This window comes from Lissotriton vulgaris, chromosome 9 (assembly GCF_964263255.1).
Source record: "Lissotriton vulgaris chromosome 9, aLisVul1.2, whole genome shotgun sequence".
Classification (NCBI taxonomy): Eukaryota; Metazoa; Chordata; class Amphibia; order Caudata; family Salamandridae; genus Lissotriton; species Lissotriton vulgaris.
In genome coordinates this window covers 1,189,656,951-1,189,729,039 of record NC_141697.1, presented here as the reverse complement: position 1 = coordinate 1,189,729,039, position 72,089 = coordinate 1,189,656,951, and positions in this window count along the sequence as shown.

Below are 72,089 nucleotides of genomic sequence, written 5' to 3'. Positions count from 1 at the left end.
TAAGCTGGTTAAAGGGGAGATGTGGTTAAAGTTAGGCTTGGGTGAAATTTGCTTAATGTCCTTCTCAGAAATGATTCATAATGCCCAAAGAATTGTGCCACAATTTGTTTTATTACAGGAAATATCAGTCCAGCATTTCACACAATTATTCGTAAGAAATGTATCTTTGCATCCATTTTAGATGCTGGATCCTGGAAGTTAACAAAATGTGCAAAATTGTGCATGATGTGAACATCGGCAGCGCGTATTTTGTTTATGCCCCTTGTTGTCAAGATCCTGTGATAGGACTTTTACCTGTACAAAAACTCAATTATATGATCTGCATAGTGGCGTAATCTCAAATCGCATAACAAATTTAGGGGTCTATTTATGAGGGCCTTGCATTATGCTTGCACCACGCAAAGTGGTACATGCAAGCTGCAAAGCCCCAAGTCACATTTACCAAAGCCACGCAAAGCCTCCTTGCATGGCTGTCAATGGCTTCACAAATATGGAGGAAAGCAAGGCAACGCAAATCACAAGGGAGGTATTCCATGGGCATTGCAGTGGGTGATCCCAAACGTCTCCCATGGTTTTTGATGCATTTCCAGATTTACAAGGACTTGTTAACCTGGGGATGTGTCAAAATCTTACACCTGGTGAGGCCTAACGAGGAGAAATATGTCTATTTCTCCTTGTTTTTTCCTCTTTCTATGTGTGCTGTATTCTGCAGCTCACATAGAAAGAGGAAATTGCCTCTATGGATTGTTATTGTGCAGGAAGGAGTACCTTCGCCAACACAGGCACCTGTGCACCGTGGTACAAGGGAGTCTGTGTTGCTGCTAGGCTGCGGAGATGGCGCCAGCCCCCGGGGAAAGGACAGAAATACCCCATATTGGATAAATACGGTGCATTCCTGCCCTGTGCTACCAATCCCATAAATATGCCCCTTAATTCACAAAGTAGGAAATTATGTGAGATTGCAATGGCACAAACAACATTTTCCCTGCACCTCCTTAAAAGGAGCATTCAAACCCAGGGCTACATTCTGCAGGCTTCGTAGAGGTCTTTTTACATATTCCACAAGATTCTGTAAAGGTATCAGCGCCGTCGAGTTCAGAGTGTCTTAGTGTGGTTATAATGTGTTCTGTTGGTACAGGTTTGCTGTAGTAAAAGGGTTATAACTGATGTAGGGCCCGATTACGAGTTTGGCGGTCCGACGGCCTGACCTCCGCAGTTGTGGTATGAAGAAGACCACTGTGCCGGCGGTCTCCTACATGCCGTATTATGCATTTACCGATGGGCCGGCGGCGGCCAATGTTTGTCCATATTAATCGATCGCACACTTGTCGAATGTACACATATGCATGATACATGTGTTAAAATACAACCTACCCATTGCTGGAGTCTGGCCCATATGTGGGGGAACAACCTTTACAACGAAGGTTTTACAACGCGGTACTGTTACCACGCAACTTTTACAACGCAAGTCATTACAACGACTTTCGCTGGGGGGCGCTCCAAGATAGTAAATAGTTTAATTTACTATCCAACTCCTTCCCTACTATCCACGGGGACTGGAGTTGGAATAGTAACTTAAAATATTTACTATCCAGCGCCCCTCAATGGAAGTCGTTGTAACGACTTGCGCTGTAAAAGTTGCGTAGTAACGGCACGCGTTTTAAAAGTACGCGTTGTAACGTCGTACATCCCATATGTGGCCTGTCCATGAAATGGGTACACAGTGCAAAGCAGACTTGCCTGGATTTCGGTGCCTACAGGGTCATTTTCTTTCCTTCTATGCTGCTAAGAAGGGGGGACGTGCAGAAAGGAATCCACATCAGAGTCTGACAGGAAGAACAGGAAGTGGGTGAATATGCACCCCAGATCCTTCAATTACGCCTACTCGAAGCAGGCGTCCCCACACCACGGTTGGCTTTTCAGAAGGCCAACTCGGAATTTGGACAACGGTTAACTTCTCTGACCCACCTTATGACTGCTTTCCTCCGACCGGTGGTCGGACCACCACCTGGGGCACGGCGGTCTTGAGACTGCTGTTCTTGTATCGGGCCCTCTTTATGAGAGAATGCACTTTTTACTAGTGGTGTGAGAATGTCCTGTAATTTGCATTTTGTTAACTATGCAAAATTCGGCAAAATTGCGTGAAATTTTAATCACCATTCATTTCATGCTATACTTGAGCCTCAAATTTTTGGTGCAAGTATGTATTTACATGTAGCACCGCGAACAGCACCCGCTCACGTTCTGTTCTTGGCATGCATTAATGACAAACTTTTACCATACACTGTGCGCAATCACAAAAAGCGTCGGAGTAATTTCGGGAATTTTGCGTAAGAAACATTATGTGAAATGCCCAAAATTAAGGGCCACATGTATCAAGCCTTTTGTGATTCGCAAAGGCCGAAATTCTGCGAATTTGAGAATCGCAAACGGCCTTTTTGCATATTTTGCGATGTATGAAACATTCCCAAAATAAGGAATTGCAAACTTGTGCGATTCCTTATTTTGCCATAGCATTTAGGGAATCGCAATTTTGCGATTCCTTAAATGCTATCGGTGACATGCATCAAGCGTTTGCGAATTCGCAAATGATGCGATTCGCTATTACACAGCAATTGCGAGCGCAATTGGCAATGTAGAAATGCATCAACCAATTTTTTGCGAAAATCGCTAAATATTCGCAAATAAAGAAAAATCGCAAAATAAATCTGAGAATACAATTGCGATTCCTTAGTTGCGATTCGCAATTACAGAATCGCAATTAAGGAATCGCAAATGATATGCATAAAAAATCGCAATTTGCGATTTTCACCAAATTCGCATTTTTGCGCTAGCAAATTAAGAAGGGACACTACCAGGTGGTAAAAATGAAAATGTAAGCTGAAACACCTGCTAACCAACTGAAAATGCATAAAACACACCCACACAAGGCCCCAGAGCACAAAATGGCTGGTCTGTACCTGATGGCGAGGAGGATGCGGCTGCTACGTGCTCGACAGAGAAGGAGGCAAATCAATGAACGCATATTCAGAGTGCGCGTAACTTTGCTTGGCCAGCAGGACGACGAAATATACGATAAGTATAGGCTGAATGGACAAATGATAATTGATCTTATAAATGAATTGGACCCCATTCTCCAACGCCAGACACATAGGACCCAAGCCATCCCAACGCACGTACAAATATTATGTTGCCTACACCTACTGGCATCAGGCAGTTTCCAGGGAGTCATTGCAGTAGCCGGAGGGGTCTCACAAAGTGCATTATCAAGAATCCTGAAAGCGTTCCTTGATGCCATGATCACCCGGATACATGCACATATCAGTTTTCCTACCTCAGCCCATGACCTAGCTAAGACCAAGCAGGAATTCTACCAAATTGCTGGCTTCCCACAAGTAATAGGTTGCATAGATTGCACCCATGTCGCAATATGTCCCCCGGCTACACAGGAATATTTGTATCGAAATAGGAAATGCTACCATTCCCTCAACATTCAGGTGGTGTGTAATGCCAAAACCATCATTACAGACATTGTCGCTCAATTTCCTGGCAGTGCACATGATTCTTTTATCTTCCGGCAAAGTGGCATGCACACCCGACTTGCAAGGGGAGAGTTTGGAGAGGGACATTTGCTAGGTAAATATGTGCTACACAGCATTACAAACTTGTCACAAATGCATATCTGAAACATTTAGTTGACATATCTCCTTTTTTCACATGTAGGCGACAGCGCATACGCCTTGCGCAATTACCTCATGACACCGTATCTCAATCCTGCAACAGCCGCCCAAAGAAGATACAATGCTGCGCACATCTCAACACGGAATGTCATTGAGAGAACATTTGGCCTACTAAAGAGCAGATACAGGTGCCTACACAAGACAGGAGGAGCTATGAAGTACAACCCGGAGCAATGCTGCAAAATTGTGGCAGCATGTGCCATGCTGCACAACATAGCGATGAAGGGAGGCCTTGAAATTGACCTTTCTGACAGTGACTCTGAGGATGAAAACCAGCCACTCCCTCACCAACGTGCCCAACAAGGATCTGATGCAGCAGAAGGACGCAGACGCAGAATTGAGATCACACAAAATTACTTTTAAGGTGAGTAATGATGACACAAACACAGTATGGTTTGCAAAGTAATTTTTATGATAACATTATGTGACCTGGAAACAGAGGCGCACTATAAAAGTGACTTTGGGCACAGTTTTGTTGCCAACAACATTTTCTATCACTAAAAAAATAAAAAAACTTGTCAGTCAGTCATGAGGTCACATTGTGAGAAAGGTTCATTCACCATCTCAACATGATTTGTGCATGTAAGCTCAGCGTTTCTTGCCCCGAACTCCGAGACGCCTCTCGGCAGCAGCATCTTCTTGCCCTAGGCTGTGAGTGGTAGTGATGGCAACGCGTTTTGACCGTCTAGCCTCATTCACAATTGGCATTGGTGTATTCATCATGCCTGAGGCACCCTCAGTGACTTCATTTGGTGCTGGGATGTTTACATCACTTGTGGGTGCAGTCACCATCTCAACAGCGTTAGTTACTTGCTGTGAACCTGTAGCAACTTCACTGTTATCATTGGCGATTGTGGTCTGCATCATTGACATTCTGCGTGACAACATTGCTGTTGCTGTGGCCAGTGTGTTGTTGGACTCCACTTGCATTTGTAGTTGCTCCATGAGTTGTTGATGCTGTGCATTGTGTGCTTTTTGTCCCTCCAACATGACTCTTGTCATTTCCTGGAGACTAGTGGCAAGCAGAGCTAGGTTTTCAGACATTGTGGCTATTTCGCCCTTGATTAGTCTTGTGTTTTTTGCCTGCAGGCGATGTGACCGGAGCATCTGTGCCTCCAAGCCACCCCAAACATCATTCGAGTGTTCCACCTGCTGTGGCCTTCGTGCTCTGCGTTGTCTCCGTGTCAACCTTGCATTGGCTCTACGGTGGAAGGATGAACTACTTGTTGCAGAAGTACTTGGGTTGCTGGCATGAGGTGGTGCTTCAGCCTCATCATCCGTCTGATAGGGGACCAAAGGTGGGACGGGTGTCCTACGTGATTGTGGCACTCGTGATTGGATGCTATTTGAAGGTGTTGTGTTTTCTGCTTCAGAGGCGCTGCTCAGCTGGATGTCCTGGTTATCTTTGTCCCCGGCCTCACCATGTTCTGCATCTGTGAGTTTAAACAGTGCACAACTGAATTAATGTATGCTTATTAGGTTATGTGACTGTTGTGACAAGAATAAACATTTATACTTTGCCACACTTACTACACTTTTGGATTTGGTGTTAATTATATGTGTGTCTGTGACTGTAACTGCTTGACCAAACTACATCTCCCATGATGCACTTGCTATAACATTGACAGTGATGTTGAGGTTTCACTGCTTGCGTGCGCGCTATGCAGAGCTAACATTCACACTGCTGTGATAGGGGCAAGGTACACATGCATTCCTCTTACCTTGGGACGTGTGTGCAGCTCCGGAGGTATCCAGATTCGTCACACCAACGACTGCTTCTTTCTGGATTGTGCTCTCAATTAAATCATCCATGGGTGTGTTGCTGGTGTGTGGTGGTGTCCCTCCTCCAGTTCCTAGTGCAGCCTTCATGCGGTCTGCGATGGTCGCCTTGGCCCTACTGCGCAGATCATACCACCTTTTTTTCAGTTCGTCGGTGGTACGATGAGTGACCCCGATTGCGTTGACTCTGCTTTGGATCATGAGCCATATTCGCCTTTTCTCCTGCTCAGGCACCTTGAGAGAAGCCTTCCCAAACAGCTTCTCATTGTTATGTACAACTCCCTCAATCAGGGCTTCAATTTCAGTTTCAGAAAACTTCAGTTTTCTTTTTCTGCCACTTTGTGAGTCCTCAACTGTTTCAGCAGGCTCCATTTTGTTTTGATAATCTGACACACTCCTCTCCTGCTCCCAGTACCAGCTCCTTCCTCTCTCTGTGATCCTGGATTGAAAATGAGGCTCTCAGAGCACACTTCCTGTATCAGAATGAGGCTTGGAGGGCACATTTCCTGGTTGTGACATCATCAGTATGCATCAACGCGCGATATCGCAATTTGCGAATTCGCAAATAGCGAGTTCGCAATTTGCGATATCGCAAATTGCGAAATCGCAATTTTTTTAGCGATTTTTTGCGATTCCTTATAAAATCGCTATTTTTTTGTTGCATTCCGTTTTGCGATTCCTTAATTGCGATTCCTTAATAATCGCTAATAAGGAATCGCAAAACGTTTTGTTGATGCATGTCGGTGTATGTATGTAGCATTTTTGGCTAGCGAGTTTTGGTTAAGGAATCGCAAATTACCACCAACTTGTAGTTGGTGGTAATTTGCGATTTCTTGTAAATATATGCTCAATTGTGCATTTGTGAGGGTGGCATATGACGCACATACATGCCCATTGGGCATGTATGCGCGCCATATGCACAGACATGTAATTTACAGGGGTGCACCAGGGTGTCCTTGAGACACCCCTGCACCCTTGCAAAAATTCTGAGAATTATTTGGAAATCATTCCTATGGGCCTCCTGGCACCTAGGAATGCATTGGAAAATATTCCTTAATTGCAAATTCGCAAAATGCGAATTCGCAATTAAGGAAGCTTAAGGAATCGCAAATTAAATGCGATTTTTTTCATACATACCATTTTGCATTTCCTAAATAGCGATTCCTTAAAATTCGCTATTTAGGAAATGCAAAATAGTTTGATGATACATATGGCCCTAAGTGAATTTAAATTTAGCCCAGGGTTATTTTTCACATTTGACATCTGAGCGGATAACAGCAGCTCAACAATCACTGCCAGATTTTGGGCTTCCCTTGAAAGTGTTGCACAGACAATCTGTGCTGCAGCTTCTCTAGATTTCAAGTGGTGATTAACAAAATAGCCACAAAAGAGACTGCCAGACACAAAGAGGAACTGCTCCTAATTTCCTGGATAGCGGGGCGAAAATGCATTTTTTCCCAGGGAGACAAAAAATCTTTGTACTGGGAACATTCTATAAAATATTGCACCAAGGGGTCGCCATCTTTTCCCAGTCTCCAATTACACCAGTGGAAAGGAAGAAAACCTATTTAGAAATGCAAAGAAAATGGTGCAACATCAATTTCTTAAAATGTTGTGCCCCGGTGCAAAGATACTTTTCCTCCAGTAAATATGATCCGGTCAGGCACCGGCGCTAAGACTTGTACAACAACCAAGAACATATGTCTTTTTAACTCTAAATGCGTTTAGAACCTCCCAAGCACGTGCCAGGCACAGATGAAGAAAGTAAGATACAAACAGCTCCTTTTTTAATATTACCAAGTCGGACGCCGCATGAATACAAAGCAAATGGGAACATTGTTTTCACGGCTTCCGAGAAGCCGTATCTCTTGCTATTTATCTTTTTTTAACTCGAAAATGGTTTTAAATAACACTGCCTTTATCAGCCAGGAGCCTGTTCAAAATTCATGAATCCCAGCCCCAAATAATCAGATAGATATTGATTTCGAGTAGCAGTCTATCGGCGGGAAATTGGGCCTTCTGTTGCCATGGGAGCGCTGGGTGAAGGATTCCCCGTACAACCAGAAATACATTAGGGTGTTTTCTCTGCTTACTTCCTTTAAAAGAAAAAAAGAACTCTGCGCATATGATAGAAATGTTTGGGTGAATGCATATGAACATATTGAACTGGGATAGAATGTTGCTTGCATTCTAAAATGCAGACTTGCAACATCAGTTAGCCGGGCATAGGTGACAAGGATGGGTAGCACCACAAAAACAAGCATTTGCAATGCAATAGGTCTCGCATTATTTAAGTTTGAGCTATTAGCATTGTAAATGGCAATTGTTTTTTGCTTTGTGCTATAGTTATTTTTTTACATAAAAAGCTATATATAAAATATGTTTTATTAAAGTTATTTATGCAGTATCTAAATTTTGTTTGCATAAAAGAGTACAATAATATCTTAGTAAAAAAGTCAAATATTTTAATGGTAATTCACCAAATGTTCATTTATGTGTTGGTTTTGAAAATAGCTAAATTAATAGCTTTGTCATTTACAATGCCAATAGTTATAACTTTCGCAAATGTGACACCTATAGCATTTGTAATGCAACATTTGTATTTACGTGACTTAGATGTATTGATATTACAAATAACAATGGCTTTTAATTTTTTTTAATACTTAATAAAAGTGATTGTAATTTATAATGGCAATAGCTTAAACTTTTGTAAATAACTTTTGTGAAGATTATGTTCAGTGTATTTTATTGTAACGAAATCCAAGAACAGAAGTGAAATATTAACATCTTTTTGTGACATTTGTAATAAAGCTTGAAACATTGAGAGAACATATTTGTGCTGTGGTGGTGCTGAGTGATGCTGTGGTGCTGCTGAATGGGGCTGTGGTGGTGCTGAATGGGGCTGTGGTGATGCTGAGTGATGCTGTGGTGGTGCTGAGTGGTGCTATGGTGGTGCTGTGGTGGTGCTGTGGTGGTGCTGAGTGATGCTGTGGTGGTGCTGAGTGGTGCTGTGGTGGTTCTGAGTGGTGCTGTGGTGGTTCTGAGTGATAATGTGGTGGTGCTGAGTGACTGTACTCACTGTCACTCTGCACTCACTGTCACTCTGCACTCACTGTCACTCTGCACGCACTCTGCACTCACTGTCACTCTGCACGCACTCTGCACTCACTGTCACTGCACGCACTCTGCACTCACTGTCACTCTGCACTCACTGTCACTCTGCACGCACTCTGCACTCTGCACGCACTCTGCACTCACTGTTTATGCACGCACTCTGCACTCACTGTCACTCTGCACTCACTGTCACTCTGCACTCACTGTCACTCTGCACTCACTGTCACTCTGCACTCACTGTCACTCTGCACTCACTGTCACTCCGCACTCACTGTCACTCCGCACTCACTGTCACTCTGCACTCACTCTGCACTCACTCTGCACTCACTGTCACTCTGCACTCACTGTCACTCTGCACTCACTGTCACTCCGCACTCACTGTCACTCCGCACTCACTGTCACTCTGCACTCACTCTGCACTCACTGTCACTCTGCACGCACTCTGCACTCACTGTCACTCTGCACGCACTCTGCACTCACTGTCACTCTGCACACACTCTGCACTCACTGTCACTCTGCACGCACTCTGCACTCACTGTCACTCTGCACTCACTGTCACTCTGCACGCACTGTCACTCTGCACGCACTGTCACTCCGCACTCACTGTCACTCTGCACGCACTCTGCACTAACTGTCACTCTGCACGCACTGTCACTCCGCACTCACTGTCACTCTGCACGCACTCTGCACTCACTGTCACTCTGCACGCACTCTGCACTCACTGTCACTCTGCACTCACTGTCACTCTGCACTCACTGTCACTCTGCACTCACTGTCACTCTGCACGCACTGTCACTCTGCACTCACTGTCACTCTGCACTCACTGTCACTCTGCACGCACTCTGCACTCACTGTCACTCTGCACGCACTCTGCACTCACTGTCACTCTGCACGCACTCTGCACTCACTGTCACTCTGCACGCACTCTGCACTCACTGTTTCTGCACGCACTCTGCACTCACTGTCACTCTGCACTCACTGTCACTCTGCACTCACTGTCACTCTGCACTCACTGTCACTCTGCACTCACCCTGCACTCACTGTCACTCTGCACGCACCCTGCACTCACTGTCACTCTGCACGCACTCTGCACTCACTGTTTCTGCACGCACTCTGCACTCACTGTCACTCTGCACTCACTGTCACTCTGCACTCACTGTCACTCTGCACTCACTGTCACTCTGCACTCACTGTCACTGCACTCACTCTGCACTCACTGTCACTCTGCACTCACTCTGCATTCACTGTCACTCTGCACGCACTCTGCACTCACCCTGCACTCACTGTCACTCTGCACGCACTCTGCACTCACTGTCACTCTGCACGCACTCTGCACTCACTGTTTCTGAACGCACTCTGCACTCACTGTCACTCTGCACTCACTGTCACTCTGCACTCACTGTCACTCTGCACTCACTGTCACTCTGCACTCACTGTCACTCTGCACGCACTCTGCACTCTGCACACACTCTGCACTCACTGTTTCTGCACGCACTCTGCACTCACTGTCACTCTGCACTCACTGTCACTCTGCACTCACTGTCACTCTGCACTCACTGTCACTCCGCACTCACTGTCACTCCGCACTCACTGTCACTCTGCACTCACTCTGCACTCACTCTGCACTCACTGTTACTCTGCACGCACTCTGCACTCACTGTCACTCTGCACGCACTCTGCACTCACACATGCAACAGTAATGTAAAGCTCTCAATGGACCTTAATCGGAGCGCGTTTCTGATTTAAAAGGCTGGCATGAAATAAATTAAGCGCATGTAAATTAGAAAGGAAAAAAAAACGAAAAAGCTATTAATATTGGGATAGAGTTTACGACATGCAGAAACCACACAGATTAAAGATGCAATCTGGCTGGGGACAAATGCCCACAGGCAAGACAGCAAACTAGAGAGCGCTAGAGTAAGAGTCTTCAAGGAACAAGAGCGGACGCACCGTAATCTCTTGGTGCTCACAGCTGCTTGGAAACTGTAATCAACGAACACGGGGAAATTCTCCGCATCACTGCCTGTAATTCTCTCCCAGCCTTCCACCAGCCCATCCTCTATGCACGTATGCTCATGTTACGCTTAATAAAATATTGACCTTCTATTCAATAAAAAGTGGTGCTATGTCCTTTATACAGCCACTCCATGTAGGCTCTGCGTCCCCACGCTCCAAGAGAAGCAAGGCACAAAATGTGCACTGCATTCAGAAATAATTTTTTTTTAAACATGCCCTAGCTGCGTAGTTGAGGTTCATTTCCGTCATAATGAAAACAAAAAACCCAACATGAAGATAAATCCTTCAGAAAGAATAACCTTAGCAATTGTGTGCAAATGGTGTGTGATAATTAATAGGAAATGTAATATAATATTAGGAGTGTGCGATATTTGCGTAAATTCTTTTGCAAAAAATACATGGAATTCTTCAATAAGTACACGAAATAACAAAAAAACATCGGTCCAGCATTTGGCAGCTGTTTTGCCATGTACATCCTCGCATTCATTCTTGGATACAAGGACATATTTTGCACTAAGAAAAAGTCGCAAAATCACGCGTGCACGAACAGCATCTGCACACGTTCTCTTTGCAAACCTTGTTTCCTGTGTTTATGCCATGGGATATTGACCCGAACAGAAGCTTCTTTACTTGATCTGGTCACGGTGTAATCACGTAATTGCCATGATTTCATCACAAATGTAAAGCAAATGCCAGAAATTAACTGAGATTACACTGTGTAACAGAAATTTCACCAGGACATACATAAAACCACAGAATTAGCGATAGCATCATAAGCGTGTCCTTTCACTGCAATTGCTTAATCCTCTGCATGTACACGGAAATCATTTGTCAAATATCAGGAAATGTAATCAAATAATGGAACAAAACAATTAAATGGAAAGGATAGCAAGGGTTATGAAAACATGTTCTTTGCTCACATAGATTGATTATGCACTCAGCTGTCTGTTGTACGTGCACCACAATATGCTTACAACGTGTGCAGTCTCCGAAGCTGTACGTCGTTACCGAAAGCACAGTGACAGTCCAGTATGCAAATAAACACAGTGCTAGGTGCTTGTGTGCTGACAAAATGGCCGTCTCTTCATCGCGGGCGCACTCTGGAAGTCAGGCAGCCTTTGTTTGGACGTGGGCGGGGCTCGTCAAAGAAACAGGAAGTAACTGCCGAGGAGGACGTCCGAAACATGCAGGCTTCACGCTGAAGTCCCGGGGCGCTTCAGAGAGACCGGGCGAAAGAGCGAGGGCAGACTGCATGGTAACAGAGGCAACACGGGGCTCCCGAGTGGTGAGGAGACCCCTGCGGCGTGCCAAAAGACGGCCCAGGAACCTGCACACCGAGCCGGTAAGTGAGAGCTTGCAGGCGGGGCGGGGCGGGGGGATTGTCTGTGCGTGTACTCTCGTGTGTGGGCGGCGGCGGCTGGGGGGGCGGGGGCGGCGGCGGCTGGGGGGCGGCGGCGGCGGCGGGCGGGGGGGGGGGCCGCCTGGGGAGGTGTAGTGTGTGTCTGTATGTGTGCGCTAGTGTCTGCCTGCGTGTGCATGTGTTGTGAACAGCCTGCTCTGTGTGTGTGTGTGTAGGTGCGGCGGCGGCGGCGAAGGGGGGGGGAGGGAGGAGGTGTGGCTGTGACTGTGATGTGCGCGGCTGTGATGTGCGCATGCGTGAATGTTGACGCGCGTGCACGCAGCTCAATCCACGCTCGTCACAGTTTTGTGTCCCTCATTCCCCGGTGTCAGGCAGCTATAAGTCTCCGACCCTGGACGCATCCTTCGGATGCGAATTCCAGGGCGAGACCTAAAAAGCACAAGGTGATGGGTGGAATGCTTGCAAAAGTCTCATTCGGTGACAATCACTTATATCACATTCAAGTCCCTTGTTTTTTTGCTCGCTCCGCTGCTCCATACCACAAGCAACCATGGGCAAATTAGTCAGGTCACTTTCCATTAGGAATGGTCAAGCCGAACTGGCAGGACTGTGGTTTCTGAACTCGCTTTGTTATAAGGCTCAAGATGTACCTCACTGATGAGGGCCAGCGAGGCTGAAAAAGGACTGGGTTACTTGTGCTCCCATTCAGAGTGGGTATGAACTGGGAGATTGGACTGGGCTGTTCTTATTGGAGTAGGACCAAGACTAATTTGCATAAAGTTGCTCTGCTTCTGGAATGGTGGAGTCTGTAAAAAGACAATGGACTGGAATGTAGTCCAGGTTAGAGCCTGAAACGTTTGCAAGCATTGATCCTCAATCAACTTTCGTTGTTTTAATGGGAAACCAGGTATACCCAGATGTAAACACCATGCACTCAAGGTGCCATTGGATACAGCAACTGATGATGCCAAACAAGGCTGAAACTGGTCTGTGGTTGCATGTATACGAGATGTGGCCAAGCAGTCCAGGCTCGACTGTTCCGATCAGAGCAGGACCAAGATTGATATCCATGTGATTGTTCCCTGTCTGGAGTGACGTGGCACAGTGGGCCAAAAACACTAGACTGCAATGGAGCCCCGAGTGACTGCCAGGAGTGGAGACTTTTGCAATTATTCCACACATCACCTTTTTATACTTTAACAATTATGTGTGGGATCCGCTACCCATTGCTTGCGATGTCTTTGCTTCATCTGATCTCAGGGGGTATGAAGGAAGCAGCAGAAATACAAAGTAAACAAGGCTCTATGGGTCCAGTAAATTTACAGTAGCTTCCACTTTGTGGCCTTCCCCAAACCCTCAATGGTAAATAGGAGGTTGCTGAGTGGCTAAGACTGAGGCAAGAATTCAACAACGACATGTCATTAGTGGAGATGTGTGGCTCAAGTGGAGAAGTGTGGCTCAACGGTTAGAGGCGGCAGACCCAGAAGCAGAGGTCGGCCCAGGACCAGGGTTCAACTCCTGACGTGGCTGGGTGCAGGACCAATGTCAGCGGGCCCGATAAATCTCGCCTCTGTGCCACTCTAACCAAGGGGTCCCACGCTGCAACTCTGGCCAATAGCTTGCTTAGTCTCCACTCCGGCCCCATCACCGCCGGGGATGCCTGGCTGCACCTTGGGGATGCCCAGTAAAGGGACCATCTCACAGGGAAAGCCAGGACGGGTTCCCCAGTGGTACAGCGCTGGGACGCTCCAGGGTAACCACGCGCTATATAAATCCAACATTCATTCATTCATTAGATGTCAAAGTGTAAGTAATGTCACATCCGGGATCCTTGACGTTTTGGCCAATCAATGTGGTGCGTCTCGGAGATTGACACAGAACATTATGAAAGTCGGGATAGTGTCCCTGCAGATTACTACTAGAGATTTCCTATCTTGATCCTTAAGGGAGAAACTCAGGACATTTCAAAATGGTAAAAATGATGCTCTATTGTTTACTCGGTCAGCCCACGTACAAGTTCACTCATCTTCTTCAGTAAAGGAGGTGATGAAAGCAAGGGGGGGTGGTTGGAAGGGAGGATTTAGGAAGGTTTTTGCTATTTGAGTTGAGTTCAACAATATAAATTTCTGATTGCAATCTACACAGAATCAGTGGAATTGTTGACAGCAGAAGAAATATATGTTTCTGGATTTGACACTGCTGCTAGTTTACAATTACGGTTGGGTTAGAGGACATTACCAGGGTGGCCTTCGAAAATACCATGGAAATGCACTGTTTGAAACGCCTCTGAGTCTTCAATCGCAGTTTTCATGGACTCCGTCAAAGAGAAATATGATATTTTCATCTAAGCAAATATCTATGACAAAGGCCGGAGTGAGTGATTTGCTAAGATTGGAAAAAAAATGAACGCTTCATTTTTCATAAGGATGAAAAGGGAAAATATGTTCCAGTCAGAGGAAATGTGAAAAGTATTAAGTAACAGTAATAAAGTGAAAACATAACACAAGAAAATGCCCAATCCAATTTAGAAAAATAGAGAATAATTTAATAAATAAAATGACACCAAGAAGTTCAAAATCCAATAGGAAAAACCTGAGATAGGAAAGTTTAAATTACAAATAGCACTAAAAAGCGCAAAGCACCACAGTAGTTATCTGGTCGCACTAGACTGGGTCATGGTAAGACCGGCCATGATGGAGCATGGGTCAAATACAGGCACCAGGTTTGTAAATGTCGAAAGTTTACCTTGTGAAACTTTTACGGAGAAACAGTGGTTATTAGCGGGGTAAGCTGGATCCTAAACGGTGCTTGATGATGGCTGGTTGCTGAAGTGAGGGGTGCCGGAGAGGTCGATGATGAAGGCGGGCAAGCTCTGAGTGGGTGCGGTCTGAAGTCTGTGCCCAGGAAGGGGTCTATTGGCCTAGGCTCAGTGTCGATCTCGGTAAAGCATTCTACATTCAGACTTAGAAACTTTCTGGAAGTCAGATCTCCATCAAGCGGGGCAAACCAGCAAGTTAGGACGTCCGGAAATTCGACATTCTCAGCTTCATTTTCGAGGGTAACCCTAGTCTCTGTTGGTTTTCCAGGCACAAAGTTGGCAGAAAGTCCCAGCTTTTGCCGCTTGGGGACAGGAGGAGTGCACACAGGCACCAGGTAAGGGTACAACCCTGAGCGGCACCGCTCGGGGTTAAGATTCACTATTAGGGGCTGATTAATGGATTTTAACTTCCAGCCTGGCTCCTGCTTGTCTCCCTTAGCTGTAATTCAGGAACTTTGTGGCATATGTGTAACTATTCTGAGGTTCAGAGCAGGGTCACATAATAGTTTCAACTGGCAACTGAACTCTGGAGGGGCCCCTCAGGAAGCACTACAGGAAATGGCTACTAATGATGAGCCTGAACTTTTGAACCTGGTAAGTAGTTACTTTCAGTTTTGCTAAGATCGTATTTCTGCAATTTTGCACTTATTCGCGGGGCGCGAACTCACGCGAACTCACGCGAACAGTGCGAGCAGTGCGAGCAAAATCCGCTGCTCGCGGATTTGCGGATTTTGCGGGAGATTCGCGAATCTCGCGGATTGCGGATTTCCCGAAAATCCGCAAAATCCGCGAGCGGAACGGATTTTCCGCCCATGCCTAGTTCTGAGGAGAGGGCTGTGGGGTCCAATGCTATGCAAACACAAGGAGATGATGGATGGAGTGCTGTAACTTTTCAGACACTCACCCCCAGTCACAGATCTGGTTAACTCCATCATCGTTCTTTAGCTCATCCCAGTTCAGACCCAGCTATATGCAAATCAGTCTTGACCCTGTGCCTCATGGGAACAGTCCAGCCCGAACCACCAAGCCAGGTCTTCCCTGGACCGGAACCAAGCATCCTGGGACCGGTTTCGGACTAACAGCCCTCATCAGCCAGGCTAGCTTGAATCCAGTGGCAAAGTGTGCAAGGGACCCTTGTTTGGGCACACCCTGCCAACTTAGGGTGAAGAAAGCAAACACAAGGAGATGATGGACAGAGTGCTGAAACTTTTCAGACACTCACCCCCAGTCACATATCTGGGTTGAATCCAACATCGTTCTTTAGCTCACTTCGCCCCCCAGTTTAGACACAGCTATATGCAAATCAGTCTTGACCCTGTGCCTCATGGGAACAGTCCAGCCCAAACAGCCAAGCCATGTCTTCCCTGGACCGGAAACAAGCATCCTGGGACCGGTTTTGAAATAACAGCCCTCATCAGCCAGGCTAGCTTGAATCCAGTGGTAAAGTGAGCAATGGAGATGATGGACAGAGTGCTGTAATGCAGTGTGCCTGGAGAACGGAGAAAGTGAGCATGACTGTTTTGGGCGTCCAGAGAGGGCCACTCAAGCAGTCATTGCACACTTATGAGAGGGAAAACCACTCCTGCACTGCGCGGAGAGCAGAGCAACCCCGCCCACCCACCTGCCGGCAAAGCAGCAAAGCAGCATAAAATGATAATAACTCAAAGTAATTATCCTTTTATGTTTCTGCTTCGCACTGCTTAAAAGTAATGGGGCGATGCTCCTCCGCCATAGCGTAGGAGCCTCCACTGCCTATTTGTAATTTTCTTTGTATGGACATCTGTTATGTTTGCATTTTTACAATGTGATCTAAATCAATGTCTGCATTTTATTCAGTTGTATGCCTTTACATTAATTTTACTTCAAAAATTGTATTTATTTTGTTTCCATTTTATTGTATTTGTATATTTTAACAGTTTATACAAGTAAAAGACATTTCTTTTACAATTGTATAATTAGATTTGTATAGGTGTCTGCAATGTTAACAAACATATGACTGTTTACATTCATTTTATTTCATGTTTTCATTTTACATTTTTATAATTTGAAGTATATGGGTAAATGCGATGTCTAAATTGATATTACATTTTTTTCTTCTGTTTAACAATTTTCAATCTTGTGTTTTGCACTGGTGGTGTTATTTCCTGCCCCCATTGATTTGACAGCGACTTCCTCACTGTACCTCTGGGAGGCCATCTGCGGAGTGTGATTTACTCCAAGCAATGGACGGAATAAACGTGGGAAACGGCATTAACAACGCGGTATAAACCACGAGTACCATTTCAACTCAAATGTTACCACGTTTGCCTTTACCATACATATTCCTTATACAACAATTTCTGTTGCAAAGGCGGTAAAGGCATATGATTGGTAATGGCAGTCAGCGGTCTAGTATTGGAGCGAGTGGCCGGGGGTGGGACGTGTTGGAGACCGCACGGATGACAAAGGAAGGAACAGCTTGGTGAGTAGTTTCTACGTTTTTAGGTTTTGCCTGGCGAAAGCTGCGCTCTGCGCAGCTTTTTCGCGCAGGCGAAAACCTAATGAGTATTGTAGTGGAGTTAGGAACGGCCCCCGTCATTTATTGGCTAGCTCCCTAAATGGAGCCTAGCCATTGGACGATGGGCCTGTCCGTCAATGCCGGACCAGATTCGGGGGCGTTCCCGAGATTTTTTTGGCTTTTGGCGACGTCACGCGACGTCAGCCAAAAGCCGGGAACGCCCCCGAATCTGGTCCGGCATTGCCGGCACCTGATTTTCGAGTATTTCGTTCCCTCTGTGTAGTCATGGGGTTATTTCGGCGGTGGGCGGAGTTTCGTTTTTCGACCACGGCCGCCGGAGGAAGCCCTGGTGAGTGCGTGTTAAATCTTGCCTTCCTGCCCCCTCCTCCCCCTCCCCGTGTGTCCGTTCCGCCCCCCTCCCCGTGTGAAAGTGATTTGTTTCTGGAGCTCGGCTCGGGTCCATTCCCGCCCCCCTCCCGCTTCCTGCCCCCCCCTCCCACTTCCCGCCCCCCCTCCCGCTTCCCGCCCCCTCCCGCTTCCCTCCTCCCCTCCCGCTCGGAAGTGCGTGTGCAGTTGCTCATCTTGCCTTCCCGCCCCCTCCTCCCCCTCCCCGTGTGTCCGTTCCGCCCCCCTCCCCGTGTGAAAGTGTGAAAGTGATTTGTTTCTGGAGCTCGGCTCGGGTCCATTCCCGCCCCCCTCCCGCTTCCCGCCCCCCCCTGTCCTGTGCCCGTTCCCGCCCCCCTCCCTCCCTGTGCTCGTGGTGCTTGTTATATCCATGAAAGACGTGCATGCAGTAGCTTCACTAGCGTCTTACTATCCAATTGTACGAGTTTCTGGGTTGATTGACGGCAACACACTGGGCCTTCGTGCTGTGACTTCCCCTCCTGGGACTTCCGAGGCAGAGAGATGCAGGTGAGTGCGAATCGATTCTTTTTATGTTTGGTGCATGCGTGTATATTTGAATTTTTGGGAAGGAGTGTTGTGAATGATGTGTGTGTGCGCACGTGTGTAAATGTATGGGTGTGAATGAGTGTATGTGTGCGTGTGTGTCCCGTCCACCCTCCTCTCTGCTAAAATTACCGGCCACCACTGGCTTTCCCTAATATGCTGAGAGGCTGAAGTCTGTGGACTTTGTGTTTCAATTTAGCATCGCACCAGTGGCATGACGGGTAAAATTAGAGATATGGTTGCATTTTGCCCCAGTAATGTGCACGTTGTATTGACATTGGTAACCGGATATGTCTTTGAATCGAGATTCTTAACATAGGAAGAGAATCCCAACAGTAGCAAACTAGAGGGAAGAGCAGTGGCTGGAGGGATGGGGCAAGGGGGTAGCATCAACCAGGCAGGCGGGTTGGTCTGAAGGTGGTGTCAGGAACTAGGCATCTATCCTTCCAAGCCCAAACGGCTGGAGGCGAGGGTCAATGGAAAAAGCCAAGTTTGCGCTGGAAAAGGCCAGAAATGCGCTTGGAGCAGCTTATGTAGTTGCAGTAGGGAGAGGGTCCCGTAACCACTGTGTCATCATTTTAATATTTAGCAGAGAGCTCTGTCAAAGAGAGACACAATGAGACCCCACCATGACACAAATCCCCACTCCAGTAAAGTAGATGACACCAACATGTTTATTCACACACTTACATGGAATGGCGATTAACAGGCAGACCTTCAAACCTCTTTCTCCGACACAAGCCCCTCTCTTGCCGGCTTTGGGGCACTCACCCTAAAGCTGCGCTTCGAACCCACTCTTACAAACCACAGGGTGATGCATATTGTTTCCCTCCCACGTATATGCGAGCAAGTGAGCCGACCCATCAAAACACAACTTCAGTAAAGCCTCTGCTGGATACAATGAACGGACCCCTCCCAGCGTCATCGACCCGACAGACCCGGGGGGGGGGGGGGGGGGGAGACCCTCCCTGGTCCCTGATCTAAATACTGGCTAGGGAGTGTAGTAGGGAAGACTGTTGCCCTAGGCTGTTGTAGAATCCTATTTGGACCTGAAAGTAAGCGGTGTGCTTGACACTTCAAGGCACTAGTCCATAGCTGCACGCCTTCGAGCAGAATTCAGGACGGCGCCTGTCTATTGGGATAGGAATTTACATGAATAATTCTCTGTCTCAATGACTCCGCCTCTCATCATTCACTACACACCTGCTTACAAGCTGCAGCGACTCAGCCTCTCATCATTCACTACACACCTGCTTACAAGCTGCAGCGACTCAGCCTCTCATCATTCACTACACACCTGCTTACAAGCTGCAGAGACTCCGCCTCTCATCATTCACTACACACCTGCTTACAATTTGCACATCCGACCCGGCATTCGTTCTGCTGGGTAAAAAAGGAGCCAGGTTCCCGGCCCCTCCCCCCCTAGGTCACAGCTTTATTGAGGCAAGTTGCCAAGCGTGATCTCCTGGACCCAGAACAATATATTACTTTTGTTTAGTAGGAATCAAACAGCGCTGGACATCCAAGCTGTTCCATCCGCAATGTATAGGGCACAGATAAAGTCCAAATAATTTCAAAGAATAATAGAAATAATAAATAAATTTGATTGATTGACGGCAACGCACTGGGCCTTCGTGCTGTGATTCGCGGCTGCTGACGGCCTGTGATTGGTCACAAGCTCATAGTATATAGTTGCTGGAGGCGGCGCGGCCGCTCTCTTTCTTTCACGCAGTCCTTGTCTGAGGTTAGTTGGGGAGGCACTGAACGGGGCTACACATTAAAAATGTTCTAATGACTATTACCCGGTTTCCGTTCAATCGTGCTGGAGCCTCCCCGGCAGCCGTTCGTGCATGTTTAATGGCTCCCTCGTGGCTCACTTTTAAGTTGCTTTTAAGTGAGGCCTGTTCTGCGTTCTCATGTGGGCTCCTGGCGGGGTTTAGTGATACGTTGTTGGTAGATATCGTAGGCAGGTCATTCTTCTTGCTTGAGTTGTGCAGCGGGAGCTGTTATTTTGTGGGTGTCAACTTGCAGTTTATGACTGGCTTCTTTTCCTCAGTGACTGTGTAGGTAACGTTTGGCACGTTGTTTCTGGGCGAGGCTTTCTTTTGACAACCTGGTGAATTCTGGCAATTGTAATGTTACTTTGCTCACATCAAACTAAACCGATCTAACACCATGTAACTTTAATTTGTAACACAAAATTACACGGACGTATACTCTGGCATCTGACGTGGAGAGAAATTAGCAAATTTACACATTTCTAATGCCGGCTTTTGAGGGTATTAGCATCGAGCTGTGTGTAGTTCCATCAACTCACAGCTTTGTCCTCATATCTATAATTTGGGGGAATCACGAGGGCAATATGTATTTTAATAAATGTTCAGCTGGTTTTCTACCCAGGTTACTTTGCCTTTCCACCATGAATGCCGCTCATACATGTTGGGGATTGGTTCAGGACCTCCCCATCTCTATATTCGGAGTGGAAACTTTCAATTCCTCTCCACTGAACGTTCCTACAGAACTCTCCATTCAAACAGTCGTAGGTCAATGTGTCTGTTAAAAGCCTACGGTTATTTGTCCACTTGGTTAGTGCCGTTTCTTTTCGAGACCAATGTATGGTGGAGGGTCACGGAGAGTTGGGGAGGGTTCACTGACCTAGCGTTTAGATCCGAATTAGCCATACAATTAGGAGATCCTTAACTATTCTAACATGTTTGGCTGAACTGCAACTTTGATATGTGTGGCTCTGGGTGTGTGTGTGTGTGTGGCTCTGGTGGGTGTGTGTGTGTGGCTCTGGGTGGGTGTGTGTGTGTGGCTCTGGGTGGGTGTGTGTGGCTCTGGGTGGGTGTGTGTGGCTGTGTGTGTGTGGCTGTGGGTGGGTGTGTGTGTGGCTGTGGGTGTGTGTGTGTGTGGGGCTCTGGGTGGGTGGGTGTGTGTGGGGCTCTGGGTGGGTGGGTGTGTGTGGGGCTCTGGGTAGGTGTGTGTGGGGCTCTGGGTGGGTGTGTGTGTGTGTGTGTTGGGCTCTGGGTGTGTGTGTGTGGGGGGCTCTGGGTGTGTGTGTGTGTGTGTGGGGCTGTGGGTGGGTGTGTGTGTGGGGCTCTGGGTGGGTGTGTGTGTGTGTGTGGGGCTCTGGGTGGGTGTGTGTGTGTGGGGGGGGCTCTGTGTGTGTGTGTGTGTGGGGCTCTGGGTGGGTGTGTGTGTGTGGGGGGCTCTGGGTGGGTGTGTTTGTGGGGCTCTGGGTGTGTGTGTGTGTGTGTGTGTGGCTCTGGGTGAGGTAGTAATTGCTGTCTGTTGAGCTCGTCCGTAGGGTACAATAGGTCTCACATTGCGAGAGATTAAGCTAATGGCAATGTAAATGACAAAACCCAACACATAAATACAAATTTTGTCATTTACAATGCCAATAGCTCAAACTTTTCAAAAGGTGAAACCATTGCATTGTAAATGCTTGTTTAGGTTGGGCTGGGGTTGAGGTTTTTTCAGGCCTGGTGGATGGGTTTTAAGGCTCAGAGCAGGGGGTCGGCCTCGTTTTAAGGGCTGGTGGATGGGGAAGTTTTAGGGCTGGGGGTTGTGTTTTACGGATTCGGGTATTTTTCAGGAATGGCTTTTAGGGCTCAGGGCGGGGGACCGGGGTAGTTTTTAAGGCCTGGGTTAGGGTAGGTTATAGGGCTTGAGCCAGGGTAGTTTTAAGGGCTTGGGGGCAGATTTTAGGTCTTAGGGCAGGGGGTTGTGATGTAACCTTTTCCACTCATTTAACTTTACCAATCATACTTTTACAACAACATTTATTGTAAATGCATGCGTGGTAAAGGCATGCGTGGTAAAGGCATGCGTGGGAAAGACGCAGTCGTTTTAAAGACCGTGTTGTTAAGGCATGGGAAGTGATCGCATGCATCGTTCCTTCATACAACCAATAACTGTGAACCTGTTTGTGCTCTAATACTACAGTAATGGTTGGTGTAACTTTGGAGAATTGCAAGTGACTTTCCTTCCTCTAGGTGTGTTTTTGTATTTGAATGTCCCTCCTTGTGCCTTTCATTAGCACTTTCATTCCTCACCCTCATTTTCAGCCCACTTCCCCTTGCCTTTGTTCACAGTTTCGGCTGAGAGCTCCACGCAGTCAGGACAGGCGCCACCTTTGATCTACCCAAGTACTTTTATGAATTGCATTTAGGAATGCTGGACTAGCACTTCTACACATACTTGTAAATTACTTTTTGAATTGGGTCCAATGTTCGACTTTGCTATATCAGAGCATTCACATATGTAACCTGCAAGCCAGTATGCCAGTATTTGTGCATGATGGCCTGAGCAAATGTGGCATGTACAATCTTCTCTCTACTAAGTCTAGCTGTGCCACATTTTGGGATTTTGAGATACAGGTATTCAAAATGCCTGAGAGATCAAGTAAGAGGACTATAGGGACTGCTTTGTCAGCTTCTTCCACATATAAATCTGCAGTTTGAACTCCACTTAAGAAAAAGCTCTATTGTTTGATCATCTTTTCATCTGATTTTAAATGTGTTGGGCCCTATTCATAAAGGTATTTTGGCCCGTAAACATACATTTATGGCTGACAATATCCATTTACACCTGACATGATTCCTCAATGGGTTTCCTGATGGGTGTAAATGCATTTACTATATCACGTTTCTCTACCATGGGTGTGGATAAGTATGAAGTCATAAATCACACTCAAGTGGTGGTACGTAGGCTTTCCAATGTGTTGGCTGCTTTGTTAGTTGGGAGCCCCCACAACCCACAAACAGATGTGTGAGCATTCCGAATTGTGTACCCTATTCCTTCCTGACCAAGAAATGGTTGGAGATTTACTTCAGCTGAGGGCTGAAGTAACTCTGCTTCTAGGATAGCAAGGGGAACAGAACCCCCCCCCCCCCAGATTTACTGGGGGTGTAGAGAAAGGTGTTTATACACAGAGAATAATGTCATCTCTGTGGAGAAAAAAGAAATGTGCATTTGCACAGGAGGCCCCACTCCCCCGTGTGGAATTCTACCCCAGGCCTCCTAAATGCAGTTTCTGACACTTGAGGATGACTAATAAGTTGGTAAAGCTGGATCAAAGAGACCCGATGGGCAATTATGATGTGAAAAAAGAGGAGATAGTATTTGACAAAGGAGAATGTCAGGCCTTACAACAAAGATAGAGGGTTTTAAAGGTGCAGCATTGGTGGATGAGCAGTTAGTGCATTGGTCCCAAGTGATAGCTTCTGTTTAGACCAAAAATATGGCATGGAATTTCGTTTTGAGTGCACTACAAGTTGGCAAGAGGGTGGGCAGGGAGCAGCATGAAAAGAGCAGTTCAGTAGTGCATGTGGGACAGAATGAGAGCTTGGTCTGTGTGGAAATACTCAGAAAGAATGGGAATCATCTTTTGATTACTTATAGCCAGAAAAAGCAGGGGTCTGTTGCTAGGAGTGAAGAAAGAGAGCTGTTCATGAGCATTGACATCCAGGTTGTGGGTGAAGACGAAGGGCTGGGTGAAGCGACAAGCGCGTCAACCTCCCAGGTGGTGGACCAAGAAGAATCCCCAAAGACAAGCACTTTGGATTTATCTATGCTTTTATATATATATTGTTCACATCTATAGGCTTCTTATCGTCTATAGAGCAGGTACAATGGCAGTTTCTTGCAAAGGTTTTACAGTGTATTTTAGAGACTGTACATCCTGTATGAACAAGGGGGCGGAGGAGAACGCCTATGAGATGTAGCAGGTTGAAGGGGATTCGCGAGAAGTGCTTTGGTGATCCCATTGTGAAAGCACCAGACACTGCGATTGAGATCAGTATCAATTTAGGGGAAGATGGGATGGAGCCGGAGAATGGGCAAGAGGAATCTAGAAAGTCCGATAAGGTACAAGAACTGAATGTGGCACCAGGGTCACTTGCATTAAATAAGTAAGAGGACACCGCAGTAGGTGGGGGACAAACAAACAACCAAATGATTAGTCCATTGTTGAATCAGTATGTCACCACACCTGAGCTGCGCCTGGAGGGAGGAGGGTGGGTTGAATTAAAGGTCCTTAATTCACCAGCAAATTTATTACAAGATATATGATGTAAATGCTCCTTGTTGTTGTATAATCAATAAAACGTTATTAAAAAATGATTAGTCCATGTAAACTCCATAATTTCTGTATGGGCATTGAGAGGTTGAGAGTATGGCGTTCATGGTGTGTTTTGTCCAGAGCACGGTCATCCCCAGAAGAGATGTCGGCAGCTAAGATGCTAAAATTGCCACAGATGAGTTTATCAGATTTGAGTAAACGAGCGGTAATTAATTCCATGAACGGATCCAAAAAGGGTCTGAGTGAGCCTTGGTGATGCGTAGACCAGTAGAATTTTAACATTGCGAGAAGATTCAAGAGTAATATTGAGGCAAGACGGAAATTGAGGTTTTGCTGATTACGTTTTTATCACAAATGATGGGAAATGGTGCAAAGTGCCCTAAGAGCGTGACGCGAAATTCCTCAAAGTGCACCAGTGTGATGAAAATTTTGCAGAGGTCTACTACAAACTCATGAATTTGGGGACATTTAACAAACTCCTCTCTGATGCTTTCCCATCGTGTAAATTGTTGGGGTGCTGCTCCAAAAGAGGGTTGCTGTTAAGCCCATGGTCGAAGTGCATTAAAAAAGCATGGGATCTGTGGTTTTTAGGGCTGGGGTGAGGTGGATTGCAGGGCTGAGGTATCTGGTTTTAGGGCTCAGGGTGCGGAGGGGCTGGGGTGTGATCTTTACCACACATATCCCTTTACCAATCATGCCTTTACAGCAACATTTTTTGTAAAGGCATGCGTGGTAAAGGCATGCGTGGTAAAGATCCAGTTCTGGTTCAGATTGCGTTGTTTAGGCATGCTTGGTTAAGGCATGCGTTGTTGTATCATACAACCATCCGCACCCGTGTACAGGTGTACTTCTAAAGCTCCTGAGGTTTTCGATCCCCTTTCGGAATTGATTCGACTGTCTGTATTTCCACAGATGTGATGCCTCCAACAAAGTGAGAAAAATTACATTGAAATGGGGGCGTAGCTACCATTGGTGCAGTAGGTGCAGTGACACCAAGGCCCAGAGGCCTGCGGGCCTTTTGAACCATGGCAATGCTGTATTTCATTACCTCACGAGCAATGGAAGGGGCCATTTTCCTTGAGTGTGTAAGCAGTTGAGGTGTCCTTGCTACGCTAATGAATTCAAAAAGCTCTTTCCGGCAAATAAAGGGCCTACAAGTAAAATTTCGATTAGCCTAGTCATAACTGTAAAGGTAATTGAGAATACAAGTAACCATAGGCAAATGTGATTTTTTTAAATTTGTTTTTGGAATTATATTTCAGAAAATTTGGAAATACACCTAGTATATTAGGAGAGTGCTTTTCATACATTTGGCTGTGGATAAAGTTTCAGTGTGAGGTGGAAGCAACCCCGGGAAGAAAGAATAATGAATTACAAAGATGTTTAAGTTCATTGTGGGTTAATGCAGCACAAATTCAGACCACTTAAATTAGGGTGACCAGACGTCCCCGTTTTCCCAGGACGGTCCCCGTTTTTAGAGACGTGTCCCCGTGTCCCGACACTTTTCTCCAAGTGACTCAAATGTCCCCGTTTTCAGCCAGTGTCCCAGGTAAACACAGAAATGTCCCTGTTTTTCATTGTTCCAGTTGGGCATGCACGCGCATGCTCTCTTTGCACTGGCCTTTGCTAGCCTGTGATGTTTTATTGATTTTTGGCAAATATATGTTGTAGTCCTTAAAAGTGTAAATGTAATAAGAAGAACTAATGCTGCTGTATAAAGGAGAGGGGTGCCAATAAAAGACCTCAGATTTGTTGTCTGTAATGCTTCATCTCGGTCTGTGGAGGGAGCTGCCATTGATGTCCCTTTTTGTATGTCTATGACAGCTGTCAAATAATCCGACTTTTATGTCGATGGTTACTACAAACCGTAGTCCTACTTCTATGTCTGTGACCTGTCCCCGTTTTTTGTTTTGAGAATCTGGTCACCCTAACTTAAATCCACACAGAGCATAGAGAGAGTCTGCGGCCTTCTAGTGTTTCTTTGCAGCGTAACATAAGCAAATACATACCTGATGAGGTTTAAGGATGACTTGTGAGAAATCAGTTAATGGAGTTTTCTGCACCACATCCTAAGGCAGGTAGTGGGCGATGCAGACCTCATCGAGGGTGTCCATTCCTATGTATTTTTCCTTTTACTAAACTTCAGCTCAGTAAACACAGCCTCAATCCTAATCTGGAGGCCATTTTTGAATGACTACTCATGGGATCCTTAGGGATTCGTCTGATGATCAGCCAAGTAGCTGAGGCATTCCATCGAAAGGGTCATGGACAAGTCTGGTCCAGCTAGTACAGTCACAAGAATAAGGGAAGGGATAGACCTGAGGCATTTCATCAAAAGGGGCGTGGCCAAGACTGGTCAGCTGGTACAGTCACAGGAATAAGGGAAGGGATAGATCTGAACCGTTCCAATGAAAGGGGCGAGGCCAAGTCTGGCCCAGCTGGTACAGTCGCAGGAATAAGGGAAGGGATAGATCTGAGGCGTTCCATCGAAAGGGGCGTGGCCAAGACTGGTCAGCTGGTACAGTCACAGGAGAAAGGGAAGGGATAGCTCTGAGACGTTCCATTGAAAGGGGCGTGGCCAAGTCTGGCCCAGCAGGTACAGTTGCAGGAGTAAGGGAAGGGATAGAGCTGAGGTGTCCCATCGAAAGGGGCGTGGACAAGACGGGTCAGCTGATACAGTCAAAAGACTATGGGGAAGGGATAGAGCTGCGGAGTTCCATTGGAAGGGGCGTGGCCAGAACCGGTCGACCTGGTACAGTTGCAGAAGTAAGGGAAGGGATGGGAACTGAGCACAATCAGGAGAACTTACAGGAGCGAGCAGTGACATAGATTTAGTAACAATACGTGGATGACACACAGATTTAAGGAATTTTACTGCCAATTAAGGAGCATGCCTCCTAGTGTGCCTAGAGTGCATGGTGACTAAAATAAATGAACAAATTAATTAATTGTGGCCCTCGGGGTCATCCTAGGACACCCTTCCCCCGATCAAGGCTAGGGAAGCAGGATACCCTTTTTACAGCTCACATTCTCAGATTGCTTCCTACAGCTTACATCCTTAGATTGCTTGCTATCTCAGATACTCCCAAAACCCTGTAAAAAAGGTACCTGAGTTAATTCCACTTGATTACTTGCCTTTCTTTCTTCAGTGACCCTCGTCTCACCTTACATCCTCTGCATGCTTTTTTATTTCTGAGTAGAGCCTTCTCTCAGTCTCATGCCTGTCTACCTTGTTCTCTATTATTGTAATTCTGCAATTGTCTGACTTCTCATTTTATGGATCACAACCTCTCCTGCTTTAAAACCCTATCCCTGCGACCTAACTTTACCTACTCTCCACCAGCCTATCTATCCCACCAACCATTCACCTGAAACCACAGAACCTCCACTAATGATCGCATATAATCTATCACAAGGTAACTGGAGAAAATGCAAACAAGGTTTTTTTTCTTGAGAGCACATGACTCATCGCAATGACCAACATTTAACCACTGGGTTAACCACTAACCTTGGGTTTTGGAGTAGCGTGCTACTCACCTTAAAGTGCTTCAATGCATCGTATGTGCTAGTAAGCACTATATAAATGCAATTACAATTACAATTCCCAGCAAAGTCACTATACACTTTGCACATAGATGAGCCCCAGGTCACTGTGCTTACCTCCTGGCTTACCCGCGCTCTCTCCCTCTACCGGGGCTCCGGTGCATTCTCTGTTGCCTGACTTGCTTACACAGAAATCTGCTTCCAATTCACAGAGCATGCTGTGGAAACTGCCATGATAAGTCTATGATAGTGGCACCTGCCACATACACAAAGTTGAGGGGCTGGGGGAGGGGGAGAGCGTAGGATGAAGCGCGGGAGGGAGTGCGGGAGAGGGTATGGCCGGGTGGGGGAACATCAGAATAAGAATAATAAAACAAACCAAAAATTAAGCTTACCTCCTGCATCGCGCCTTGGTGCTAGGACTTCCTTGTCCCAGCAGAAACTGCAGGCTGGTCACAGACTCCCTGTCTAATCCCTACACTGCAGAGCACTGCAGGTATTGGCCCGAGCAGGCTGGAAAGACGCCCGGCTCACACCAGGGAGTCTGTGGGGTTTCTCTAACTCTGCTGTTCAATACAGCCGGGTTAAAGAAACTTAAGTGCGCATGTGAGTTTTGGTCGTCCTGAGAAGGCCGGCCAAACACACCTGAGCGATTAGGGAACGCACTAGCTTTACTCCTACCCCCTCCTATGCCTCAGCCCGCCCCTCCCTGCACAGGCTGGCTGCACCAGCGGCTTAAAAATAAAGCAATACTGACATATCGTTTTATTTTACTCGTGCTGACTCTGAGTCGGTGGGGCGACGCTCCTCCGCCATTGCGGAACAGCCGCCCCTGGTGCATGACGCTGATTCAATGATGTCTATTTCCGGTTCACCGGTCTCTGGGCCTTCTATGCCCTGTAGCTCCAAACATCTCAATGTATGGAGCTACAGAAAATAGAAGTCAATGGATCTCATGTACATATATTGATGTAAATGTATCAGTGCATAGAACATGTCAGAACGCCCAGCACCTCAAAGCTGCAATTACTAAGAATTAAAGCGCTTAACTTTAAATATGGCGCAGGTTTCATTTCCAAAGGGTCAGGGATAAATACTAAAGCTTGTAAAGTTCGTCCCCGAGAATAGAGAACACATTCACAACGAGTGCTTAGTAATTAACACAGTAACTCTTCAAGCCGTTACTTAATACATAATTAACAAAGGAGCCTGTGCATGGGGGGCCTGCAAATGGTGATCATTTAAATACATTTATTTAAACATTAATGTTTAAGGCTCATCCAGAAATGATTGAAATTTTGTTAATTAAATTAATTATTTTCAGTGTGACATGTGGGTGTACATTGAGAAGATTATACTTGCATGAATGCAAGAATGTTAAGTGTGAGATTTATTTACACAAGGAAACCACACTTGAGTACTAAAAGCCTAGTTTGCATACATCTGTATGCATGGGGCCTGAATCACAAAGCCATTTTCAGCAGTACTTTTATGGTTAAACAAAATAGGTGGATTTACAACTGCTGGGCATTAATTCCAAAATAATGGAATATTATGCATGATTAAATCCCACCTAAGTGATGGGGTGTAGGTTGATCAAGGCACGCTTTGTCTTCAAAATGGGAATGTCTATAAACATGTCGCTTTGTGAGTATTCACAAACTCCCACTTGACCCTGTCACATCATGGAAATGATCCTAGATTTACACCAGGGAAGGGCTGGATAAAATCCCTTTCCAGGGTCAGACAGTGACCCGAACATCCACAAATGTTGGGCCCGATTCACAAAGGTAAACTGAGGCAAGAATGTAAGGGGCATATTTACAAGGGCCTTATCTCCACTCTTTTGGCTTTTAAAGACAAAAAAGCAGAGATAAAAATATTGCCCTATTTACAAGAGGGTGATAGCATGCACTAGTGCATGTTAGCACCCTTTTACCCGATGCCTCCCTTTGCATCTCAAATGAGATGCAAAGTGGGCGTCACTGGGTAGTGCGACCTTGTAAATATCGCTGATGTGCACATCGCGCTATTTACAATGTTGTCCACGCATTTAGGCAGACGTTAGTTTTTGGAGAAAACCGCTGTTTTTGCCAAAAACTAACGTCTGTTAAAATGCACTTTTCGCTATACTTATCATTGTGTGTGGATTATGCTGATACGACCACAGGGTCCTATCAGCAAGGTCATCGCCGTTTTCCATGGAACATCGCTGGAAAACCAGCGATGTTCCACGGAAAACATCGCTATCGCTGGGAATTTATCACCATTGCGCTGTGCGTTGTTAATACTTATCAAAACAACAAGTGGTCCTGAGCATACAAGAATAAGGGAAAAATGATGTATATAGATCACAATGGAATCATATATAGTCTAAGATTCCTTGACCAGCCGGCCAAGGAATATTTATTGGTTCAATTGTTTATGATGTCAAAGATACAGCAATTAACCCAAGCAGTAAGGGTTAAATTGGGGCACAGTCCTGTGCCATACAGAAAAAAGGAGAGCAAGAGGGTAAAGGTAAGTGAGGAAAGTTATCAGGCAAACAAAGTGAGCTAGCAGGTCACTGACATTAAATATACATTAGCAGTGTATCCTGGAGTCATTCATACACACAATAGTATTACATAAGTACATGTATGAATTACTTTAAGGTCGACGTTTCGATCCCTAGCTCAGATATCACGGGATCCTCATCAGGACAAGAAATTAATATTGCCTGAACATAATTATTTATAACACCAAGGTGGTGGTCCGGGAAGGTATTGGCTTCAGTTAGGGAGGCCCTTCTAGCTGGGGCGCGCGAGCCCACGTGATTCTTAGTGGGATCACTGGGCTTCAAGATGAGGTTGGGTTAAGATTCTGTGGAAGCGCTGGTATAGGTTTGATGGCAAAGCACAATCTTCAGGGTTTGTAAAGTCGAGTTTTAATGAAGTCCCAAGTCTTGGGATTACTCAGTATAGGGACGTCTGTATCTCTGCAATTATTTGCATGCTTTGGAGTAGAATATCATAAATATGGCATAGGTCCAAGGCAGTGAATCAAGGTGCAATCTGCTGGATCTGAATAGAGCCCAACAATATGGCCAACCGGATGCCTTCAAGGCGGGTGCACTATCATCACGCGTCTTGAAATGGAACCGGGGGCGCGAGTGCGGCCAGGCAAATAACTGGTCCGCGGTGGGAGACAGCTGTTCTCCGAAAATGCCGGTCACTGGGGCTGCTCTCGATGGAACCCTCTGTGCGTTGTTAATACAGCGCTAGCAAGTTGATAATTTTCTGCGATAGCCGGCGATAACTATTTTCTCGCTAAGCGCGGGCAGCGATAATTATCGCTGCAGCTTGTTAATATGCCCCTAACTTTACAACTTTCGGCATTCACAAAGGGCATTTACGAGTAGTAAAGTTCGACTTTTGTCTTAGTTTAACTAAAGTTTTGTCTCAGTTCGACTTTAGACCAAAACCTAAGTTAAACTGAGAGAAAAGTCTAACTTTACTATTCGGTAATGCCCTTTATGAATACCGTTGTGGGGCCAAAAAGAAAGGGGTGTCTGCAATGGGGAAATGTTTCCCTGTGATGAAAAAATAAAATAAAATAAAGCAGGCAATTTCGCCGCAGTGGTGAATTTCCCCGGTATGAAATTGCATTGTGCGTACAATATCACGCTGGAGAAATCGTAGTGTGTGAAAAATTCACCTGCCCGTGCCAGCAATTTGTCTGAACAGCTGCTGGTACAGTTTTCCAAGCCTACTACTGCAAGCTTTGTGAGTTGCCAAGAGTCGTAAATCTACGCCAGAGCCAGCGGACCATGTGAAAGGCAAATTCCTTGACATCTGCTTCAAAGCAAAGCTACTTTGTTTTTTAACCCCATGCGCGCTACGCGTTTTCCCGCTGTGCGCTGAGTTTTTAAAAAACTCGCGGTTCATGACGAGCTCAGCTCGTCATGAGCGTACGACAGGCGTAACTCATGACGAGCTGAGCTCGTCATGAGCGTCGAAGGGGTTAACCGCCAATATTCACAGTTTGTGGCGAAGTATTTTTAATTGTTTAACAGAGCTGGCATCTATCTGGCCATTATCATACTCCGTGAGTCACAACGCAAGCTATGATTTACATCAAAATCATTTAAACATATTTGTAGAAGATATTCAGGGCCTCATTTATGAGAGGGCTACTTCACGCTTGCGCCACATAATGTGGTACATGCATGACGCAATCCTGTAAGTCAGATTTTTTAAGCCAGGCAAAGCCGCTTTGTAAATTAGGGATGCACCAAAAATGTGCACCTTCCCAGAGGAGGGGTATCAAGGATAAATATCCCTATTTCTACCTCTTTTTTCCTCTTTATGTGTGTTCTTCATTCTGAAGCTTATGTAGAAAAATGAATATCCCTCCCAGTATTGGTTTTGTACAGGCAGATGCCCTCTCCTGGACAAAATTAATATTCTATGTAACACAGGCACCGCGGTGCAAGGGTGTCTGCGTTGTCGCTAGGCTGCCAAAAGGGCGCCAGCGCAAGGGAAAGGTCAGGAATGCGCAGTATTGACTTAAATATGGTGCATTCCTGCACTTTTCCGGTCACGCAGTGCAGAGCAACAAGGTGACTTGGGGTGTACATGACGCCCTAAGTGTTTATTTACACAGTGGTGTTGTCATGTTCATGCTACATATTTGAAATTTGAAAAAACTTTTAATAAAAAGAGCAAGCGATACAAGAATTAAATGGGTGTTGACCGATGTTACAACTATGTATCGTAACGGATAATACACACCATGTCATATGTTAAAAAGATCCATCAATTATCCTCTGAGTTCCATTACTTTATTGGGAAACCCAACCATAGGCTTCATTCTTTAGTTTGGTCACAGAACCTCTCTATCGCATCAGTAAAGTACTATATTCAAAAGTGGGTAAAACCCTGACTCCCACTTAAATATAAAAGGATCTGATTAACAAAGCCATTTCAACACCTAAGGTCAACTTCCATGTGCACATGGCTTGATTTAAGAATACAAGGAATGCACATGGGTATACTTGAACCCATGAATTAATTTCCCTCTTATAATATCATGCCAGTATAGAATAATATGGGGGGTGGATAAATATTATTTGTGTGAGTGGCCGTTCCAGGGCAGCAATGTCCTAGAACATTTGAGAGCACACAAAAACCTGAGATTTTCTGGCTACTGACAATTTATAAAATTGACTATTTCAACATTAAGGGCCCGATGTAGGTGCCCTAATACCGGTCGGAAACGGACGAATTCCGCCGTTTCCGACCGGTATTACGTTTTTGAGATGTAGGGCATGCATTTACAGAATCGGTATTTTACCGATTCTGTATTTACCGATTCGGTAAAATTACCGAATCGGTAAATACAGACTCGGTAAAATACCGTAGCTGGCACATGTCAGAGTGCCACAGGGCTTTAAACATCGGTATTTTACCACCCAATCCTATTGGGTGGTAAAATACCGAATACAGGTGTGCATGCACATCTGTGCATGCACACCTGTGCAATGTGACACACAGACATGCCCTTAGGGCATGTCTGTGTGCCATTTGGCACACAAGTCCGGAATTGGGGTGCTAGAGGGTGTCAAAGTGACACCCCCTGCACCTTTGCAACAATCGGAATTTACTGAATCTGTAAATACCGATTCGGTATTCAACATTGATTCCTATGGGCTTCAAGGCCCATAGGAATCAATGGGGGATACCGATTCGGTAATAACAGAATCGGTAAATACCGAATCTTACCGATTCGGTATTTACCGATTCTGAATTACCTACATTTCCCCCCCTCTAATTTACCACTTCTTAAATACCGAATCGGTATGATTCGGTATTTAAGAAGTAGTAAATTAGAATTACCTACATCGGGCCCTAAGGGTTTACTCCTGTCAAGGAGTAAATTATGTTTCAAAGGAGCAATAGGATGGTATACCCCCAAAATATGTGGGAGTGCAAGCAATGGATTTTCCCAACTACAGCTCCACACTATATACAATTACTAGCAGCCCGTCCCGACGTTGTCCGGGTATGAAATGCTGCCGGCCAGTAGTATATTGTTTTGTAGGATTTCGTTTTGATAGCATTTCTTATCTGTGACAGGCCTGCGAAAAGCTCCGATTCACAGTGCACTGCTGATGCATTTAAGAGTGCGCGTTCAGTAGTGTGTGAACTCGAGTTTCCCTACTTTATTTTTCCTTGCAATATTATATAGCTCGAATTCGACAACATGGCATGAGCACAATTTACATTACAGAAGAACACATTCATTTGTGGTAGGCACAGGGAGACAAAGCGATTTGCCTAGAATCACAGGATGTTGAGCTGATGCCGAGATTTGAACGTAGCTCCCCAGCTCTAAAGTTCGCAATTCTAGAACTTGTGGCGGGAGGTGTGTCTAAAAGTGTATGTCGGTGCTGGCCATCAATGAGAAAGACCTGTGCATTTTTCAAATGGGTGGTGAAAAAATATGAGTATGTTGCTGGAGATGTGGGCCGCCGTGCCACCAATGTACTTACCGGGGGAGGGTAAACACCCATTATTCCGCAACTTTCTTTCCGCATACCATCACTCCGCATACTTTCATTACGAAAGTACCATGACTCCGCAATGCCATTATAATGCATGGCATTACATTTTATTTGCTTTTACCACGCATACATTTACAACGAAATTCGTTGTAAATGCATGAATGGTAAAAGCATTTTTTTTTTAAATGTTTGGATGAGGTAAGTATGGGTATAGGGGTATATGTTTTGGGGTACTGAGGTATATGTTTTGGAGTGTTTGGGTATTTTAAGGGTTCAGATATAGTTTTGGGTTATGGGGTACAGGGGTAGTTTTAGGGTTTAGGGAGAGGTATGGGTTTTGGGGTATAGGGGTATTTTTAGGGTTCAGGGCTAGGTTTGGGTTTTGGGGTACAGGGGTATTTTAAGGGTTCAGGGCTGGGTTTGAGTTTTGGGGTATAGGGGTATTTTTAGGGTTCAGGGCTAGGTTTGGGTTTTGGGGTACAGGGGTATTTTAGGGTTCAGGGGTAGGTTTGGGTTTTGGGGTACAGGGTTATTTTTAGGGTTCAGGGCTATGTTTGGGTTTTGGGGTACAGGGGTATTTTTAGGGTTCAGGGGTAGGTTTGGGTTTTGGGGTACAGGGGTATTTTAAGGGTGTAGGAATAGGTTTGGGTTTTGGGGTATGGGGTATTTTAGGGTTCAGGGGTAGGTTTGGGTTTTGGGGTACAGGGGTATTTTTAGGGTTCAGGGGTAGGTTTGGGTTTTGAGGTACAGGGGTATTTATAGGGTTCATGGCTAGGTTTGGGTTTTAGGGTACAGGGGTATTTTTAGGGTTTATGGATAGGTTTGGGTTTTGGGGTACAGGGTATATTTATAGGGTTAAGATGGGTTAGTGTTTAAGGGTGTTGGGGTATTTTAAGGAGTAAGGGTGAGTTATGATTATGGGGTGCAGGGGTATTTAAAGGGAGCAGGGTGGGATTAGCACACAATATGAGACATGGCATGAAGGGCGGAACGTAACACACGTCCCCAGCATTTGTCACGCCCCCAGCACACGCCCACAGCCCAACGTAGACACGCCCACAAGGGACTACTTTGCTGGCACGGTTCTTTTACCTTTTAAATGTATATGGTGGGCATCTGCATAGCCTATGTCCTTCTGCTGCAACTGCCCTTTCCAATGCTGTATTGGGTGTTGTGATTGGTGCTGTGGTTCCTGAGATTACCCGCCTCAAAGGTTTGGGCTCTCTCTTTAATATATTAGGATGGATAAATGGGATAGCACTTATTTATTTTATTTGAAATGTATTAAAGTACAACTAATTACTCTACTCTGCAGTGGCCTCAAAACTCTTTGGAGTATGGGTATATATAAGAGGGGTAAGTTGAAATGTGATATTTTTCAAAGACCCTGCAAAGAAGAATCAGTTGGTTATCTGGGTGGGATGGACAAAGACTGGAGATACCCACCATCAAATATGTTCTCGGCATAAAGACGAAGCCTTGACAAAGAGAAAAAGTCCTGAGTGAGACTCTGAGTGAGTTGAAGTCAGTCTTAGGCGTCTGACTGGGCAGGACAAAGGGATTCAAATGAAGTCTGCTGTCATTAACAACAATTATGGCAGAGTGGTGAGGTGGGTCTTTAAAGATTCTCCGAATTTGATTGTCACAGATTTCCAAGGGTAATCTTAAAAGCCTTTGTGAATTCCTAAAATTTAGAAACCTGCAAACCAAATTTCCACATATTTTTGCAAATTAAGCACAGAGCCTGTAGAGTTTTTAGGGGTGTGTGAAACTTGCGTATTTTGCTTTCACCCAATTAGGTACAATATGCCCAAACTTTAGGCAAGGATGCATTTCACGCCAAACATATTGCAAAATTATTTGATTTCAATTTGTTTAATTACATGTAATTTCCCATAATTTTGGTGAAATTTCACAAATTGCAGTCACATACTACACCCACATGTGGCCAGAAACCAGCCTTTCACAAAAATTAGATGGGGTCTGCTGACACTCAAAGATGGACTTGATACAGCACCGCCTTTCACTGATGTGCTCGCTCCAGAGCATACACAAATTTAGAGAGTTTGGGGCATATTAACAAGGGCTTTGTCTCTCAAAAATATTGCCCTATCACCAACAGGGTGCTAACATGCAAAATCGTATGTTAGCACCCTTTTACACTACGCTTCCCTTTGCATCTCTAATGAGATGCAAAGTGGGCGTTCCAGAGCAAAATAATAGGAGAAATGTCGCTAAGCAACATTTCTCCTATTATCAAGCTTCAGGCTAACCCTGTTAGACACAAACAAAGCTGCGCTAACCATGGTTAATGCTGCTTTTTACGTCTGCTAATTTTCAGACTTAGCCATGTAATCCAATGGGAGGTGGATTACATGGCTAAATCCACCATGGGCTATCAACAAGGATATCCCTGTCCTTGTCGTTTTATCGCTGCATTACCAGCGATAACCTCCCAAAATGCCGCTATCGCTGGATTTTTCATCGCCTAGGCGGTTAGCCTTGTTAATAACGTGATATCCAGGCGATATTATCCAGAGATAGCAGGCGTTAAAAAAATTAACGCTAAGCGCCCTTAGTGTTCATTTTCCCTGTTCCTTGTTAATATGCCCCGTAGTATCTGTGCTGCGAGCTAACTTTTTGCCCATGTTTGCTACCGCATTTCACCTTAGACACAGAATGGAAAAACCTCCTTGATACATTGGGCCCTTTGCTCAGTAATGGGATGGCACCAACATATTGACTTTCTCCTGGACCTCTCTGCCGCTTTCAACACTGTCTCCCACCACACCCTCTGCACTAGCCTCCACAATGCCAGCTTTCCCAACAAAGAGCTACAGTGGATCCGCTCCTTCCTTATTGGCTGAAAACAGAGAGTCAGGCTCCCATCATTGTCTTCAGAACCTACAGAGAACAGCTTCAGAGTTCCCCAAGGCTCCTCCCTGTGCCCCACCCTCTTCAACATCTACATGGCCCCCCTCGCTGCCAATGTCAGAAACCACAAACTGAACATTGTCTCCCACGCCGACGAAACACAGCTGATTGTTCTCCACACCAATGAACCTACAGCTGCTAAGAGCAACTTCCGCGATGGGATGAAAACAGCAGCCACCTGGATGAAGGAGAGCTGTCTCAAACTCAGATCCGACAAAATCGAAGTCCTCATCCTGGGTTCCACCCCCACCACTTGGGACAACTCCTGGTGGCCAGCAGTACTCAGAACACCCCCACACCCACCCACCACGCACGCAACCTTGGCATCATCCTTGACTCCTCACTCTCTATGAATCGCCAAATCAACGCCACATTGTCCTCCTGCTTCCACTTCGTCTACTCTAAAAGATCTTCAAATTGATCCCCACCAAGTTCAGCAGAAAGGTCACTGAGGCGCTCGTCAGAAGCAAACTTGACTACAGCAACGCACTCTACTCCAGCACGACCTAAAACCTCAAAAGGAAATTGCAATACATTCAGAATGCCTCCGCCAGACTTATCCTGGACATCCCCCACCATTGCCACACCGCCGGTCTCCTGAGAGACCTCCACTGGCTTCCAATCAACAAACGAATCACCTTCAAGCTCCTCACGCAGGCCTACAAATCCCTCCATAACACTGGACCTGAATACCTAAACCAGTGCCTCTCCTTTTACACAACGACCAGACATCTCCGCTCCACCCATCCAGACCTGACCATGATCCCACGGATCCACAAGACCTCAGCTGGAGAAAGATCCTTCTCCCAACTCACTGAGAAGACCGGAAAACTCTGCATCTCAGGCAGTCACCATCACTGCCTCAATTCAGGAAGGACCTCAAGACATGGCTCTTCGACTGAACTGCAGAATCCCACCACTCCGCAACAGCGCCTTTTACGGGTGATTAGTCTCCCTCTACAAGAACCCTGTTTGTTTGATTGATTGATTGACTTTTAAATAGTGTGCTTCAAAAATATAATAGAATAGAGTCCGCAACTAACATATCAACAAGGTATATCAAGAATCCGACATGTGCAGAACTTCAATGTACATAGATGTAGAGTTGCGAATAGTAAATCTAAACCTTCCAATATACATTTATATCATTTGTAATTTGGTTGTCATTATTTTTGGGACAATATTCTTATAGCACAAGGTTTGTGTGGTCAGTGTTCTGACATGCAACTTCTGTAATTGAGTGAAACCTGCACAGATCCTGGACAGTGGTGACAACAGGGAATACAGCCCCGGGTACGTATAAAAGGTTTTATTGGTGTAAGAGGCTTGTGTTTGTTCTGTGAGGCTGAAAATAGACATAGGATGTTGACCTTGAGTAACGAAGATCCTGATTTGGAGATGCACCATAGAATAGCCACAGCTGATGAGGTTCACAGTGATTGCATGCCCTAAAAACATACTCAGACCTTCTCTAAGATTTATAAAATGCTGGGACTTGAGGTCATATATTTTCAAAGCATTAAATAGCATTAATGACTCTAGGTCTAGGATCACCCAAGAATGTTCTCGTAAATTGAGGGCTGGGATAGACTCTCTGAAATAGTCATTACTATTTAATTAAGCAGAATAAACGATGATTCTGCTTCATGAAATTCATAAATACAGATAAAACATGTTGGGAATAATCCACCAAGTTCCACGCATTTTCACATCCATGGAAAGATGAAAGGCTGAGTCAGCCCGACCGGAATTCCTGCAGTTGGTACATCGTTCTCTCCGGCTGGTTCGATTCTGATAGCTATCTCACCGCCCTCCCAAGAAACACAGAACGTGGCCCCGCCCACCATCACCCACCTCCCACCTGGACCAGATGCCCTGGGGAGATCCCTATCAGTTTCTATGACATGAGATTGTGAAGCTGCATGAGTTTGTGGGGGCGGTTTGATGATATCTGCCCCGCGGAGATTGGAGAAGGTGATACCCTTTGCCAGTGGATGCAGACGCAGCGCTCTCGCCAGTAAAAAGGGACAACATTGTCCGTATTGATCGACCAGTAATGTGTGTGTTTTTTTCTTGCCTGTTCAACACAATTCTCTGGTAGGGGATTACGGGCTTCGAAAATAGAGCGACAGTTTAATCAGCAGGTGGCCCTCTCCCCCTTTGCTGCTTCCACAGAGAGAAACAATAACAAAGCATTTAAGTGGAATTCATTTGGGAAAAGGTAAGCAGGGTCGCCAGATGGAGGGCCACCGCACATTTAATTTTCCACGTGTTTTTTCCTCACCCCTGCGCATTTGGCCATTGACCCAGGGTAAGTACCAAGCACAGATCTCTTTCATAGCGCTTTGCTGTGTAGACAGCGATACTTGTTTTTAGGGCGCTAGCATCTTGGTTGCACACCCAGCTGATTGCAGATGGGGCTATATTCTATTTCTGTTGCCATTTTCCTAATGCTTGAGGTCAGATCTGGAGCAGCGCTTTAGAAGTTACTGTTTCTGGCAGGAGAGCTGCGATCCTCGCCATTTTGATTCTATCACACTGCTCACAATTAGTGATCAAACGCACTCTGCTATGTGTAATGTGGATGCCCAGTGTTGAGCATGTGGTACAACTGTACTACTTTACTTTATTCATTTCAGTGATTTACACTTGGTTACTATTTTACATTACTAAAGTATAGTTATTCTTACACAAAATATCAACTCTGGCTTCATATTCCATTTTGGTCCAATTGTATTAAGTGTGATAGATGCATTTTTTTAACAACCTCAGATACAGGTCTGGACTGCTCGACCAGATTCCTCATAGTGGCAAGGAGGCTTTGGGGAGAAAGGTTCAGATTTACTAACACGTTGCACCAGGTTAGCATTACTTATCAATCAATCAATCAAAGACATTTTATAGAGCGCACTACTTACCCGTAGGGTCTCAAGGCGCTAAGGGGGGGCGGGGGGTGCCGTTACTGCTCGAACAGCCAGGTCTTGAGCTTCTTCCTGAAGGAGAGGTGGTCTTGGGTCAGGCGCAGGTCGGTCGGGAGGGAGTTCCAGGTCTTGGCGGCCAGGTAGGAGAAGGACCTTCCTCCTGTTGTCGCTCTACGGATGCGTGGGACGGCGGCGAGGGCGTGACTGGCTGAACGGAGGTGGCGTTTGGGAGCGTAGAAGTTGATTCGGTTGTTGAGGTAGCTCGGGCCTTGATCGTGTAGGGCTTTGTGTGCGTGGGTGAGGAGACGGAAGGTGATTCTTTTGTTGACGGGGAGCCAGTGCAGGTCTCTCAGGTGTCCGGAGATGTGGCTGTTACGTGGGATGTCGAGGATGAGTCTGGCTGAGGCGTTCTGGATCCGCTGAAGTCTATTCTGGAGCTTGGCGGTGGTTCCGGCGTAGAGGGCGTTGCCGTAGTCTAGTCGGCTGGTGACGAGGGCCTGGGTGACGGTCTTCCTGGTCTCCGTGGGGATCCACCAGAAGATCTTCCGTAGCATGCGAAGGGTGTTGAAGCACGCCGAGGAGACGGCGTTGACTTGCTTGGTCATGGAGAGGGAGGAGTCCAGGATGAAGCCCAGGTTGCGTGCGTGGTTAGTCGGTTTGGGTGCGGTGCCCAGGGCGGGGGGCCACCAGGAGTCGTCCCAGGCGGTGGGCGTGGAGCCCAGGATGAGGACCTCCGTCTTGTCTGAGTTCAGTTTCAGGCGGCTGGTCGTCATCCACTCGGCTACCTCCTTCATCCCTTCGTGCAGGTTGGTTCTGGCGGCGGCGGGGTCGTTGGTCAGGGAGAGGATCAGCTGGGTGTCGTCGGCGTAGGAGATTATGTTGAGGTTGTGTTGGCGTGCGATGGCCGCGAGGGGGCTCATGTAGACGTTGAAGAGGGTAGGGCTCAGCGAGGATCCTTGAGGGACGCCGCAGATGACTTTGGTGGCTTCTGACTTGTACGGTGGTAGGCGGACTCTCTGTGTTCTTCCGTCGAGGAAGGAGATGATCCATTCCAGAGCCTTCTCCTGGATTCCGACGTTGCTGAGGCGTTGCACTAGGGTGCGGTGGCAGACAGTGTCGAAGGCCGCGGAGAGGTCTAGGAGGATGAGGGCCGCTGTTTCTCCGTTGTCCATCAGGGCTCGGATGTCGTCTGTGGCGGCGATGAGGGCGGTCTCGGTGCTGTGGTTGGCTCGGAAGCCGGACTGCGAGGGGTCGAGGGATCCGTTCGTCTCGAGGAAGGCGGCCAGCTGATTGTTGACGGTCTTCTCGATGACTTTGGCTGGAAACGGGAGGAGCGAGATTGGGCGGTAATTCTTGAGTTCGGTGGGGTCTGCTGTAGGTTTCTTGAGGAGAGCGCTGAGTTCTGCGTGCTTCCAGCTCTCGGGGAAGGTTGCGGTGTCGAAGGAGGTGTTGATGATGTCCCGCAGGTGGGGTGCGATGACAGCGTCGGCCTTGTTGAAGACGTGGTGAGGGCAGGGGTCGGTCGGAGATCCGGAGTGGACGGTGTTCATCATGCGGACGGTGTCTTCGGTGCTGATCGGAGTCCAGGCTCGGAGGGCGGCGGTGGGCGGCGTTGCTGTGGTCGTGGCGTGCGTCGGTTGGGTGCTGAAGCTGTTGTGTATGTCCGCGATCTTGTTGTGGAAGTAGGAGGCGAGGGAGTTGCAGAGATCTTGCGAAGGGGTGATGTCGTTGTTTCCGGCGTTGGGGTTGGAGAGCTCTTTCACGATGTTGAAGAGTTCCTTGCAGTTGTGTGCGTTGTTATCCAGCCGGTCCTTGAAAGCGGTTTTCTTGGCGGCGCGGATCAGTTGGTGGTGCTTCCGGGTGGCGAGCTTGAGAGTGGTCATGTTGTCCGGTGTTGGTTCCCTTCTCCAGACTTTCTCGAGGGCTCGGCAGTTCTTCTTGGAGCTCTTGAGTTCGTCGGTGAACCATGGGGCTTTCTTGCTGCCGGGTCTGCTGGGCGGGGTCCTCATCGGGGCGAGTTCATCCGCGCAGTTGCTGATCCACTTCGTGAAGTTGTCGGCTGCCTGGCTGGGGTTCGCTGAGCTGGCAGGAGGGTGCTGGCTCAGGGAAGCGGTGAGCTGGTCGGCAGTGATCTTGTTCCAGCTTCTACGGGCAACCTGTTGCTGGTGGTGGTGGATCGTTGTTCTCTTGAAGGTGAAGTGTACGCAGCTGTGGTCCGTCCAGTAGAGTTCTGTGGCGTGGCTGAAGGCGATGTCTTTGCTGGAAGAGAAGACGGCGTCGAGAGTGTGTCCGGCGAGGTGGGTGGGGGTGCTCAGCAGTTGCTTCAGTCCAAGGTTGGCGAGGTTGTCGAGCAGGGTGCTGGTGTTGCGGTCGTTGTTGTTCTCCAGGTGGAAGTTGAGGTCTCCCAGGAGGATGTAGTCAGCGGAGGGGAGGGCATGCGGGCTGATGAAGTCGGCGATGTCCTCGCTGAATTGAGTGCGTGGTCCCGGGGGTCGGTAGATCAGGGTGCCTCTGAGGGTGGTCTTCGGATCGGTGTTCGGCGGTGGTTAGGGTGTTGTCGGTGCTAGTCGTGATTCGGATGGTGTTCCTGTGGATGATGGCGATGCCTCCTCCCATCTGGTTGGCGGTGCGGTCCCTTCGGGTGATCTTGTAGCCCTCTGGGATCGCGATGGCGATGTCGGGCGCAGAAGAGGCGTTCATCCAGGTCTCCGTGATGAAGGCAACGTCAGGGGCTGTGGCGTCTAGGAGGTTCCAGAGTTCGATGGCGTGTCTGTGGACGGAGCGGGTGTTGAGCAGGATGCACTTGAGGTGGTTGCTGCTGGTGTTCGGTTTGGCAGGTGCTGGTGCTGGGCAGGTCCGGATGCAGGTGAACTTGCAGGCGTGGCAGCTGAAGGGTCCGTGGGAGCGTCGTGGGGTGGCTTGGTAGCATCCTGGGATTCGGCCGGAGTTGAGTGCGATGAGGGCGGCGGCGGTGTACGTCGGGCGGGTCGGCCGGGGTCTTCGAGGGCCAGGGGTCCTGGCACTGGGCACGGTCCAGGCGCGGACGGGCGTAGACGGGCTTACCTTTGGCGCTCCTTCAGCGCACAATCGGCGCGCCCGCATACACTTATGTATTTTTGTATTTACTTCCCAACGTATATCAATCAGTATGTGTGTTGGAAAGTTGGCCAAAGTAAAGCCAAGTAGCGCAATGCTTTGTGTCTCGGGGACATTCAATGAGTGGTACCTGGGCTTCCTCGTGCCCCCACCCATGGGTTTGACTCAAATCCATATGTACTACATCAGTAGGCAGGGATGTGCCCCAAACCCTTACGCCTCCTCAAGGCCAGCATAATTGTGGAGCAAGTTTTAAAACTCTCAACATTTTGCCAACTTCACACTTGTGCTGCACTGTACTGCACATATGAAAAGTAGTGTGCGCTGGACTGAGAGCAGAGCAGAAATGTTGATAGACCCCAAACTTTTAACTTGTTCCACAATAAAGGACTGTCCACACTATTTAAAGTCATTTTGTAATCAATTAAACAAACATAAAGTGTACCTTGTTGGTGTCTGCTGTATCACAGTTGAATCAAAACCCTGTTTGATAAAGTGGCAGAAAATGTGCACCCAATGTCCAATCAGCTTTGCCTTAATGTCCAAAAGGGCAATGAGCAGTGCTTAATTTGAGGCAGTGGTTTCCGGTGCTCAGCACCAGCACTTAATCATCAACACCAGCGCTTTTCATGAGCACCTGTTAAGGACACATTCATTCATGGTAGGCACGGGAGATTAAGTGATTTGTCCAGAATCATAGGATGTTGAGCTGACTCCTAGACTCAAATCTGGTTCCCCAGCTCTGAAGTCTGAAGTTCTGGCCATTACACCACATCCTCTCCCCACTTTCTGGGTTCTTTTTTAAGGAGTGCTAACAGGAGAAATGGGCTGGGGCAAGCTGCCTCCCGACGAGAGCCCCTGCACTTATCTTTTTTTAATTAATTAACCACTGGCAATGAGGCGACAATTAATTGGATGGCTGGACTATTCTTTTTTAAAAAGTTATGTAAGATGGAGTTCCTCCATGATTCTGAGATGGCATTGTTTGCAAACAAAAAGAAAATAAAGCACAAGCCCATCGTTCCACATTAAGAGTTTTAAAAAAAAAGATAACTGTCTAGTAGACACACTTGTAGATCCACATTTCCGTCCAAGAAGTATAACACATTTCAAACTCTAAGGGGCATATCTTGAATATTTGATTGTGCAGAGAACGCTTATTAACATTATCATTAACTTATGGAGACTTTGTATACCTGGTCCATGCAACTGGAGGAACACTGTTATCATAAAACTTAGCATTTATATAGTGCCAGAAAGTTTTTTTGTTGTTTTTAATCACCTTCACTCCAATCCAATTCTAATAAATGATATCTATTTTTTATTAATGTGCTCTGCTTTTGCTGCCCATATATACTTCAGGCAGAAGCTTTATGTACTGTGAAATTCTCCTATAGTATTCAAGATAACAGTCAAGAAACGATCAGTAATTAACTCTCAACTTGTGTATGTGTATAATGTGATATTTATGATCGCTGTGGAGTGTTAGGTGAGACTGTGACTCAAGAAAGGGGAAGCCTTAACAGTAGGCCTGGGCGGCACTCCCCTTCGTTTGCGGAGCTTTCTGCACTCTGCGCAGCATGCATGTTTTTTCCTCGTTCATCTGCGTTACGCATGGAAAATCAGACGCTAGACCACCTCCCAGCGAGATTTCTCAACATGGGCAGTCGCAGATGGTCGCAACCGCTTGCATTGAAAAAACATCAGTTCGCGTTGAGGAGGCTGTCGCTCGAGTAGAAAATCTACTAGGGCATCAGAAAGAAGCAGCGCCCTCTTACGCTGTGCATGGTGCCATTCGGACTGATTTTCCAGTGTGGGGCAAACACCCGGCTTTATAAATCAGCACGAACAGCATGACCTAACGCACTCCACCACTTGCGGAACTCCACGTAGCGCGGCAGACTTTTTTTGGTCACTTCGCTGAGTTCTACGTAGCAGAACTCCGCTCAGGCTTACTTAACTGAGGCAAGATGCCCCGCCCTTCCTCAATAATCGTGATAATGACCATATTATACAGTTGAGAGAAAAAAATTTTGGGAAACATGAATAAAACTAGGGACCTAAGCAGACATGATATGGTGATCAACACTATTTGAAAACATATAACCAATTATATATAATAAACAACAGTGAGATATTCAAAATGTATTTATTTTTCTATTTCATATAGATAGACATTTAACCTGGATTCCTCTTTAATGTCCATTAATTGTAATACTTCTGTGCTAATATATTTTTAAACGTCACAGTGATCAAACGTAAGTGATTATTGAACCTTACTAACTGTGACGTTTAAATATATATTAGCACAGAAGTATTATATCTTTTCACATAGTGTTGATCACCATATCATGTCTGCTTAGGTCCATAGTTTTATTCATGTTTCCTAAACATTTTTTCTCTCAACTGTTTGATTTATCCCGGTTTAGGAATTCTAGTCGGGGATACCTCTTATTTTCACAATGATAATTACCATATTATACTCTGCACATCAGCATATACATTTTATGCATGACTTTTTTTCAAGTGCATTTTTTTTAACAAATGTGTTAGGCCAAAGCCAGTATGTAAGAGGTTGGTTTTGTGCAGCAGGTAGAATCACATTAAATACATGTGAGTATGAGGAGAGCTGTTTCCGTATGTAAAGTATTCTTTACATGCAATCTGTGTATGTCACTTTTTCTATGCTGTGGAAATAAACTCGAATTTGACCTTTGCACAATAGTAATACAGGTGTGAAAATGTGTTTACGGATATTATTGTTCTAAATATCGTGTCATTGAGTTAATGTTAATGCCTCTGGAATACTCACAGTGAAATATAATAGCTTTACATTTCTGTAGGTGGACATGTCTCACAGAAGTGCATTTCACTTACTAATGTTTATATTTTTTATTTTCTCTAAATATTCTTTCTTGATGAGAAACGTCTTCACCAATTAACTTTAGGAGTCACACACTGCCCATGAACCTACACCTGTTCTGGGAGAAGTAACATTTTAGGGTTGGAATGTGCTTGTCTAGAGGGTGTACATCTCTACTGACCTGAACGTTTCTGGATTTTCCCTTACTGGGGCATGAATCTCCACCCTGGTACACCGACAACCCACGACTCTGAGCAGATTCACTCTCACAGATAGTTTTTCCCTACTGGTGAAATTCTCTGTGTAAGTAATTGAGGACTATAGATGGACAGCTGTCAATAACTGGGTTGTTTTCCATGGAGGGGTTCAAAGTGACTCCAGATTGATAGGAGGAGTGACGCTTCAGTTGTTGATGTTGTCACTTGGAACCTTGCCCAGGAACACCCCATGTTCAATTGTATGTGGTGTATGCAGTCCTTAATTTGTGCCAGTGTTTGTTAGTGTTTAGCACTGCCAATTATTTGTAAATACCAGAACTTAATTATGACAGTGTAACACATGGTAGCTCTGTCTGTATATTCTTTAGCAGAGCGAATGAATAACGTATTCACCATATTTAAAAAAACATAAATACAATGTGTCCAGGCCTATTTACATGGTTTAGTTGCCTGAGATAGTCAAAACCTCAAACTTGTATTGTGTGATGGTTAGTATTTGGCAGTGCTGGCAGGAACAGTGGGCAATGCCAACCACGGCGGCCTCCTGAGAAATAGCTTTGGCCCTGCCACTCGCATTTTTACAAATTAAGCACTGCATGTATGGTCTGCCAAATTCTCCTCCTCCATTCAGCTGATCACATGGACCAGCTGCATATGGGAGGAGGAGTCATGGGGTGCCAATGCCCAACGTGGCAATATCACACAATAAGATGATGGGCAGAGTGTTGAAACTTTTCAAATCCTCACCCCCAGTCACAGATCTGGGTTTAATCCATTGTTATTTTGCTGTTCACCTCACCCCAGTTTGGACCCTGCCATATGCAAATCAGTCTTGATTCTGCTCCCCATGGGAACAGTCCAGGTCGAACTGCCCCAACGTGGCCTCCTCTACATCATGCCTGTTTTCCCTAGTAGTGCCACAAGCACAGTTCACCGGGTGCCATGCCATTGAAACCAGCTCTTTATGGACCTTTTCATTGCTATCCTGCCAAAATATTGTTTAAAAAACTTTCCATTCTGCCACCTTTCTCCACCACTGTTAGCTGTGCCTTCTCCTCTTCTCACCCAAAAGCACAAAGAAATATCTGCCACCGTGGCACCTCCCACCACCACCCTCCATACCATACCACCCTCTGACCACAATATCACAGACTTCTGCTGCCCTCTGACACCACCATTGATAATTCTTGTATATTGCAAAGAAGAAATTATGCAGTGGGGTCAGCGGCTGGGAAGCAGGGAGCCTGTTTTTTAGGGTGTGCATTAGTCAAGACCCTTTGGGCATTATTTACAAGGAATTAACGCAGTGCGGTGCTGCAAGCCATTTGGCTGCACTGCATTAATTCTGAAGCAAAGGGATGCTTCATATCTACAACTATATGACAGATCCATTTGCTCTCCCCTGCACTGGCACTCAATTAGCTGCCGTGCGCCAACACAGGCACCCTTGCACCATGGTGCCTGCGTCATGGGGATGATTGTTGTTGTGCAGGAAGGGACACCTTCCTGCACAAAAACAATCGCAAGAGGCAATTTCCTCTTCCAATGTGTACTGCAGAATGCAGTACGCATAGAAAGAGAAAAAAAAACGAGGGGAAATGGAAACATTTCTCCTCATCGAGCCTCCACATGCCTCCCCTGAGGAGGCATAGCATTCTGACCCATTTCTAGGTCTACGATTTCTCGTAAATCTGGAAATGCGGCAGAAGCCATGGGTGTTGCATGGGAGCACCCACACAGCAACACCCTTGGCACGCCCCTTTGATGAAAACTGTTGTGTGTAATGGGGCTATATTTACAAGGACACGAAAAGCCACACAGGGTGGCTTTACGTGTCCCTGTAAATATGGGGCAGGAGGTTGCGCCGCCGGTGAGTCACAAAAAGTGACACACAGGCGGCACAAGGGGCTTGTAAATACGCCCCTTGGGTTGTTACTGAGATTATATGTACAATACACCAATTTATAGGGTCTTTCAACCAGCCCTCTTCATCCATTGGTCTGGTATTGTGTTAGTCACATTTTTCTAAAGTACACTATAGCATATAGCATTAGGTCAGCCCACTTTAGCCATTGGCAAAATTCACCAATGAGTGACAGATTCTGCCCTTTCACGAGGAGCACATCCACAGAGTAGTTCCCTTCAGTGACATTGACTTCTTTTGCAGTGATTGATGCAGTGCATTCAAGCAGCAGCTCTTTTCCTCCTTTCTGAATGAAAATGCATAAAAAAAAACGTGGAACCCATACTAAAGTTTTAAACAAGCTTTTTCCAGCTTTGCGCTACCTATGAAATAGCTAGACCTCTTGGTCTTCACTGGAAAAAATTTGATGATGGGCTTACACAGGCAATAAACTTGTAAAATGATTGAGAGCCTCATGATAGGAACCAATCTGATTACAACATGAAAATAATAGTCGTTTGCTGAAGGCGGAGTTTGCGCGCAGAAGCCGTGTAGTTGCTACGGTGTCTGGATGGCAATCAGATCCTTGTCAAGGATAATCGGATTAGATTTTTAACAAGATTCAACAATTGACAAAACAACTACAGACTGGAAAAGCATCCTTGAGGGTCACCTCCCAGCTGTATCCAAACTGTCAATAGCAACATTAACCCTTCTCCACCCCTCCATGGATTAATCATTATGTTGATCTCCCCCTTTCCTGATTCCCAGTTCCACGAACAGCTCAATTTTTTGCCTCTGCGTTTATTAAAATTGGTATTACTGATGCAAATGCTTGCCGGGGAGACGGTATTAATAAGAGACTGTTTCATCAGATTCTGCCAGGTCCTGCGGTGATTAATATTCCTGTCGACGAGAAGCTTGCTATCGCTTACCCAGAGCATATTGCGCTGCTGGTAGCTCATTCGTCATCGGCCCTGATAAGTGCATTGTGATTTGGCGTTATTGCATTACTGTGTACCCAGCTTGGAAGCCCTCATAAAGCCCTGAGGAACTAATCCGGATGTATGTGGGGATCTGACCATGATGGCACCTGGGTCGCCACTGTAGTTTTTTCCTTCATGAACAAGAACATCTAACTCTCCTCTTCCGACCTCTTCATCACTTAGCCTGTCTTCTACTGATTCAATTTTCTAAAGGTGGTTGCCTTTATTTATTTATTCAATGTATCCTTTACTCCATAGGCTTTCCTCCATTCTCCCTGTGCTTTTTCATCGCCATCCATGTCCCGAGTTGGTGCTACGACTTAGCGGTCACGTGTTTTGCAGGCTTTAAAATGACGGGATGAGGACCATTAATCTTCACTCCGCTAAGGATATCTGACTGCCAGTGCAGTATTGCTAGAGCTGCAGATCATGAAGATAGACTCGCTTCCTGAGCAGCTGCTTCTAGAAATCCATACTGTGATTGTCACTCTCTTTTAGCATCGCCGCATCAAGACCAAGCTTGACCGCCCAGACCATCCTCTGTGGCTCATGCTGGCAACACCTAATTGCATATAGACTACTGCACCCAGTGCATGAGGAATGCAGGAAAGAAATGTTGCAGGAAATATCAACTGAAGTGTAACGAAAGTAGCATTTCTAGCCCTGTTTGGAGGTCTTCTAATCCATCAGCATATCAAAGGAACAGCTGTACCCATCTATGTCACGTTCTATAAGTTCTCCAAGGGAGGGTCTACACTAGGCTCAATCAATAAACCAATCAATCAAACAACATTTGTAAAGCACAACTCTGTCACCCCTAGGGGTATCTGGGTGCTGTGTCTCAGTCGAAGAGCCATGTCTTGAGTCTCTTTCTGAAGTCTGCCAGTGAGGCGGCTATGCAGAGCTGGATGGAAAGGTCGTTCCAGGTCTTGGCTGCAATGTAGGAGAAGGAGGCTAGATTGCTTTACACTTTCTAGCAAAAACAACAGGTGATGGACTGAATGTGGATCAATGTCACACACTCCCCCAGTCAAAAGATCTGGGCCCAAATCCATCGTTGTTTTGCACTCCACACCACCCTGGGTCAGACAATGGCGATATGCAAATCAGCTCTGACCCTGTTGCCCCATGGGAACAGTCCAGTCCGAACTACAAAAGCCATGTCCTTCCCAGAACGGAATCAAGCATCCGAGGACCGGACCGGTTTCGAGGTAACACCTCTCATCAGCCCGGCTAGCTTGACTCCAAGTGGTGTGGAGTGCCTGGGACCCACGTCTGGGCATCCCCAGCGCACTTAGGGCGGCAATTGCAAAAACAACAGGTGATGGACTGAATGTGGATCAATGTCACACACTCCCCCAGTCAAAAGATCTGGGCCCAAATCCATCGTTTTTTTGCACTCCACACCACCCTGGGTTAGACAATGGCGATATGCAAATCAGCTCTGACCCTGTTGCCCCATGGGAACAGTCCAGTCCGAACTACAAAAGCCATGTCCTTCCCAGAACGGAATCAAGCATCCGAGGACCGGACCGGTTTCGAGGTAACACCTCTCATCAGCCCGGCTAGCTTGACTCCAGGTCCGGTCCTCGGATGCTTGATTCCGTTCTGGGAAGGACATGGCTTTTGTAGTTCGGACTGGACTGTTCCCATGGGGCACAGGGTCAGAGCTGATTTGCATATCGCCATTGTCTAACCCGGGGTGGTGTGGAGTGCAAAAAAACGATGGATTAGGACCCAGATCTTTTGACTGGGTTGAATGTGTGACATTGATCCACATTCGGTCCATCACCTGTTGTTTTTGCAATTACCGCTCTAAGTGTACTGGGGATGCCCAGACGTGGGTCCCAGGCACTCCACACCACTGGAGTCAAGCTAGCCGGGCTGATGAGAGGTGTTACCTCGAAACCGGTCCGGTCCTCGGATGCTTGATTCCGTTCTGGGAAGGACATGGCTTTTGTAGTTCGGACTGGACTGTTCCCATGGGGCACAGGGTCAGAGCTGATTTGCATATCGCCATTGTCTAACCCGGGGTGGTGTGGAGTGCAAAAAAACGATGGATTAGGACCCAGATCTTTTGACTGGGTTGAATGTGTGACATTGATCCACATTCGGTCCATCACCTGTTGTTTTTGCAATTACACTTTCTAGCAGCATATGACTGTTTACAACCTAGGCAATGTCATCATAGAGGGTAACTGTGCAGAACGTAGCATCTCTGGTCAGGCCATAGAGCGGTGAGGCACAGCAACTCCTAGATCTACTTGTCTGCAATAGAAGCACCTTTACAGCATTGAAAACAACACAAAGACCCCGCCTAATGAAGTGTTTACTCATCCATCGCCTCTGCGCCTCAGGTGTAGACCACATCATCTGTGTTATTGAGTGTGAAGTGGCCCCAAAAAGACCTCAGGCCCATGACTGCTCAAAATTGTCTACTCTGGCATTGGTAGATTGTGTACCAAGCTTTTTTGGAGGTCGCAAACAGCCCGATTCGTAGAATCAGGCCATTTGCAACACACAAAAAAGCATTTTCAATATACAAAAGCCAAATTGCGAGTTGGTAAGTTGTTGCAGAATTACAATGTTGGTTTGCTCTTCGATATTGGGGAGGGGTATACAGATTCGCAGTGGTATGTAGTAATGTTTTATGATCGAATTTCAGTCTCAAAACATTAATATTTTACACCCTACTAAAAGGTAGTGACAATTTGCAAATGTGATGGGGACCACTTCCCCTTTGACAGTTAAAAACATATATCTTTTAACAGCAGACAGTGATCCCATGGACCACTCCCTACTCTTAAAAAATGGAACATGAAAGTTTCATTATTATTTTGAAATACATCTAATTTTCCTTTTAGGAAAACGGGATGCATTTCAAATAAAAAAGTTTATTGCTAGTCTGCAGAACCCAGCAGGCCATCATCCCCATGACTGCTGTGATTCCTAGTGGGTCACAAACTGCAACCTACCTTAATAATAATAATGAGATAGGTCGATTTGCGACTCCACTAGGAATTGCTTTTTAAAAATATATTCTTCCGAATATTAGGAATTTTGATTTCCAATTTGCAATTCGGTAAGAAACACTATTAGAAATTACACTATTTGAAATTACACTTAGGCAGCCGCGGCCCATGCAGGTAAGAGCGGTGGGGCCCGGTGGGGGGAGGGAGGAAGTGTCATACTACACCGAGGGAAAATTTATTATTTATTTAATTTTCCCTCGTGGTCGTCTGTTGACTCCCCCACCACCCCGCCCCACCGCTCTTACCTGCACGGGCTGTGACTGCCCTTAGGTTCCTTTCAAGAGCACCCCATGACACAGACTAAGGTCTTCCTTTATTGATAGGAGCACTACTAATGTCTGTATCTGTTTGTATGTCCATCGGTCTGCTGCTGCCCACCTGCTTCCGCGACCAGCAACCTCCCCACTGACTGAAGACGCGCCTCTTTAAAAATACAGTACACACCTCTCTTACCCTTTGAGTGTATCTCTGCTTGTGACTCTGTACAGCATTTGACTGCCTTTTGTCTAGCTGTATTCTATACAAGTAGCACATGTACACATACATACAAGCATACATGAATATATACATACATACGTAGATTGACTATATCTTGCATCAGCTAAGGCCTGCATTTGACAAGCTGTACTGTCTGGGGACTTCTTTTAGTCTGTGGAATGTATGACATTGTTCTGCATTCTGTCCATCAACTGTTGTTTTTGCATTTGTCACCCCGAGTGGGATGTGTATGCTCAGACGTGAGTCCCGTGCTCTCCACACCACTGGAGTCAAGCTATCCTGGCTGAAGACGGCTGATAGCCAGAAACCGGTCCTAGGATGCTTGATTCCGGTCCAAGAAAGACATGGCTTGGCAGTTCGGGCTGGACTGTTCCCATGAGGCACAGGGTGAAGGCTGATTTGCATATGGCCATGTCTGAACTGGGGTGGAGTGGAGTGCAAAAAAAACGATGGATTTAGGCCCAGATCTCTGGACTGGGGTGAATGTATGACATTGTTCTGCATTCTGTCCATCAACTGTTGTTTTTGCATTTGTCACCCCGAGTGGGAAGAGTATGCTCAGACGTGAGTCCCATGCTCTCCACACCACTGGAGTCAAGCTATCCTAGCTGATGATGGCTGATAGACAGAAACCGGTCCTAGGATGCTTGATTCCGGTCCAGGAAAGACATGGCTTGGCAGTTCGTGCTGGACTGTTCCCATGAGGCACAGGGTCAAGGCTGATTTGCAAATGGCCATGTCTGAACTAGGGTGGTGTGGAGTGCAAAAAATCGATGGATTTAGGCCCAGATCTCTGGACTGGGGTGAATGTATGACATCTTTCTGCTTTCTGTCCATCAACTGTTGTTTTTGCATTGAAAATAGACAACATGTATCTGGTGTCAGCACTCGGGTACCTTCTTGGCCAAAGACATCCCAAATCACTACTAGTCATAAGTCACTGTCCAAATGCTCATGCCGCATTCTGTATGAATGGCAATTTTTTGCAGTGATTAGTCTACTGGTGTGCCTCGTCCTGGCAAGGGAGAGACCTTAACTTCAGGTTAACACTGACACCCAGATTTACATACGTGCCACACAATATAGCACAGCACCCAAAGTTGCTGCGTTGCGTTGCATGACAGGGAAAACGCAGGAGAGCAACATAACTGCAGAGATTTGGATTCTCCTCCTCTCTCCATAGCGTTGGCACGTACAATCATGCTGCTGAGTGCCACGCACGTATCTTTCCACCTTGGTGTTTGTGTGAGTCTAACATACGTTTTGTGCTGGAAGGGTAACCTTCCAGTACAAAATATTATGGCTAGTCAAGCTGCATAACTTGTCCTGCTTTGTAGGTGTGCTGTACAGAGAAGCACACATACAAAGTCGAAAAATAAAGGAGAAATAAAAACGATTTCTCCTTTTAACACCTGCTTTCAAGTGGCATTATTGTTTGGAGCACAACCCTATGGTCGCACGGGAATTCCCATGTACCGCCCATGGGATGCACCCTTGACACAAAGAAATGCAAAGCAACGATACGCCCTGGTTTGTGTTACATTTTCTCACAAACCAACGTAAATACTAATTTAGATTGGTTTTAAATCTCAGAAAAGAGTTTGCGTCAGGTCTGCTTTAAAAACATAATGTCAACCCAACCTACAACCTTTGTAGATCTGGGCTCTAGTCTCTTTCACAACAACCAGGAGGAGATACATTATTATGTCAACCACATGTATCCCCTAACACCGAGTGCACCAGGATCCCAATTCAGGAATATGTGAGCACATATATCCTTTGAGAAATCAGTCCCAGAGTCTAAAGTGAGTTTAATTTGTCAGAAAGTGCAAGTCCCCTGTTTTCAGTACCATATAGAATGCTCTCTATAGAACACTGCAGATACTTACTCGTTGTAGGTTTAGCAAGCTTGGCCAGGATGATACTTCTCTTCCTAGTCCTCACTGCTTAATTTGAGCCAGCGGTTTCCTGTCCTCAGCACCGGCACTGAAGCATCAACCCTGCGCTATAGATTCATGAGCACCAGTTAAAGACACAGTAATTTTTGGTAGACACAGGGGCCTCATTCATGAGAAATTACGCATCGCTGCGTGAAAGCAGCGATGTGTCACTTCTCAGTGCGCACTCCTTGCGACATGATTGATGCGTCATATTTATAATATGATGCATCATGTCACAAGGAGTTACAGATACGTCAGTATTTCTGACGTATCTGTAAGTGCAAAAGTGACGCATTGCTGGAGTGTGTCACAAAAGTGACGCCACTCCAGCAATGTGTCCTTTCACATGGGGCAAGCCCCATGCGAAAGGGCCTGCGTCAGTCTTACGCCTGCCATGAGGTGCAGTGAAATCTCAAAGATTTCACTGCGTCACTTCCAGGACCCTTTCTTGTGTCAATACGCCCCCCTTGCATACATTATACCTGGCGCAGGTATAATGCGGCGCAGGGGTTTACAAAGTGACGCATCTACCTAGATGCGTCACTTTGTAAATATGGCGCAACAAGACGCATTTTTTACTCCACTGGTGCATCACAAAAAGTGATGCACCGGCGGCGTAAAAGTGACGCACAGCCTCATAAATGAGGCCCAGGGAGATTAAGTGATTTGCCTTGAATCGCAGGATGTTGAGTCGATTCAGAGACTCGAATCTGGTTCCCCAGATCCAAAGGTGGCAGCTCTGGTCATTACGCCACACCCTCTCTCCCCTTCGTGGTTAGCAGTTGGCTCTGTTTTAGGCGGCTTTACAAGAGAAATGGGATGGTGTAGTCTGCCTTCTGACGAGAGCACCGGCACTTATTTTTGTTTACAATTTAACCACTGCTAGTCCTGCCTGACCAACAATAACATTTTTAGAATTTGCCTTTAATTGATGAAGTCAGTTTGGGTTCACACGCATTTTGTGACATTATTGTCGTGATAGCCCCTTTAACGATTTTTCTGGACTAAAGACCTTTAAGTAAGCATGAGCGAATTTTGCGGATCTCGCGTTCGCGAATTTTGCGGATTTGCGGATTCGCAATCCGCAAAATCCGCGAATTCCCGCGAATTTGCGGATTTTTTTTTTTTTTGTGTTCGCCCGTGTTTCTGCCAGTTCGCGAGGGTTTTGTACACTTTCGCAAATTGCGAACTTACCTGTCGGGTCGCAAGTTTCGCGAACTTGTTGTTTCTACGTGTCCAGCCTGTTTGGGACACTCTTCTTCATCACTGCCACTCTCTGTCACCACTGCCACTCTCTGACTACTCATGCCACCCTCTGGCCCACCCATGCCACCCTCTGTTTCATCACCACACCCTCTGGTTGTCCAGTGTACATTATTTTCGGCAAAGCAAAGCACACCTTCCCTGCCTCAAGTGACCTGAATTAATTTGGGGCTGATTCATGTGTCACAGAATATTTTTTTAGCTGGCACCTGCTTCCTTAGTGCGCCCTGATTAGTGATCTTTTGCACTTGCTAAGTGCTTTCATTGTTGCAAAATTAGTTACAACACCTGCCCTGCCCCAACTGACAATAATGAATTAGGGGCTGATTAATGGATTTTAACTTCCAGCCTGGCTCCTGCTTGTCTCCCTTAGCTGTAATTCAGGACCTTTGTGGCATATGTGTAACTATTCTGAGGTTCAGAGCAGGGTCACATACTAGTTTCAACTGGCAACTGAACTCTGGAGGGGCCCCTCAGGAAGCACTCCAGGAAATGGCTACTAATGATGAGCCTGAACTTTTGAACCTGGTAAGTAGTTACTTTCAGTTTTGCTAAAATCGTATTTCTGCAATTTTGCACTTATTCGCGGGGCGCGAACTCACGCGAACAGTGCGAGCAGTGCGAGCAAAATCCGCTGCTCGCGGATTTGCGGATTTTGCGGGAAATTCGCAAATCTCGCGGATTGCGGATTTCCCGAAAATCCGCAAAATCCGCGAGCGGAACGGATTTTCCGCCCACGCCTACCTTTAAGTAGGACAAATAGCGTGCGACTGTCAGATTAAAGTGTTTACTTGGAATGGTCTCTTGCCAAAATGAAAAGTTCTGGAGGTCAAAGAGTACATTTTTGTGCCTGCAAGTTGTGTCTCTCAGGGCGACTGGCCCTTCAGATTAATATGGCAGGAATAAATGTCACCTGAGGCAGTATAATGAATGCTGATTGGTACCCTGACCTCTGCCCCTTTAGGGATTCACCTCAAAACGAACCTCAAATCTTGCCTTGACCTCTGTTAACTCTAATTGGGTACTCAGCAAACTGTAAAGCTCATCTGCAGTGTTAGCCCTACAAGTTTGGAGAGTTGCAGCGTCAAACTTTGCACACACCTGCTTAAAATGTGTAAGGGTCAGCTTGGAAGTGTGCAGCTTAGAAATCAGGTGCGAGCCTATGCCACCTGACTCTGATCAGACGTTAGATCATGGGTACCTGCTGCTTTGTGCCATCTTATTCTTTTCTGTGATGTTTTTTTTCTGTAGCATCTTGCTTATCTAATTATAAAAACTATGAAAATGTATTATGTCGGAAGTACATTTCAAACTATTTCAGGGCCTGATTCACAGAACTAACTTAAGACAAAATCCTAAACGTACTACTTTTGATATTCACAGAAGTTCGGATTTTGTCTTAAGTTTGTCTTAAAACAGATTTAAGATAGATTTAAGACAAAATCCTAACTTAAATCTGTTTTAAGTCTGTCTTAAAACAAATTTAAGACAAAATCCTAACTTCTGTGAATACCAAAAGTAGTAAGTTTAGGATTTTGTCTTAAGTTAGTTCTGTGAATCGTGTTTGAAATGGTTCTCAGGAGAGCTCTTACTGTTGCAGTTTTCTCGGGAGTATTCCTATAAACCCTTGTCAAAACCAATTCACGTGTGGAAATGTACGAATGAATGTTAACTTATGCTAAAATCCATCTTCAAGAGAAAAAGCACTTGCTAACTTTAAAAAAATATTTTTCCCCTGGGTGATACGTAATTCCCAGAGAAAAGCCTTTCCACCACTCCCCAGCCAGCTGTGGGGGTTTTCACGTCATAATTCCACCGTAAAAACCGATTTACGTGTGACGTTGATAGGAGTAATTCTCTCACGTGTATCTGGTGGAAACATGGCTTGCAATCATTTCGAATATCTGATCAGATTTTGTGTGGGATTATGCCTTACAACAGGTCATGAATGCCTGATCAAATATTGGTTGTTGTTGTGTCTTGGACTGGTTTGTGGAGACCAACAAAGTCACAAGTCATGTTTTACCTAATTGAATAAAGAGAATAAGAAAAAATAGTCGCAAGCTTGCAGGCGTTTATCTATTCTGCAAAGCATTCGTGTCTTCCACTCACTACCCGCTCCCCACGCAATACTACACAATAGTGCTGTCGTATTGCATGTGTGAAAATCAATTTACGATAAAAATGACCACTTTGTGGTTTGCAAAAGTGAATCCACGCTTGTAATTCATGCTAAATTGAACTTGAAAGTGCATATGGCTCTGGGAACCAATCCATAGTCATTTTACCTTCAAGCAGGTAAGACCTAATTGACAAGAACATCAAGGGCTCTCTCCATTAACCTTGCATTCCTACAAGTTCATATCCCTGGGACCGGTCAATTACATCTGAACTAAAAACGAAGCACATTTAAACTCTTGATCTCTGGCTCCTTCCTATACTCAGGTAATCAAAGATTAATGAGCAGTGGAAGGACTAATTTATTCTAGAGAGCCCTGATAATTCACTGGACTCTTGTAATTACACAGCAGCCACTGGGGTTTGATGAGGTTCTAATTGCAGGTGAATGGTGTGTAATACATCCCCCTTCAGACCTCAGCAGCCTCAGAAGCAGCATCCCTCTGTTTGAGAACTCTATGAATCCCCCATCCATCCATCCATGCATCCATTTAATCGATGATGTCAACAGCGCTTTCTTGTTCATTGCCTCGTGACAGGCACAAAGGGCGTACGAAGCTCTAAATCGCGCCTGTGATCTTGGGATAGCGTCGAAACTTGTCCGCTGCCCTTGAGAAGGGTAAATATATGCAATCGTTCATTAATGCACTCAATTTATTGACAACGTCAGCAGTTCTGCAAGATTACTTTCTCATAATAGGCGCATCGAACGCAAAAAAATGGATCGAGCAGTGCTAGTTGTTGCAAGTGTGCAGATATCAAGCTTGCCCTTGAAAGAGCAAATGGATTTCAAAATATTGAATGCAGTCCTACAAACATTATTCTTTCCAAGACAGTCTTTAGCTTATCATTGGTCTGCCGGGTTTACAGTATTTATTTTTTGACATTTCCATCTGTATTTATCCATATTTATTTTATGCTTATCTCATTGGTATTTATCCGTGTTTGTTTTATATTCTGTGGAAGGCATTAACTTGCTCTTAAATTTCCACATGTATTTAACTGATAAATGTACACTCAGCCTTCTTTGCCAGCCTTTACGGTTTACTTGCTATTAGCAGACACTTGCAACATAAAACAACAGTTATCTGAAAACATTAATGTTAAGGTCCAAACGTGCTAAGGGCTGTAGATATGAAACTGTCATTGGGAAATCTTATCACTTTTTTTTAACTCCCCTTGCTGTTCACCTGTACATTTATTGGCATGTCGGCTATGATTGACAGCACAAAGAGTCACTCAAAAGACTACCTACTGTCTATTTTTAAATACAGAGCAGGAATCAGACTGCTTTTCACTTGGCAAACATTGGCAAATCCAATGGGGCTGATTCACAGAACTAACTTAAGACAAAATCCTAAACTTACTACTTTCGCCATTCACAGAGGCTAGGATTTTGTCTTAAGTTTGTCTTAAGACAAACTTAAGACAAAATCCTAACTTCTGTGACTACCAAAAGTAGTAAGTTTAGGATTTTGTCTTAAGTTAGTTCTGTGAATCGGCCCAAGGGGTGTAGCTCATGTTTTGAGTTACCAGCCAGGACCATTGGTTTTGCCATTGGTTGCTACCTGATGTTTAGAGAATCTGTGCATTGCCAGATGTGTGAACCATCCCAGTGGCAGAATAGAAGAAGTCGCTTGGATGTTGCAGCTTTTCCGCACACCTAGTGGCTGGATCTTAGGAAGCCGCAGGATGAGCTCGAAAGTTGAATGGCCATCTGATTAACAGGGTTCCTTTCAGTGGTGTAACAAAACTTGAGGGGGCCGTACGCACAGTTCACAGAGGGGGGCCCACGCTACAGACTCAATGGGGAGCGTTAAGGCCAGGGGCCCACTTTCCTGTGCACAGTGCTGGAAGTGGCCCCCTGAAGCTCGCCCCTCCCCCCATGTACCGCAGTTGTGGCTATTGTTACACTAGTGGCTGGATTGGGATGCAAAATAGGCCCGGGCACCCTAAAAAAAAAGTGTCCCACATTTGTACATTGTACCTTTTCACAAAACATAGCTTCAGAGTTTAAATTATTATGAAAAGAAGAGGGAGGGTTGTCTAAAAGAGGCATGTTTTCTTAACTGCACTGAGATAAAAAAAAATGTGAATGCTGCCAGAACTCTTTGTGCATGGATTAGTTCACACTGGTAAACCACCTCTGAATATAAGTGAGGCCAATTCTACTCAGGCACCCTGCCCCTGCTCAATCTGCATATATTAATGGGCCGGCCCAGCGAGAGACTGGGAATGACACCTCCATCCCCTCTGTAAAATTGAGAAAATAGAGGCCTATCTGCCTCCGTTAAGGCCACTAAGGCCCCCGCTGGGCCACTGGTGGCATCTGGACAGCACAGACACAACCCAAATTGGCCTCCTTGCGGCCCAGAAAAGCATTCCACAGCTGCAACTTAGATACCGGCCCATCGCCCATTGTCTGGCTAACCAATCCAACTCTGCAGAAAGCTAACAAGTTGAAAACTTCAAGGCAGCAATCTTGGGGTAACCCGAAGGAGCAGTAGCTCAACAGCTGGATGAAAATAAGCCACCAAGCACGCTGTAAAGCAGCAGCAGCCAACAAGCAAGATGAGAGGAAGATCTCCTGCATGTAGAATGGCAAATGGCCCCCCCAAGACTCGCAAGTGCAAAACCTCAGGGCCGCCATCTTGGAGTAACCAGAGGAAGCAGCAGCCCTGCGTCTGGATGAACAGAAGCACCAAGCACACTATAAAGCAGCAGTAGCCAAAAAGCAAGATGAGAGGAAGATCTCTTGCATGTAGACTGGCAAATGGCCCCCCCAAGACTCGCAAGTTCAAAACCTCAGGGCAGCCATCTTGAAGTAACCCGATGAAGCAGCAGCTCAGCGGCTGGATGAAAAGAAGCCACTAAGAACACTGCAATGCATCAGCAGCCAACAAGCAAGATGAGAGGAAGATCTCTGACATGCAGACTGGCAAATGGCTACCCCAAGACTCGCAAGTGCAAAACCTCAGGCCGCCATCTTGGAGTAACCAGAGGAAGCAGCAGCCCTGCGTCTGGATGAACAGAAGCACCAAGCACACTATAAAGCAGCAGTAGCCAAAAAGCAAGATGAGAGGAAGATCTCTTGCATGTAGACTGGCAAATGGCCCCCCCAAGACTCGCAAGTTCAAAACCTCAGGGCAGCCATCTTGAAGTAACCCGATGAAGCAGCAGCTCAGCGGCTGGATGAAAAGAAGCCACTAAGAACACTGCAATGCATCAGCAGCCAACAAGCAAGATGAGAGGAAGATCTCTGACATGCAGACTGGCAAATGGCCACCCCAAGGCTCGCAAGTTCAAAACCTCAGGGCCGCCATCTTGGAGTAACCCGATGAAGCAGCAGCCCAGCGTCTGGATGAACAGAAGCACCAGGCACACTGTAAAGCATCAGTAGCCAACAAGCAAGATGAGAGGATGATCTCTGACATGCAGACTGGCAAATAGCTACCCCAGGACTCGCAAGTTCAAAACCTCAGGGCAGCCCTGTTTCTGTAAGCCCATAGACGTGTTAAAGACAATAGGTCAAGCTTACTCAGGCTTGTATTCCGTGACTGACAAAAATAATAAAAAAGTGCATGCTGACGTAAAAATAATTTGAATAACATTGATTTTTGTTTGGCATGCCTGTGCGAAATAAACATTCAATGTGTGGTGATTAAGTCTAATTTCAGGATAAAAAATAATCCCCCATGCATTGCAATGGAGGGGGGAAGAAGACACCCAAACAACTAATAGCATAAGGTGAGAGGAAATGGTTCTCTGTGGTGGAACCATTTTCTCTCACGCTATGCTCTTAGTTATTACCTCACTGGTTACAATAGGTCTCCTATGATCTGAAACTGACTATAGACAAATGTAAACAACAATAACGTGGAAATCTGAAGGTTTATATGTAATGCCTTATGAAAGTGGTCTATGCAATATAGAGCTCTGTTGTGTAAAATGATAGTCTGCCATGCTTACAAGTGATTTTCAACAACATTTATTGAATATTTGTCAGCTTTTAGCTTACTTGGTTTTTCCACTTCGACTGCATTTGAGTGTGTTTTTTAGAAGAGTAAAAACAGCCCGGGTTGCAGAACCCTTGAAAATTGATTGCATCCTTTTTATGGGGACAGGAGGCAGCCAGAAAGATCATTTTGGGATGGGAAGTGTGAAAATGCACTGCAGCATATATACCAGCCCCTATTGCCACGGCAACATCACTTGATTTAGGAGTGACTAATTTGTGGGTGTAAAGTCACATTTTGGTCAATTCAAAACAAGCGTAAACGCTTACATTGTGTAGTTTTTGCACCTAAGAGTACATGGTTGAAATAATGACTTTGGGGCATATGTAGGTAATTTCCATTTTGCGATTCTCAAATTGCGATTTTTAAGGAATCGCTGTTTGAGAATTGCAAAATGAAATGTATGTAATAAATCGCAATTTTTTTGTGAAACTCTAAAATTCCTTAATTGCGATTAGCAAATTGTGAATCGCAATTAAGGAATGAGTGTCCCAATCATTCCTATGGGCCAAGAGGCCCATAGGAATGAATGGGGATACATTCTCAAATTGCGATTCTCTATGAGAAAATCGCAATTTGAGAATCGCAATTCCAAGGGTGCCAGGGTGTCCAAAGGACACCTGTTGCAACCCTGGAATGTGCAGGTAAGTACATGTGGCGCACATACATGCCCTAAGGGCATGTCTGTGCGCCACATGGCACTTTGAATTTTTTTAAAAAATGCATTTTGACAGGAAATCGCAAAATACCATCTATTTGGAGTAGGTGGTATTTTGCGATTCCTTAAGCCAAATTCGCAATTTACAAGGCACCCCTACATAGCATTTAAGGAATCGCAAAATTGCGATTCCTTAAATGTTTGCGCAAAATAAGGAATCGCAATTTTTGCGATTCCTTATTTTGCTATGTGGCCCATACATACCAAAACGCTGTTTGCGATTTGCAAAAGACGGAATTCTGCGAATTCTGGCGTTTGCGAATCGCAAACAACTTCCTACATATGCCCCATTGTCACTTGGACCCAGAGGTTCTCCCCTATGCTAGCCTATGAATCAAGAGATTCGGGGGCTATATTCATAAACAATTAACTAATGTCTAGGAAGCTTGACATCTCTTGTAGTACCTTATCCGTGAACTCAGGGAGGGCTATACTTTTCAATGGTGTTCAGTTAGGCACACTCACTCTTTAACAGCCTCCTCTTTTATGTAATCCTCACAAAACTAATAAGTGTTTCATTCCTATTCCCCTATTCTGGTTGATCCGAAAATGTGAAGCACATGTTCAGGGCTTCTGGGAGATCAGTAAAACGCCAGACCGATAAATGAATAAGAGCTGTGGGGCATATTACCAAGCAATAGCGATAATTATCGCTATTGCTTGGTTAGAGACAAAAATTTACAGCTGAGCTGCGGCGATTTTTACCGCAAATAAACCTTGGTATTACCAAGGTTTATCGCAAATGCGATAAAAATCGCCGCAATGCATGAATATCGCTGAAAAGTCAGCGATATTCATGCATTACCGAGCTAATGCTCTTAGCCATGTTATCCACCTCCCATTGGATAACATGGCTAAGAACTGCTCAGGGCAGGTGTTAGCTTTTGGAGATATTTGCGCTTAGCGCAAATATCTCCAAAAGTTGGTAATAGGAGATAGCGATGTTAGCGACTGTTTCCAGTCGCTAACATCTTGGCACGCCCACTTTGCATGTCATTAGTGATAAATATCACTGACATGCAAAGTGGGGCCCAAGATGATTGCTATCTCCTACTAGCTGTCGCTAACTGGTGTTAGCGACAGCTAGGTAATATTTATTTATTTATTTATTTAATTGTTTTGTAAAGCGCGTAGTAACTCAAAGAGCATCCCAGCGCTGACCTGCTTCTCCAAGGGTTTCAGCCGTCTGATGAAATTATATCTGCGGAAAAAGGATGGTCTTTAAGATTTTTCTTAACTGGAGGTAGTTCGGTTCTGTCCTGAGTTTTCGTGGTAAATGGTTCCAGCATTTGGCCGTGTGAACCGAGAAGCGACGGCCACCGGTCTTGGCTTTTCTGACTCTAGGGACTACAATAAGATTTTCTACATTAGACCGGAGATCTCTCTCTGCTTTGTATGGGATTAAAAGTTCTTTCAGAAGGGGGGGGGGCCGTTGTTGTTGAGGGTTTTATGGGCCAGACAGAGGGCCTTGAAAACGACCCTTTCTCTGACTGGGAGCCAGTGGAGGGATTTGAGGGCCGGCCTGGCGGAGGATCTTCCTGGTGTGCCCGTGAGTAGACGGGCGGCGGCGTTTTGGACTTTCTGCAGCGAGTTCAGGGTGGCTTCAGGGGCTCCCAAGTATATGGCGTTACAGTAGTCTAATCTTGCCAGAATTAGACCCTGAATGAGGAGCCTCCTTGCGGTATCGGGAAGCAGGGGGAAGATCTTCCTGCAGGCTCTGAGTAGCCCAAAACCTGTCCCTGCGGTTCTTTTAGCCTGAGTTTTAAAACTCATGTCCTTCTCAATCCACACACCAAGGCTCTTGACCTCTTCCTTGGGTGCGGGGGGGTCCCCTAGGCAACTAGGCCAAAGGTGAGATGGTAGAGAGGGCCCCTTGTGGCCCATCAGGAGGATCTCAGTCTTGGACCCGTTCAATTTCAATGAGGAGAGATTCATCCATCGGTGGACTTCGGAGAGGCAGCTATGGAGATCGGATGGGGCTTGGTGAGGGTGTGAAAGGGTTACGACCAGCTGAGTGTCGTCGGCGTAGTTAATAACTGACACGCCGTACGAGCTGACCCTCTTCTCCAGTGGGGCCATGTACACGTTGAATAGTGTAGGGCTCAAAGATGAGCCCTGCGGTACTCCACACCGGAGGGGGATGGTGGATGAACAGCTGTCGTTTTCCCGCACCTGGAAGGAGCGTCCTGTTAAAAAGGATTCTAGCCATTTCAAGGCCATACCCTTTAGTCCGATCTCTCCCAGTCGGTGGATTAGGGTGGGATGGTCTACAGTGTCGAAGGCCGCACTGAGATCTAGGAGGATCACTGCCACTGATCCTCCTATGTCCAGAATGCTTCTGGCCTTCTCCACCGCTGTCAGGAGGGCGATGTCCGTGCCCTGACCTGGACGGAATCCTGTCTGGGAGACCGCTAAGAGGTTGTTGCTTTCTAGGTAAAGCGATAATTGCTTGTTTACCAGCTTCTCTGCGATCTTGCTGTTTCCAGGGAGAAGGGATATGGGCCTGTAGTTGGCGAAATCCTGCGGGTCTAAGGAAGGTTTTTTCAGTAGACCTTTGACTGCTGCCGCTTTCCAGCTGGGGGGAACTATGCCCTCCGAGAGAGAGGAATTAATCAGGGCCGTGAGGGGAGGGATGATGGTACTCGACACTTTTTTTAGGAAACGGAGGGGTGCAGGGTCGAGGGGGGAGCCACTTTTGATTGCGGCCAGCGTTGCTCCTACTTCTTCCGTTGTTACGGGACCGAAAGCGTCCAGGGAGGGTTGGGGGGCTGGCAGCAAAGAAGGATTGGTGGTGATGATGGTAGGATCCTGCTGTATGGGGTCCTGCTCGGGGGGGGGTATGGTAAGAAGAATGTTTTGAATCTTCTCGTCAAAGAAGGTGGCTAATTTGTTACATTTAGTTTCAGCTTCTTTGGGATCGAGGGGTTTGAGTGGGGGATCAGGGGCGTGGAGTAGTTCTTTAAGAACTGAATAGGTTTCATGGGCCGAGCAGGCAGCGTTTTTAATTCTGTTCTCGTAGAAACTAGTTTTGATGTTGCGGAGCTCTTTTTTGTAGGATTTTACAGAGGTGCGGAATGATTCTTTCCGTTCCTCGGTTTTTTCCTTCCTCCAGATACGTTCATTCCTTTTGCAAGCCTTACGTAGCAGGTTGAGTTCCGGGGTATACCAGGGTGAGGGATTGACTCTCTTGGTGTGTCTGAGAGAGTGGGTTTTGGGCAGAATGGCGTTGAGCGATTGGGTAATCCAGGTACTAAATTCTTTGTCCCCTACTAAGGTGTCATGGGGGGATGGGGAACGTTTTCTCTGAGTTTGGCTGCCCAGACGTCTGGTTCCAGTTTCTGCCATCGTCTGGTATACGTTCTTATTTTTGGGGGTGGAGGGGGCAGAGTGATGATGTCCCATACTAGGGGTACCAAAAAGTGGTCCGTCCAGGGAAGGGGGATATGGTCAAGGGTTCTCAGGTTGGGGATGTTGGAGAGAATGGGGTCAAGCAGTTGCCCTCTTTCGTGAGTGGCCTGTGGGTTTTTAAGGTCAAGGCCCATTGAGGTGAAATCCTGGAGTAGTTCATTGGCCTGCTTGTCATCCGGGTCCAGGAAATGTACATTTAGGTCTCCTAGTAATAGGTAGTTAGTAGTGGACGTGCATTTGGTGGAGGTCTGGTCGATAATTTTGTTCGGAAAGTCTCCTAGATTGCCTGGTGGACGATATACCAGCGTTCCTGACAACGAAGTGACAGGGGAGATTTGTATAGTATAGTGGCAGCTTTCGTATCCCTTGATGTTGCCATCAGACGTTCTACAGGTGAGGGTGTCTTTAAATATTATTGCAAGTCCACCTCCCCTACCCTCTGGTCTGTTCTGTGAGCACATGACGTACCCAGGGGGGAGTGCTAGAACGATGTCTGGGCCACTACTGGAGGTAAGCCAGGTTTCTGTTAAAAACAGAATGTCTAAGGCATTGTTAGTGATTAAGAGGTTCACTTCGTGTGCGTGTTTCACGAGCGACCTGCAGTTAAGTAGGCCTAGGTGCAAACCCTTGGGTGCCGTGGTCTGATTGGCGGGGTCGCAGCGGTCACAGCCGGAGAATTGAGTGTCTCCATTCAAGATGCGCGAGCAGGAGGGATGTTTGTTGGGGTTCAAGGCTAATAAGTCAGCGCGAGTGTAGGTCAGGTCGTTACGGGCTGCAGAGGGCAGAGTGGCTGGGCCTAGGGCCGGCTGGGCCCGGACGGGCCCAGACGGGCTTGCCTTTGGCGCGCCTTCGGCGCGCTGACGGCGCGCCCGCTGCGCCCGTCCGCTGCGCGTCCGGTGATTGCACATCCTTATAGGTGGGAAAAGGGGGCGGGTGGATGTGGCCTGAAGGTAGGCGTGGCCTCAATTCCTCGCCGTCAATGGCGGCAAAATGTTTGTTTTTGCTTGTTCGGTGCAGCGAAGGGGTCGCTGTTTAGGCGTGTCTCGAGACCGTTGCGGAGGTGCCAGCCGGGTGAGTGCGCTTTTAAAAATACAAGTTATTCAATTAGTGACACAAGAAAAATACAATTTTAAAAATCGGTCGTCTCCCGGCTTCCGCCTCAGGAGATTTGCAGGGTTCTGATTACTTTGCGCTGTTGGCAGCGTTTTTGTACTGTGGCGGGTGGGCGTGGCCTGAAGGTAGGCGTGGCCTCAATTCCTCGCCGTCAATGGCGGCAAAATGTTTGTTTTTGCTTGTTCGGTGCAGCGAAGGGGTCGCTGTTTAGGCGTGTCTCGAGCCCGCTGCGGAGGTGCCAGCCGGGTGAGTGCGCTTTTAAAAATACAAGTTATTCAATTAGTGACACAAGAAAAATACAATTTTAAAAATGGGTCGTCTCCCGGCTTCCGCCTCAGGAGATTTGCAGGGTTCTGATTACTTTGCGCTGTTGGCAGCGTTTTTGTACTGTGGCGGGTGGGCGTGGCCTGAAGGTAGGCGTGGCCTCAGTTCCTCGCCGTCAATGGCGGCAAAATGTTTGTTTTTGCTTGTTCGGTGCAGCGAAGGGGTCGCTGTTTAGGCGTGTCTCGAGCCCGCTGCGGAGGTGCCAGCCGGGTGAGTGCGCTTTTAAAAATACAAGTTATTCAATTAGTGACACAAGAAAAATACAATTTTAAAAATCGGTCGTCTCCCGGCTTCCGCCTCAGGAGATTTGCAGGGTTCTGATTACTTTGCGCTGTTGGCAGCGTTTTTGTACTGTGGCGGGTGGGCGTGGCCTGAAGGGAGATCATTTTATCTCCGCTTTCTTGGCTTTTAAAGCCAAAAAAGCGGAGATAAACCCCCTTGATAATATGCCCCTATGTTTGTTATGGTTAGTTATGTGTAGGCCTGGACAAAATTTAAATTGCACCAGCGCAAATCAAAGAATTTCAGGAATTTTGTGTTATTGCTTGTCGTTCAAAATTCCTCAAATTACGCAATTGCCCTACATTGAGTAGTTACATGACATTTGTGGCAGTATTTGTTACTGTGAGCATACAGTAATAACAGGAACGGCCACAACGCAAGCAGCTGTTGCTCACTCCACTTGCGTTTTTAATGCTATTTTTTTACCACGAAATGCATCCTTCCGTCAAAAAGTGGCACAAGGATAAATTTCACAATAAAATATAGCGCTTACTGACAGATTCAGCTGGTATAATTACGCGTAGTTTCGCGTATTTGCGGAAACCATACAAATTGTACACACTCTTAATTATGTCATTGCTGTTTAAAGCACTCGTGGGGCGTATAAAATGGCCGTGCAGCATATGCATGTATCGATGACTGTAACATAACTCACCCAGGCGGATCTTTAGCCCTCCCCCTCTCGTGATTGACAAACCCACGAGCCATCACACTACCAGTGGACGCCCTTCTGCTACGGCAAGCACTGTAAGGGACTGTAGGAACATTGTTAGCCCCTGGCTTCTCTACAGCTAACTAGGGCCATCAGCCAAAGCTATTTAAACCAACAGGTCAATCTCTCACACCCCTAACCCACCACAATACGAAGCACCGTGTCAAGACAAGATACTCAACACAGTGCTGAGAAAGAGAGCGAAACCACACTTCATCAGCTTAATGACACAATTATTTAAAGCATTTAGATATTCAATGTATTCCACTGTATCTATGTTTCCAATTTTCTCTTTTAACTATTCCGCAAAATACATTCATGATATTAGTTGCAATAAAGGCAGGGTGACTTTTGTGTTCTTGGCATTTAAAAAAGATATGGCTCCCAGTAACTGGAGTTTAGTTGCTGTAAACCTGGACCTTGGAGATGCAAGCTACTTTTCTTAAATATCTGGATTCATTTGCCAACATGTCTATGCAAAACGTAGTTAAAGAACAAAGCATAAAAGTTCACCGACATTCAGTTTCCGACATGAGTGGTAACTTGGCTTGCTTGCTTCGACTCTGGAATTACAGCTGTGACGTAATTGCATATGGCGGGCCGTGACCTTGCCAAGGCCCTCGACAATAGTTCCAATCTGCTCTCCACTATTGGTGAACTAATTCCTTGGAGGATGCCTTTGGCTAAACCTTCTCTCATCTAGGAGGCATTAATTAGGGAGTGTCATTAGTGGCTGATGCTACCCCAGGCTCCCCCTTTGAACCCCAGACCTTCTCTTGCTACCCCCTGGTCTTTGGGGCATGAAGACAGCGACAGAAACTCAAAGTCAACTGGCCTCTAGGGGTCCTTCTCTAGGGGCCCAGCTTGTCTTTCCCTGGACCCTCAGCAGCAAAGTAAACATTGTTGAGTGTCTAAAAGAGAAACAGAGCCCAGCCTTGTAATGTCACTTTGAGGTCAAAGAGCCCATGTCACTTGTGCTTACCCGGGCATTTTCGTGAATTAATGTTTTGCCTTGTTTTGTATACAAAATTTTACTTTTCAATAATAAAAAATATTCTGAAATAAAAAAAAAAAAAAAAAAAGAAAGCCATGACTCTGGGCAAGGGATTGTGGGCGATTTAAATCTCCTCCACTCAGCCCTGTTATCTATCTCTCTCTCTGTCTCTCTCGCTCTTGCGTTCAGCTCTATGCCTCTCTCTCTTTCTCTCTCTTTCTCTCTCTCTCTCTCTCTCTCTCTCTCTCTCTCTCTCTCTTCTTCTTTCGCCTCTATGATTTTTTTTCTCTCTCCCGACTATTTTTCTTGAAAAAACCTACGGTTCCAAGTAAAGACATCGTTCCCTTTTCTGTTGCAATAAGAGACAAACATGTGGGGTTTATTTACAAGCCCCGTGCGCCACCCGTACGTCACTTTTCCCATGTTAGAAATTACGCAAAAGTGGAGCAAGGGCCTTGTAAATAAGCCCCGTTATGCTCCCTGGTATAGCTCATATTATGTTCTCTGAAGGTGGTGGGTGCAAGGTTGAACGGTTTTACACTACAAAAACATTATTAAATAGGTAGGGGTAATGGAAGAACCTAGGGAATACTCAGGTTACGCACCCTGAAAAAACTGAAAACACCCATAAACTATGAATTTGTGGGTATTAAAAAAAATCCATTTCGATTTACATTCCAACTTTCATACATACAATTAGTTCTAAAAATGTTGAGTACAACATCTGGAAAACTCCCATTTGGCCTTTAGTAGGAGTCTCTTGTATTGCTCGCAAACTCAAGTACAAGCTGCACTCAAGCAGGTGGACCTTTAATTCCAGATTGAGGCATAACACAACAAATCAAATACATTTAAATATTGTGAAGCACATTTGGCCCAACAAAAATGACGGACTGCCCTTGATTCGCAAACATGAAGGTTTATTGACAACTTACCAAATTACAAACTCGAATCATTCAAATTAGTCATAAATCACTAATCAATACATGAATGCATAAATCAATATGATTCAAAGCAATTCAAAATTGCAAATACAGAGACAAACTGCTTAGCGCAATTTAAAAAACAACAAGGTGATCGATGGAATGCTTGAATTAATCTTATCCAATCACTCGGGCCACATCCTAATCCTTCATTTTTAACCCACCATGCCACCTCAATAAGGACCAGCCATATGCAAATCTATCTTGACCCTTCACCTCATGGGAACAGTCCCGCCCAAACTGCTAGGCCAGGCCTCCCTGAACTGGAGCAAAAACAACCCATGACTAGTTTTGTCACGGTGATCCCGGGACCCTCATCTGGACATACCTGGTACAATTAGGGCATCAAATGCAAAAGCAACAAGGTTTTGGATGGAATTCTTGAATTAATCTAAGCCACTGCCAATAGCTCGGGCCACATCCTAACCCTTTGTTTTTTACCCACCATGCCACCTCAGTTTGGAACCAGCCATATGTAAATCAGTCTTGACCGTCCTCCTCTCAAGTCCAGCCCAACTGCCAGGCCAGGTCCTCCCTAAATTAGAACAAAAGCAAGTCAGGACCAGTTTCGCCCAAAGCAGAACAAAGTAGGCACTGTTCCCATTAAGACAAAGCCCCTAATTTGCTAAGCTAGAAAAGTTGAGTAAGTTGGAGAGAAGTCAGTAAGAAGGTGTCAGTATGAGAAGCCTTAAAAAACAAAATCAAATTAGTTAAAAAAGGATTCAGTCAAACAAGTGGGAAAGGGATTTGTCCAGGAGTCTAACTCTTTTGGGCGAGATCAAGAAAGGTGTCTCCTTTATGGAGAGTGGAAAGGGGCAACTGAACTAAATAACTCAGTAATGCATAGTGTAAATCTTTTCTTCTAGGAAGTGGTAACTCTTCCTATGAAGAGAACTAATCAAGATTAAACATGTTGCCATAACAAAGGTTTTAGTCTTTTTTGACAATCCCACACTGTGCAGAGATGGAGGGGTCGATTCCGATTCAGGACACAAATCCGTACGACGATTCGAATTCGTAGCCCTTTCCGTACGAATCGTACAAATCCGTCTCAATCGCGTAGTAAGATGATCCGTAGTAAAAAAATATGTCTGAATCGTTGCGAACCGTACAAAAAGCAAGGGAAAATCCATACGATACGGACCCTGAAAGTGTACCGTACGAATCATAAACATGCCGTATGACCAGACAAGTACGATCCGGACCGGAGAATGAATACCCGATTTGTACGGTAAACATCACGCATGAGCAATTTGTACGGAG